The following is a 70,906-nucleotide window of genomic DNA, read 5'->3' as shown; positions in this document are numbered from 1 at the left end:
ATGCAGACCAACTTAACTGCGCCAGAGGAGACGGAGAAACCCAAAGTTGCTATTCTGCCCTTCAGCGTCGAGGCGCTGATGGCAGACAGGAAGCCGAGCAGAGAGTCGTCCTCCCCGGACACCTCGTCTGTCGCCGGGACATCCCAGGCGCTGGGCGCAAGGATGGGCTCCCTCTCCAGCCTGGATACTTCGCTATCTCCTATGGCCATGGGATCTTCCTTCTCAGTGGGCGACATAATGAGCATGCAAGAGGACGTTTTGATCAAGCCAGAAAGCCCAGATAACAAAGACAGGAATTCTTGGATACAGAATCCTCGCTATTCTCCCACGCCTCCACGTAAGTTCAAGAGTTGTTATGGTGAATGCCCGGGAGTTAAACCGAACAACAAGTAGGTCGTAACTCGCCTCGTTTTACGCTGGTAATAGTCGCCTCGTTTTACGTTGATAATAGTCTTGCACAGCTTGTGATTTTTCTCTGTTTTGCCAAGTAAGGCTGTTTACTGGAACACTTTCCAAGTCAGATTTACTCGTGTGTGTATATATATATATATATATATATATATGTATAGCCCCAAATCACCCATTTGTGTAGCCTTAAATGAAAATGTAGCCCTACATCGCAATTTGTATAGCCCTAAATCACAACTGATTCACAATTCAAATATTTTGGGGGTTTTTTATCAGTCAGACTACACTGTGCAGTGTACGATACCCCTTGATTCTGATAAGGCAATAAACAAATAAATAAACAAACAAATAAACGGGGGGGTGGGGTGGGCTACAAAGTTTGATCATCAACATTTCTGTTTGTTTTGGTGTTTGTGTGCAGGACGGTTGAGCCCTCCCGCGTGTCCGCTGAGAAAACACAAGACCAACCGAAAGCCCCGGACGCCCTTCACCACGTCGCAGCTGCTCGCGCTGGAGAGGAAGTTCCGGCAGAAGCAGTACCTCTCGATCGCCGAGCGCGCCGAGTTCTCCAGCTCGCTCAACCTGACGGAGACGCAGGTCAAAATCTGGTTCCAGAACAGGAGAGCGAAGGCCAAGAGGCTGCAAGAGGCCGAACTGGAAAAACTGAAAATGGCAGCCAAGCCCATGCTGCCTCCCGCGTTCGGGATTTCTTTTCCTCTGGGCGCGCACGTCCCCGCGTCCTACGGCGGCTCACACCCGTTTCAGAGGCACTCCCTGCCGGTTTCCCCTGTGGGACTGTACGCTGCCCACGTCGGATACAGCATGTACCATCTGGCCTGACAAGGGGAGAGGGACCCGGTGCCGATGCCAAGAGGAGTGAAGCTCGTCCAACCTCTCATGACTATACGAAAGTAAGTTCACAGCATTGGCAGACAAGACAAAAAGACCACATTCCTGTAAGGCCTCTGACATATCATGACGGACAGTCAAGTATATGGACAATAGGCCGTAGTGTCGCACAGTGTGTCATAACATGGCCGTCGAGTTGGAAGCCACTCGCGCGTGTGGTTTCGACTTGAGGACAGGGGGAAAGGGCTTTACGTAAATGACGTTTTCCACCAGCGAGCGCAAGACCCCAGGTATGTTGGGCCCTTGCCACTTTGTTGGGCTGTTGTCACACTGCAAACACACACCATACTTTTTTTTGTTTTTGTCAATTTGCATTCATACAAATGCGTAACGTAGTGGGTTATAGTGAATCCAGTGTAAATGAATGCTCTTTGTTGATTTAGAGAACCACAGCATTTTTTTTATAACAGCACTGACTGTTGTTGGAATGATTCCCTTTGGAAGGGATTTGTGTACTATAAAATAATGTATATTTGAAAAAAAAATATCCTCATTTATATTATGAATATATTTGTGACATAAATTAACAATAAATTGTTTATTCTTTTTCATTAAGCAGTTGTTCGTTTTGACTGACATTTCAACAGTTTGCTAGTTTTACAATAAAATCGTCGGAAATTATGCTCGAATGGCATCATGTATTTGATTTTTGAGAAACATTGAGATCGGTGACGACCCCCTCCCCGAGCTGTGTACTACTTGCGGTCACGCTCGCTGAATAGAACATTTTAAGTTTCGAGTTCAACTCGACAGATATTATTGTTAAACGACAATGCAATACCACGTCGGGGGGGGGGGGGGGTAAGCATGTGGGTCTAAATTGAACATTTCAGCAGATATACATGTGGCATGTAGGCTCTCCTTCTGCACACTCAGCATACATGACAGGATTTAATACGAAGGATTTTTTTTCGGTCTTGACGTCTCCACGATGCAAATGACCTTAAAAGTTTAATTGCCGGACTGGTTCTTTAAAAATATGTCCATGTATGACCAGGCCTTATAACGTGACCCTGACTAACCAAGTAGGCTGCCAATGCGGGTACACGCGTCTATTTGAGAGTGAAACGCAGCACTAGCTAGAGCTTCTTCCTTTGTGTATTCATCAATCATGTGAATGGCAGTCTTGGTCTTTTACATGTCAGTGCTCATCAAACGGAGCGTGTTGTTTAGAGTGTCGCAGTGTGTGTGTGCGTGTGTGTGTGTGTAAATTAAAAACTTGGTAGCTGTCATCTCAGCTCACTAGGCACAAACGCAACGCTATTTCTACAGCTGCTGCGCATCGCTTTAGATAACTCGCCCAGATTTTGCTGGCGCCAGCGGAGAGCTCTCTCGCGCGCGCGCGCGCAGGGGGGGGCCCCATTATCGAAATCCGGTTGCGGGGACTTGAGTCGGTCCAGTAAATCCGAGGATCGGTTCGGAGATTTACTGAGTTGCGAAAATGCTCGCTCATAAAGTACCATTATCGATTAGGCTATTGGGCGGCGTGATAATTGAGCAAGGATGACGCCATATTATAAAGATGCCACGCAGTGTGTGTCACCCCCCCCCACACACACACACACACACGTAAACATACGGGGCCTCACGCCTCGTCAGCCTGACATTCCCGCGGCACATGAAGGAACGATTTGAAACTTAATGAATGTTCCGAGTCAATTGCTGCCATCATGAAGCCTTAAATACCCCAAAATCAGATAGCTGGGGGGCAAATTACCGGCCGGTCCGTGGCACTTTCAAAGGCTTTCTCTTGACATTCGTACGCACCACTCAGGCAGGGGTTAAATTGTAGTAAAATAATTGCTATAATGAGCAAAGGCAAACTGCCGCAGACGAACGCCGGCTCCAGCGAGGCTGTAGCTCCAGGCAAGGCGGAACCTTTGTCATTCCTAAAATGTCAACGGGGGACTGGGACGTGCAACAGTTTTCTTCGCTTGCTTTCGTTTCCTCTGCAACCCCTTTTGTCGCAGGCCGTCCTAAACCAGCACAGGAATCACGGTGTTTACCCCCGCAGATTCAATATGGAGCGTATGCGTCATCGAGCAATCAGCGGGGACTCCGCTGATAGGGAATGTGCTTTATCTCAAAAGAAGACGGGTGTAATTAGAAATAAAACGGAATTTAAGTCCTTCGCGTCTTAAAAGGTCTACCATTCTTTATTCTCTCTGTCTTTCTCTCTCTGCCCCTGCCCCCCCTCCCCCAGGGGTAAAGAAGATAACAAATTCAATAGCTTATACCGTCCCGCAAATCACAAGGGGTCGTTTACTCCAGGGAGACACATCATCCATCTTGTCTGTTGAGAAAAGCGAAGCTGGTGAAATCAAACTTCTTCTTCTTCTTTGTACGCGTCTTGTAAACGCGAAACAAGGTCAGCGATCGCTAAAACGATGCGTCGACCGTTGTGTCGTGTTATTTGTAGGTGATCTCTTTAAGGTAGAGAACAGCCCTATAGGTCTACCTATGGGTAGGTGTTTAGCCTCTTCCGCCTTTAGACGGTGGACCTTTGGGGGTTTCCAAGTGGGGCTGATATTATAGGCCATCATAACTCGGATTTATAAGCGGTCGGTCTGCTGACTCAAGGATGGCTCTCAGCCGCCTGATATATAAGGAACAGGACTTGTCAACAGATACAAATGTGTCCCTGTTTTCCCTTGATTTCACCCAGCGATATATTTGCATGTCATTTGAATATTATACACATGTACGCCTAAACGTGCATGTAGCCACAGATGCGTTGCGTCTAAACTCCGCTCAGGACAGGGTATTCCTATGAACACCTCTATTTACATCCAACGCATACTCCACATAATAGTAATTTTACAAGCATCAACATTCATATTCATATACTTCAAAAATCGCGTTATTAAATTATACACGTCACGCCACGACACGCTGGTTTCATATATAGGTATATATATGCATGTGTGTGTGTGTGTGTGTGCGTGTGCGTGTGTATTTGTACAGTCAACTGTTTGTGTTTATGCTCTAGTCTACATTAAACTCCACGTCAAAAGAGAAACGTTGGGCTACTTCATTTTCACGTTTAAAGGCCACAGTAGGCCAACGTAGACTTTCAACATAGCCGTCAAGAAAAACGAGTGAAAGATTTGGTTGTCTCACATTTACGTGTCAGTCCAACGTTACACGGATATAACATTTAGGTGTATTTATATTATTTATCGGGTGGGTTCGAGCCTAATATAATTCATACACATAATGGACAGTGTTTTGTAAATACATTTAAAAAAGGCAGTACGGGGGGGGGGGGCTAGGCTGCATGTGTTATTATAACCAGCTGATGACAGTAGCTGTCTGTGTTTGAACGTGATGACGATGGAAGAGCGCTGACCTTAAACTTGGTTACCATCGTCTTAAAGCGAGGTTCACACGACCTGTAGGAGCCTACACGCAGGCCCCGGTGTTCCCCCCGTGTCATTAAAGTCACCACACTACCACCTTCCGTCTAAAGCGGGAACAGCAAACGGCTCTCCGCGGTTTTCGGTTTTCCCTGTGAGCTTTCTCGTGCGGGACCAAGGTGACCCGCGTAGAGCGAAACCGACCAAAAAAAACACAAAACAAACAAAAACGTACATTGACGTATCTGTTAAGATGTGAAACGTGGACGTGCGTTTCCACATCGTGTATCCTTTATCAGTTTCAAGGAAAAACTGAAGTTTAGGACGAAAAAATGGACTAAAAGACCCAACAAGATGTGAGCTGATTAAACCAAAGCGGAGGTATTTATTTTCTATTATTGTATGTTGGGGGAAAGGGGGGGGGTACCGTGGGTACCGTTAAAATGATGCTTAAAGCCTGGGTTTTGCACATCTATGACCTATATTTGGTGAAGTTGTGATTTAACCCAGTAGTCGGTGGCCTGCCATGTGGCCCAGCTTTCTGAAAAAGATAATTTGTTTAAAATGTAGGCTGGGAAATGTCTACTGGAGTCCACGCCTGCACAGGATATCAGCAACAGCCCGAAGCACTAAAGCATGATAGTCCCACACTTTATCAAGTCCTTTCCCAGTCATCAACTTTGTATTTGGACAACAGGGTCGGTCAGTTGCTCCACAGGAGACTGTAACCTAATTTAAATCTCTGATTATTACTTTATCAACATTCACAAACGTAGGTGACAGAAAAAAAAGGTAACCTTGCATGTCATCGAGATAATGGTGATGTGCCTTCTCTCCTATAGCAAGCGTGATTAAAACTTGGTTAAACCCTGCAACAGCATTACCTTCATGTCTCTAGGCCGTTAGACCACTTGTTCCCTGAAGTACACGTGTCACCTAAACTAGCTAGGTTAAACTGGGCACCAGTGCTTTTTTTTTTTGTAACCTATTCACTATTTTATGTGTTATTAGTCGCTAAAGATATTTTACAATATGTTTAAAAAAATACAGAGCCTCGCCTACCATAGGCCTGTAGCGCTAACTTAATGGATGTCATCTGGTAATTTATTATTATTATTATTATTATTAATAATACATTTTATTTGTATAGCATCTTTCATTGGCAGAGACAATCTCAAAGTGATTGACAGTGCGATAAAATAATAAAAACAGGCAATGAAAACACTACATGGTTAATTGAAAAGCTTTCCTGAATAAAAGCATCTTAAGGCCTTAAGGATGAGAAGGGTCCTGCACTGTTCTGTTTTCGAAGCATATTCTTTGCCCTGTAAACTTCAAATAAGGACAATCTGAATCAGTTTTACCAGAATGGTGTTTTCACACATCGGATACCAAGACATAATCATAAAAAAAAAAATTAAAAAAAACAAACCCAATGTCCCATAGCTACAGCCCTCATAGCTTTAAATTCTCGGATGAACAATAATCTGAAATATCGGGTGGAGTCAGCGGAGTTCTGATTAAACACAACACGTCTGTGATTGTTTTAAAGTCTTTATACACCCAATCCATCCTTGGGTTTAGCATCGCCAGTGGGGACTTCCGGCCACAGCACTGCAACTTCACAAGCTGCCATAACCAAACAACGTTTACTTTGGTAATTGTAACTCTGTCAACATTAATGACTTTAACCTCTTTAAGATTACAGCAGTCACATTTAATCTCACCCACATCTCTTGAACCGAGTCAGGCTTCCGATGGGCTACGAATTGTCAGATGTCAGATGGAGAGGGGACAAGGTAGTGGTGGGGTGTCACAGGTCTGTTCCCATTCTTCTTCTTCACTTTGGGCAGCTGGCTGGCTTCTCAATGAGATGTTAATTTGGAAAGTCCCTCCGTTCCTTTGCACTTTTCACTACTGATAATTTGGGGACTGGCCTTGTCTCACGACAAAACACTCGTAGACCACCATTAATAACTAACATGGCTGGTCTGCAACAGATGTATATGCATATATTATTATAGCCTTCGTGTTAATGTTGAATGTGATGATGAAAAATGCATCCTGAGGCACAGAACAAAATATTTGCTTAACTGGTGCTGTGTTAGCTTTCTGAGGCATAAATGTGACATTTATATGCTTCAATAAAGTTTTTTAGGCCCGTGATTAGTGGGAAACTTGCACTCTCAGCATTTCTTGACTGTTTGCCTTGAGCTGAAGCAGGTAACGCTCAGCAAACACAAGGCCGGGACAGAACACACACACAATCCATCAATCCCAAGTGTGAAACACAACTGGGCCTACTCTACTGCAATACAGTGGTAGCATGCAGCCTAACAAATGCAGACCTATTTCATATATTTATGGCCCCGTTCTTGTGGAATAACCTGCCTGCTGCCATCAGATAATCAGTCTGTTGAGTCCTTCAAATCCAAACTTAAAACTCATCATTTTGCCGTAGCCTACAATTAGTTACCTTTAAGTTGAGTGCTTCACAACCTGTACTGCATGGCGGGTCAGTTTCCGTCTCAACTGTTCTCTTCTTTCACATGTCTTATCTCTCTCTCTGAATGATGTCTCTTGTCTGTGTGTGTGAATGGTGTGATGTGAGTCTCCCTTGTGTGCACGTGTCCTCCTCCCAGGTCTCCATGGTGATGGTGGTCGCCGCCTGGACACTGCTTGGCATCCTCCTCATCACGTTTTCCTCTTATTTCTCTTATGAATCCATATGATGTTGTTATCCTGCTTCAATGTTGTATCCTTCTCTCACTCTGATGTGTGACTAATGTTTAGTCTTGTCTCTCCTCCCGTGTATGTGAATGGTGTGATGTGAGTCTCCCCTGTGTGCATGTGTAGTCTGCCCTCCTGTCAGGTCTCCACCGTGATGGTGGTTGCGTGGCTCAGGTGCTGGGCTGTTCCGGTGGCATCTGGACACTGCTTGGCGTCCTCCTCATCGTATTCTTCATATATTTTATAATTCCATTATAATTCTGTTATCCTCGTTCAATGTTGTATTCTGTAAATTGTGTAAGCACAACATCCATTGCACGTTGTCCATCTTGGGAGAGAGATCCCTCCTCTGTTGCTCTCCCTGAGGTTTCTTCCTATTTTTCCTTCCTCTTACATGTTTTTTTAGGGAGTTGTTCCTTCTCCGGTGCGAGGGTCTCAGGACAGGATGTTGTGTTGCTGTAAAGCCCCCTGAGGCAAATTTGTAATTTGTGATAATGAGCTATACAAATAAAACGGGCTTGACATGTGATGGCTCTCATAATTACCAATCCCGTCGGTGTTTTAGAAACGTTCGTTTGCCTTGCCGTTCCAGTAAAAACGGACTCCGTGTTGTTAATCAAGTCGCTCATTGTGATCTTAGTCCTGTGTAACAGCTCAGCTGAAGGTCTTTGCAGTAAAACTGGACACACTGTACAGGAATTCAGGTGACCTCTTCTTCTTATCTCTGCTAACGTCACTAGATGGCAGTGAGCGAATGCGTTGGAGGATTTTAGCCTGGCTAGCTAACGCCACAAAGAGGTCCACCAACTTTTAGGCCACGGTCTTTGTTTCTTATCAGACTTTGTTCAGCTACAACACTAGTCATTTGCAACAATTAGATTCAAAACTTATGTCACAATAAGTATCAGCTTGATTTCTACTCAATTAGCTGAACGGTTCTGGTCTCTTTCCCCCCGCTGCTTTGCTATAATAGCAGTCCTTAATGAGCCCTGGTTGAAAAATTACCTCAGCATGTGGATAAATGAAGCAATTGTGCAAGTTACAAGGTACTAATGTTTACAGGAGGGGGAAACCTTTGTCTAAAACTTATTGTCTCCGAAACCCAAAATGAGTTCAATACAATGAAACGCATATCTATTCACAGCCAGCGTTGTTTTAACAATATAATTACAAATAGTAGACAGTAAGCCAATCACCGATTAGAAATTTAGGGGAAAACATTTTCTTATATAGACTAATGAGGCTGCATTTGTTTTAAGACACAGTAAAAGGCTAAATGTGATGGAAAATTGCCTGAAACTGCTATAAACAAAACTAAATTACACAAACACACCTTCGCTAAGCCTTTTATGTAAATAGATTTCTGATCTGTCCTTTACAAGGCAATTTAATTCAGCAAAGCAGAGAATGATTTCTATCGCCCTTTGGCCAAATGGTGTGCTGTTTTTGTTGTTGTTGTTCTCACAATGCACTTAACATATTTCAGTGCAATGTCACAGAACATTAAATTGTAAAATTACCAGATCCCCTGCTGTTTAAGTGTCGTGTTTTCTTTTTGGTTTAACGATACAAAATAAAATTTGGATCCTGCAATTCCTCAACCTTCTAATGATTAACAATCAGCAAAGCAATTATGCTTTAAAACTGTGTGGGGGCTAACTTCTAAACGAGTCACATGTTGCCAGTTAGAGAGGAATTCATTTTTCTAAGGAGGCTGCATTTTCCCATAAGTGCAAGTCTATTATACTCGCTAATGAAAACCAAGAATGATTTCCTCTATCCACTTAGCTGGCATGTTACAGTACTGACTGGATACATTAAGGTTAGACGACCCAAACCAGTCTCCCAGCTCTGGTTGGTACATGACGGGTCTATCGAGTGTCAGTACATGTAATGGTGGGAGGAACTTTGTTCCGTAATGAGGAAAAATGCATATAATGTCTGCAATATGACAATTCTGACTTTAATTTGAATTGCAAAAAGACTATACAGAGGTGGTGTCAAGTGGCAGTGAGGAGATTGATAGATATACAGATATTGATAGATATACATTGATAGAGATACAGATATTGATAGATATACACTGAAAGAGATACAGATATTGATAGATATACAGTGATCAATATACAGATATTGATAGATATACATTAATAGATGTACATTGATAGATGTACAGATATTGATAGATATACAGTGATAGAGATACAGATATTGATACATATACAGTGATATATATATATATATACAGATATTGATAGATATAATTGATAGATTTCCTACGTTAAATGCACTTATTGTAAGTCGCTTTGGATAAAAGTGTCGACTAAATGACTGTAATGTAATATAGTTGATAGATATACAGATATACAGCGAAACATCGTGTTGGTTGGATTGAGGAACCGAAGTATAGCAATTTTTCTAGCACATTATCGGGAAGAAAGTATTAGAAAACGAGTGCAACCAAATTTAATCATGTAACTTTGCAATGTAAGGGTCAGAACACGATATATTTATATACCTTACTACCATATGAATCATCAGCTCTGAAAAACACAGGCTAATGCACACACACACACACACACACACACACACACACACACACACACACACACACAGATTTGTACCGCCAGGGGAACAGCAAACTAATGACCCAGCAAACAAAAAGTTTGATTTCAGTTTGTGATACACACAATTTGGCAGTCGAAGCCAACACTTACAAACTTGCGAAACTCCCGAAACATCAGCCAAGTAAATCCATGAGAAATCCTTTATAAAATGCATTCTGTACATTTCAGCATTTCAGGGAGCAGCATAAGTCTTACACGGTGTAGTATATACATTGTGTTTTAGAAATGGAAACAATCACATAACACATTCATTGTATGCTCCTGTGGTTCTGGCACCGGATTTTCAGTCCTGAAGCCACGTAGCCCTCGCGGTGTTCATATTTAGGTGAATGAAACAAATACCCCGGAGCAAAGAAGAGGCCAGAAATGAGTTCTTGTTGAAGACCTTTTGCGTAAGTATGTTTGAGAACTGGTCTAGCTGTAAATGCAAGCCTTTTGTTAAATGTGTGTGTGTGTGTGTGTGTGTGTGTGTGTGTGTATATATATATATATATATATATATATACATACATACATACACACACACATAGTATATACCCTCGGCGAATGAGCTGCCATGTCTGCAAAAAAAGAAAAGTGTAATACTTTATTGATGAAAAGAGAATATTTTCCTTTGCCCTGGCCTATGATCAGTTTGTGACCACCTGCAACTCAGAGGTTCAGCTATAGGACAGGGTAGGATTTCAGTTGTCTTGCTCAAGGATGGGAAGACCCTTGCTGGTGGATTCAATCTACCCCCCCCCCCCCCACACACACACACACACAGCTGGGGATTCGATTAGCAGGTCTTCCTGCAAAACTACACCACGGCCTCATCAACCATGTTTACCATAAAGCCAGTTTGTATTTTCCTTCGTTCGTCCTAGACAGGATCTCAAATGAAAAGAGAGAAAAAAAGAGAAGACTTTAAAAAGCATGGGTTTGAGGCGCCCGGGTAGCGTAGCGGTCTATTCCTTTGCCTACCAACGCGGGGATCGTCGGTGTGGGTTCCATTTCTGCTCGGGTACAATATTGTAGCGAGTTCGGGGACAACGCCACCTCAGGAACTGCCGCGGCCGGGAAGCGAACCCGTGTTGCCCGCACCGCAGGAGGCATCGCTAAGCGCTCGACTAAGGGGTCAGACACGCCAGCCAGCGGCCAACGTGTCTACTTATCCATGCACGTTACACTACCCCCCTCCTTCGGGAAGCGCGTCCCCGCGCTTAAGCATATCAGCTCCTTCACGCCTCAGTGCGCCTACGCTTCCAATGGCCTTACGGTCGCTCCATCCCACTTCTGACACCAATGTAGCGAATTCGGGGGGCAGTCAAAGATACCGTCACCACAGCCGGGACGCGAACCCGTATCTCTTGCACCGCAAGCGAGAACGTTAACCAGTCGACTAAAGGGTCCGACCCGCCAACCAGCGGCCAACGTGTGTCTCCTTATCCATGCACGTCACAATATCGACTCGGGGTCCTTCGACTACATATGACGTCACGGGTTATGTTGCTAGCTTGCGTTGTTTAACGCTAGCTTTATGGTTAGACGCAGCTAACTATAAGTAGCTAACGGGAGCTGCGTCTAACGTCAATATACTTGTAACGTGCATAGATAAGTAGACACGTTAGCCCTTAGCTAACGGCTAGGACCCCTTAGTCGACTGGTTAACGTTGTCGCTCGCGGTGCAGGAGATACGGGTTCGCGTCCCGGCTGTGGCGGTCCCGGACTGCCCCCCCCCCCCCGATTTGCTGCATACTGTTTCTCGCTGTCCCTAAACCGAACTAGCCCCTACCCAGGCATAATCTGTGAGGTAGTGATGTCATCTGTAGTCGCAGGACCTCGAGCAGGGCGAGTAGACCAGTTACCTCCAGGATGTGGGTATGTGTCCTGGTCGCTGCACTAGCGCCTCCTCTGGTCGGTGGGGGCGCCTGTTAAGGGGGGAGGGAATAGCGTGATCCTTCCACGCGCTACGTCCCGCTGGCGAAGCTCCTCACTGTCAGGTGAAAAGTAGCGGCTGGTGACTTCACGCGTATCGGAGGAGGCATGTGGTAGTCTGCAGCCCTCCCCGGATCGGCAGAGGGGGTGGAGCATCGACGGGTACGGCTTGGATGAGTGGGGTAATTGGACGGGTACAATTAGGGGGGGGTATGGGTTTGATAATGGACTGTCTAACGGTGGATCAACTGGTAAGGGCACTTGGTAAACCGTCGTGTGCGGGTCTGAGTATCTGTTCAGCGGAGGGCGCTGTATGCCACATACTGTATGATGCTCCCTGATGATGGCTGGTCGCCCCATTAGCACAACGTCATCCAGCTATACATTTACCAGATTTGGTCAGATTCGTATGTTCAGCGAGGCTCGGTATCATGGACTAAATCAAGATGTCATATCTTTTTGTGAGGAACACAAAGAGTGGACCAATGTACTGCTCCCGAGCTATGCTGGATTTTATATAGACTACATCCGGGTAACGTTGTCTTCTTTTGAATAAGAAACGTAATCTCGAGTAGGCTTATATAAAAAGTGACTTTAAACAGGAGCACATACATTTTATCAATAGTTTCCGTATTCATTATTTTACTGTGGCAGGGGATCGTTTGCCATTGTGTGCTCAATACAGTAGTATGAACTATAGTTTGACAAAAGTTACATTATTATGTTCAGACAGCTGTGACATCTTTAAATAATTCATTCTACCAATCTAAGTAGGGGGTGCTGTGTGTGTATGTGTGTAAAATATTTCCATCTACTGATGGGGGGGCGGGCTGACTGAAAATGTTTGGGAACCACTGGTCTACAGTCACTTTGGACAACGTTTTTCCAAACACTCAAGTGGTTTGATAGACAGGAGACGGCTGATTGGCGTCGCAGGGGTTCGACTGCAGGTCATCTGGAGAAGACTCTCGGCATGTTCCCTGAAAACTGCTCCCCCTTCCAGCTGCCAATTAACATTAACAACGTCTTCCTCCAGCCTGGTGGTCCTCCATAAAAACAAAACAAAACTACATGTAATGTACATGTAACATGTGTGGAAAGGGCCTCGATCCACTCTGGAGATTTTTCCCCATTTGTTATTTTTAAAAAATATATTTTTTATGTGCATTTGCACATGTGAGGGCCCATGTGGGCCCTATACTGCTCAACAACGCTGTATTATGTCCTACATGTGGTTTTTCTGAGTATTTATATGCAACCTGCCTTGGCTAATAAACAGTTGGGACCCCTGAAAGAGGAGAGAGTGATGTGTTTTCTGAAGACTTGTGGAGAGAAAGTATGGATGTTATAGGTGAAGGCTAACTTCCCCCAGTGCTGTCAAGCATTACAAATGGGAACGTGCATTGTACAAGCTCACAATACACATGATGTTCATATTCAGCTGTGCTGTTGTGTGACCTTCTGACTACTAGTAAGAGTGAAGAAAAAAGAAAAAAAGAAAAACAAAAGTCTTGTTTCAATAGAGGGCACCATACCAAAAGAAAGGTCGGCCTACTAAGTGAACCACAATTGAAAAAACCTTCCATTTAACTGGAAACAAATGAAAAAAAAATTAAACACATAAAGGCAGAAAATGGGATTTTATTACATTGGATAGTCAAAAATATACAAAGAAGAGAAGTATCTGTACATCTATGAGCTAAAGGCTAACAATACTTGTGTATTTGTGGCAACTAGAGGGTATACAAGTCAAATGGGGGCGAGAAAGCGTTGCCTCGACTGAACCTGTGTCAGAATAAACACTGCACAAAAGGACTTCAAATCAAACACACTGTTACAGGCAGGAAAACCTGTCCACTTAAGCGAAAAGGTAATGCAGCATAAAGAGGTATTTGGTGTTCCTTACAAAAACAAACAACCTATAAACACCATTTATATAAATCATATTGTGTTTAAAAAATGCACGTATAGCAATGCCGTGATCCTTTGAACCTTTGATCGACCCTGGCGAGAACCAGCGAGTCATGCTCAGACACACACACACACACACGCACACCTTATCGGTTTTATTATTGCTGGAGTTTCATCGGCATGACTGGCATTCGGCAAATTTCCTGTGGAAAGTTCAAACCCAGCTGCCCACAAACCAACACACCTAAACACGAGGCCCCCACGTCTGTCAGTAATGAACCTCTGCGGCTCGGCTGGGTCTGAGAGTTGAACCGGCGTGGCGTGTTTTGCTGGCAGCCGTCTAATGTCGTACTGATGATGCACATTGTAGCTGTTGCCTGTGTGTTGTGACAAGGAGTGCACACACTGAACCATTCTGCATAGCCATGTGTTGTGTGAGTCATACTGTCGCCGGTGCGTATCTTCCATGTCCACCTCATCTCTCCTCTTGCAGAAGCTGCAATCTGTCCTCTCCGTAGTGGGGGGCGATGCGTCCTGTGTCGATAGCCTCGCAGTCATTCGAGAAGAACACCAGGTCCTGAGATACACAAGTCAACAAAACACAAGGGGTCCGTTAAGCACACAACATGGTCGCAGCCGTCAGTATTGACAGCATTGCCATGGCTACTACTACTTGTCAAACAAGTATTGCCTGGCAATTTTTCAGACAATATGGCGTTTATCACATTTAGACTTGAGTAACCTGTAATGAAAACCTGATTTTATGTGATGAAGAATCTGATGGCTTCTGCTGCGATACATGAAAACATTCGACTTTATCAATGAGCTAGAGACGACACGTTGCACCCTCTGAGTGCCTGTGCGTGACTAGTGCGGCGGTGTGCTTGCACTGTGTTGTGGTACAGCTGGAACGTTCCTCTCCGCTAGAGCAGAGACAGCTCAGAGGAAGAGACGTGTCGACCCATCGGGTCAAATACCATCTAGCTAGACCACAGGTGAGATGTGTGCACATAGAAACAAGCACATCAGTATGGTACAACAGTTGGTCACCTTACTGACTGAAGCATTGTTGCACGTGTTCGTCAATGTCTAACGTTAAATGGTCCAGACAAGTACTTGACTCAGCTTAGCTGTCAGCTGAGGCTTAATTCATGATGTAAACAGCATTTAGATATTATGATATGTGATGATTCACTTAACTGGGGTTCATGCTTCTTGACCACCCTATAGGGTTTTGGGCTCACCAACCATAGTAAAAGAAAAATCTACAGGAAACCGTTGCATTACAGTGATATGATCCATAATTGTTAAAACATTTCACATTTACACATACAATAACCACACAATGCAAAAATAGCTAGCTTTATGAGTCCTTTATCTGATGCACACACCATATTATGCTTGGCGGGAAAGTTTGGCAATACTAGTTTCACACTGGTGATGGCACCCATGAGCAGATGCGTCTACACTAACATCTGGTAGGGCCGGGAAGGCAGACTTGCTTACCCGATAACAAACCCTGTTGATGATGGCGTACAAGTTCTGGATTTTACGCTTCAGCAAAACCATCCCGGGCCGCTCCCTGCAGTCCTGGCTGGGATGGTTTAGCAACACGTACAGGAAATCACGAAGCTTCGTCGTGATGCAGGAATTCTTGAAAGGATGAAAGCGAAGCATCGTCAGAATATGAGCAGAGCAAACGCGATCAGCTGTGATGAAAAGCAAACCCCCTCGGACGGCCTGACACAAAAGGCGCCATCCTCTGGCGTTACACTTACATGCACGTCGATGAAGATGATGGGCAGAAGTTCCGCGCAGGTTTTCTGCAGGAGTCGGGCAAACACGATCGTTAAGGTCTGTACGAGTACAGCGCCCGAAACAAGCTGCAGTCGATGGAATAATATATATATATATAAAACAACAACTTACCGTGCGTTGGTGATTGTGTATTTTCTCGAGCAAAGCCATTATTTCTTTGCTCAGATCAAGCGCTCGTGAATAGCACGTCGGCGGCGTGCATTCGGACAACCACACAAAGCTAAAAACACACAACGCGATCAACAGCCCGACCTTCATCTCGGCTGCTCTTCTCGTCTTCACCGGAGCGCGCTTCAGTTCCGCCGAGGAGGCTCGTGGGTTTCTGGAGCGAACGCGTGCTGGAGTTTTAAGTCCCCCCCCCCTCCTCCTCCTCCTCCTCCTCCTACTACACACGCACGCGTGCGCGTACACACAATGCCTTTGGCGAGGGGGGGCAGCGGCTGTGGGGGGGGGGGGCGTTTCGGCTCTGGTACCTTTTTGAGAAAGCATCGATGTTTTCGTTACACAACTCAGGAATGTAACGCATTTCCTCCTTCATTATAACGCAGCCAAAAGCAATATCCTGTGACTTTTCCCCCCGAAAGGCTTTTATTATTACGCCGGCTCATGAATTTGGGATGCGGGCATCTGCTCGCTAACCGGTAAACCGCACCCACATAAAGCACAGCGTGGCGACCCCCGTACTGCTGGGAGTCCGACCAGCGAGGTCAGTCCTCCATCCCCCTGCTTTCTGCCAATCACGGCAATGCGTGTTATGCCGGGCAGTGTGCGTTCCTGAGGTTGGGGGGGGGGGCTGTGAAGTAGCCCGCTGGTTAGTTTGGTTGTGTGGTTTTCGTTTTCGGAGGGAGACGTTGTCACACTTTAAGTGTCCTCTCGGCGCAGTTTTGAAAGATTTAATAAACCCCCAAGACTTCAGCTCTTGTCTCCGACTCATAATTGACTTATAACGCTGGTGTCAGGAGGGAACACGGGAGCTGGCCTCGCATTACTGTCTGGGAGTTGGCGGGTTAGTTAGCTGCTTGTAATGGACTGCTACCACGGGATGGGAGTGAAGAAGGAGGAGAGAAGAGATGGGAGAGGAGGAAGGAGCCTGCGGGTGGTCGGAGGACACGGCCAGGGAGCTCTGGAGAGCTTCACGTGAGTCTGCGGCGAGCATGGCTGCAGACGCGGGAGTCACGTTTTGCGCCCGTTTCTTCTTCCACCTGATGTGTGGCGCAGGTAGAGAGCGAGGGGAGGGGGAGGGGGGATATGGCTCCGCTAATCAGAACTCCCAACAATACGGGGTCGCTACAGTACCATCCATACCCGCATTGCGTTGTCTCTGAATGGGAGGCAATGAGGATGAAATACAGCCGTCAGAATGAAGAGAGCACACAACTGAAGCTCAATCATCATATACGTGTATCACTGACAAAAGCAACATTAAGGGGCACAGAGGCATTGTTTGAAAAATTATGCACATTTTTATGTCTGATACAACAAAACAGGTAAACGACCCATGTTTAGCAAAAAAACAAACAAACAAAAAACAAAACTAAAATTTTAAACATAGGTTCAAGGAATGACTGAAAATGGTGACACTCAGCTGCCTTGACTTAAACCAGTCAGTGGCTACACAAAACTAATAGTACAACAAACATCCTAGGCTTATGTTGTTGCTATGTAACAAAAACAATTTATTCATAATGGCCATTAATTTTGGTTTGCCATCATTAAGTGCCATTATAATGCAAGATATAGCATAGTCCTTTAGAAAAAAAGCAACGTTTGTAAATCTCAAGGTAGATTTGTTGGAGCTACAGAGCCCTTCTTCAGATTGAGAAAATTCTTCTTCTTTCTTCTTCTGCTGCTTGGGGCATCTATATTGTCATGAACGTCTGGTGGTACCCGAAACACAAACACCCTACCTTCGATGTCCGGGGGGCTCAGTGCTGCACTAGTGGATGTGGAAGTAGTGATGGGTGCTGACAGGGGTTCTTCCACTACTTCCATCACCCCTTGACTTGTAGCATGTTGATGCTGCAGCGCTGCTGTACTTTCAGCCACGGTTGATTTATGAGTTTCCTGTTTCACGGTTGTAACACTGCTTTCCATTCCTTTTTTTTTAACCAGCACTGGTGCGACGTCTTTTGGAGCTTGGGGTCGCAGACTGGGGAATAGTTTTTCATTTAGACTTTGCCTCTTTGCCTGCAGTCTGGTGGAGTGACAGGACAAAGGGGCCTTTGTTAATGGGTTTGTGTTGAAGTGCTTACCTGTAGTAGCTGCAGCTCAGCCATGTCATTTCTCACATAAAAGGAGATACTCAAGTTAAAAAGATTTTTACCAGTGGTGTTAGTGCCCAATGAAATAGAAAGAGACAGCCTTGTGATGATACAAATATAGAACGCATCTCAACCTACTAATAGGGACTTTAAGATGTTACAACTAGTAACACGCCAGAGCAATTTGTTGGCTTGCACTCACCTGTTCTCCACCACGTGGCTTGGCATATTCCTCTTCACCATTTCTTCCCTTAGTTTGACCAGCAGAGTTCTGCTTGACCCCCTAGAACACCTGGTCAAAAATAGATAATGATAAATATAAATATTGTGAACAAGGCCAGTTTGGCCTTGAAACAGGTGGCGCCACCTGATGATGAGTATCTGACATGCTGTGATACTTTTTCACTTGGAGAGTTCTGTGTCAACATTCTCTGCTCAAGTAAAACCAGTTAAAATGATGCATGTCTGACATTTGAGGTAAATTGTAACACTATTGAATAGGAGAAAGCACAATTCTGAAATCAAAACAACCTATTATATTAGAGAGAAAAAAAATTGAGTTTGGGAAGGGAATTCCAGCTGGCTTTCAAAACAAGGACTTCAGATGTTTTGCTAAATCTCTGGCCTATGAATCCTATTGAAGGGATACAGCGTCCTTCACTATGCTGAAATGGAGCCTCACTGTAAACGTTTTACTTTTGCTCAAGAGCTGAAAAATAAATTACAATTCAACAAATGCTATATTCACTACAATATATAGAAACAATATCACTCTGCTTTTCTGTGAATATGGAGTATCCCACAGGGCCGCCTTATACCGAGAATACATGTTCCAGTAAAGAATAGCAAAATAATATTTATACCTGGTCAAATCCAGAGCTTTAAAACAGATCTTGCATGTTGTTCCAATAGATTTATTTATTTCAGTGTTTTGGCTTTTTAATTCAGGTCTGAGGGGATCTCATGCAAGGAGCATTTGTCATGTAGTGTCATCCAAACAGCACAGCCAGATACTGACAGTGAATGTTCCACTGATGGAGCCAGTGGATCAGGAGCAGATGGAAACAGAATGATGATCAGCAAAATGATTATTCTGTTTTGCATTGGGAAGCGTGAGCCTTGTGGGACTACAAACAGCTGGTACTTGCCATTTTCAACTAAGATTTTCTAGGGAGAATCACAAATCTGTAATTATTTGAACTTCTTGGTCTGCTTACCCACTTCAAACAAAAGGTTTTTTTTTCTTCTAGTTACTATATGAATTTTTTCCCCATCATGGAAAGAAATATAGAAAATCATGAACTAAGGCATGGCTACTGCACCTTCAGTTTCAAACAAAATGTATTACTGTAAACTCTAATCTTCCCTTGCAGAGTTAAAAGAGCAAACTTGATTTTGCACGAGGAAGGGATGTCATTTTAGGGAGTATCAGTGGTCTTGTGCCAGTAGACTACTGTGTCAGGTTTGATAAACTGTCAGTTATAAATGAATTTATCTGTAGCTCAGATGGTTTTTTTTTCTTACATAAAAATACAAATGATGGTAATCATATTTCATAAATATGAAACAAGGCCAGCCTTTTTTGTTGCTGGAGACGGATAAATCCTTGTCTAGCTCACAAGTGCTGAGAATCCAAAAGCTTAAAGTGCTGAGAATCCAAAAGCTTAACATCTGTTGTTCAGTGCAAATCTCTCCAAGTGCTAAGGTTTGGGACTTGGCATAAAATTCAATCTCAACAGAGATTCTTAAAATGAACTCTGTCAGCAACATCTGGCTCAGTTTTCAACATCTATATACCGCTGTCGGAAAATAATACACTTTTACAAGATGAGTCTATTTTAGTATAAAATTCCTCCTGGTGGAAATTGTTTTCAAAGGTAGGTTAGGAAACACATTTTCTTCAAGATTACAGCACATTCATAAAAAAATAATGACACAAGGATATTAAATACAAACTCTCCATATACACATATATATTGATGAGCCCAAACATTATGCCTAATATGCTGTTCGTCCTCCGTGTGCCACCAAAACAGGGCCGACCCGCCGAGGCATGGACTCTAAAAGACACCAAAACATGGCACTAAAACATTAGCAGCAGATCCTTCAAGTCCTGTAAGCTGCCAGGTGGAGCCACCATGGATCGGACTTGTTGGTACAGCACATCCCACAGATTCTCAATTGGATTGAGATCTGGAAAATTTGGGGGCAGTGTGGCAGGGCGCATTATCCTGCTGAAAGAGGCCACTGCCATCAGGGAATACCATTGTCGTGAAGGAGTGTACCTGGTCTACAACGATGTTTAGGTAGGCGGCACGTGTCAAATTGACATCTACATGAATGGACCCAGGGTTTCCCAGCAGAACACTGCACAAAGCATCACACACCCGCCACTGGCTTGTCGTCTTCCCACAGTGCATCCTGGTGCCATCACTTCCCCAGGTAAACGCACATGTATACAGCAATCCACGTGATCTAAATGATAACAGGACTCTTTTAACCAGGCAACCTTCTTCCACTGCTCCAAGGTTCAGTTCTGATGCTCATGTGCCCGTTTAGGTGCTTTCAAAAGTGGACAGGGGTCATCATGCAGCCCCATACGCAGCAGGGTGCAACACACTCTGTGTTGTGACACATTCAACGAAGGCGCTCGCATTTTCTCTCCCTCTCCTCCCCCTTACCTTCCCTGCTTTGCTCCTCTTGTCTCGGCTAGTCTACTGTCTTATACTTTGAGAGACTCTCTCTGCACTGCTCTCCAAACTGAAAAATCATGGATTTGATCAACTGGTCTCTCAACGCAACTTACACCATCTTCTCGACGAGAAGCTTGGGTTCGGGGGAACCTGATTGTCCTGCCGGGACGTTTGCATCTGGCTACACGATGGACGCGTGGGAGCGGTGGCGGGTCGTGTGCCTGGCGGCTCTTTCCATGGAGGACATTGAAGACATCTACCTATTCGGAACCATGATTACAGGTCTTTTGCTGATTGGATTAGGCATTGCCCTGGTTTATCGAGGAATACAGAAAACGGTGACAGCTGTCCAAAGCCCCATAAGGCTGCCCGACATGATTGAAGCGGTGGGCAGAGCTGTTGGCACTCAGACTGTGGCTATAAACCGCAATATGGATAACATCATGGAGAAGCTTACGGCTTTGCAAAGGCAAATGGATCGTTTTGGAGACCAAAATGGACAGGAGCGTAGTCGGGTAAATTGAAATGCGGCTACTTGCCCTTAGCCCAAACAATCCCAATCTTATCTGCAATGGCCTCGGCCAAGGCCATTGCTGGATCAACAACTCCCCTGGAAGAACACTGCAGTGAGACGCTCTTGCATTCCTTTCCCCGCTTCCACCAGACACCTGCTGATTGTCGACTCTGTCTAGGGCCTGATCAAGGCTGTCTCCATGGCAACTTGCTGTGTTATCGCTATGACAATCCTGTGGACTTGAGACACTGGTTGGGACACCAGCCGAAGCGACTCACCAGGCCTACACATACACGAACTTTACATACATACATACACACGTACATATATGCAATCACGCCCCCCTACCCCCCCATCCCACACCTTCGCCGCTTTGCACCCCCAGTGTGACAAGCGGGTCTGTGACTAGCGCCCACGGCTGCAGGACCGGATGGCTGCTTGCCTGCGCTGGGTTCCTCCACCCCCACTCCCCCCTACCCTGTTGCAAGTCGTGAGCTTTCATGTTGTAAAGTGTACTGATTTATGTGCTTATGTTGCTGAGGTTTTCTTTCCTGTTCCCACACTGTACTCCCCACAGGAGCATAGTCTGGGAGTTGCTTTTTTTCTCCTCCCCTCTCCTCATGTTATGCTGTATCTCTTCCATCCCTGTCTACCCCCCTTGTCATATTGTATGTATGTTTGTGTATATGTATGAACGGGTTGATGGTTAATTTCGCTGGCACTTGTGTCCAGTGACAATAAAGGTTACTTACTTATTTACTTACTATTCCTCCTGTAACCACTGTTAACATTTTCTGTGACTTGTGCCACAGTAGATCTTCCGTCGGTTTGGACCAGACGGGATAGCCTTCAATGCCCTCACATATTGATGAGCCTTGGGTGCCCTACACCCTGTCACGGTTTGCACTACTGTCAGTAGGTACTCAACACTGCTGACCAGGAGCACCCCACAAGCCTTGCTGTTTCAGAGATGCTCTATCCCAGTTGTCTGGCCATAACAATTTGGCCCTTGTCAAAGTCACTCAGGTCTTTACTCCTGCCCATTTCTCCTGCATCCAACACATTGACTATGAGAACTGATTGTTCGCTTACCATCTAATCTACCCAGATTATGACATATGCCCTTGTTTGGAGATGATCAATGTTATTCGGTTTGCCTGTGAGTGGTCATAATACTTTGGCTCATCAGTGTATACACACACACACTGACAATTACTGAGAAATATCCTAACCCTGCATGGTCCTGCTCCGAGGAGGATGAAGATTGCTGTTTGGGGCAGAGGGCATCGATGATGGAGAGGAGCTCAGATTCGGGCAAGGTGGGGAGGAGGAGACGGAGGGTCTCCACAAGATCATCAGTGGTCATCTGACTCTTCTTGACCAGCTGAGAGGCAAACTCCAGATCCTTGGATAAACAGAGATTATTAATACCATAAGAGATCAACCTTAACTATAAAGGATAATTCCTTCTTTTTTTTTATAACCTGGGACTTATTTTTGTAGTTTCTGCCATCATGCGTATCGGTTATATCATTTTACCTATTGACTTCATTGTGGATATTTTGGATACGGGACCACCAGCTTTTAAAGACAAAGCTTTAAAACAGCATCTTATGGGTCATTGGAACACAGGTGTCAGACATGTTTCAACAAATCCAATTCAACCCAATCATCAAAACCACATATTGGAATGAAATTGAAAGTACAAGTTATACCCATAAATGTCCAACATTATCAATGGCCAATCGCATTGCTGAGCTACTTTCTGGCTCAAATTGCAAGAATAACTTGTACTTACTGTAGGTAGGACCATTCATCGAGTATCTACCCGGCCAGCGCAACTGAAAAGTCATATGGCACAACATCTACACAGTCTAACTGAGACACTAGTGTTTTTTGTTGCTGTTGAAAGGACAGATTTAACAAGTTTTCAATTGCCCTGTAAGATGCCATTGTACAGCTGTGTCTAGTGGTGGTCCAGTGTCCAAAATCTCCAAAATGTTATGCCCAAAATCTCCAAAAATTACTGCAACAGGATGTAATATCCAATGAGAGAAATCATCACTCATGAATGTATGCATTTACTGCATTTGCAGATGCATACATGTGCACGCTAACACATACACACACATGCAAGTGATCCCCCTTATTTTTCCTGGATTTTAATAAATTGTATTGAAGTGACAATAGAAAGGGTCATTTAGATGCAGTCAGACCTGGTCGCAGTTTGAATACAGTCTCTTGAGCTCCACTTGCTGCCTCAAATCTTCCATGGCTTGACTCATGGTGATTGACTGTTGCAAGCTGAAAGCAACGCAGGATGTAAATACTGTCACCATTTGCATATGTATGATACATAGATTTTGCAATCTCTCCTTTTTCAGATCAGACTAGCATGACTGCCCACCTTTCATTCAGCAGTGCCAACACCTGATCACGCTTGTACAGGGCATTGTTCAGGATCATAGCCATTCTGCAGTCCTGCTGCACCTGAAAGTGTTTCTCCTCCTCCTCTCCATTCACATCCTCCTTCTCTTTGTCCTCCGGGTCTGTGATTGGCTTGTCACCGCACTGAGTGGTCTTAAAGCAGTCCAACCCTGTCCTCTCTCTGTGGAGCTGTAGGTTTGCTTCCTCAAGGCCCTGTAAGCAGGCATCAAAATAGGTAAGGAAAAAAATTAATAATCGACCCATAAAACTCTATGTACCACTAATAGATATGACAATGGAAAGAACTTTTCCATTGAAAAGAAAGGAAAGAGGGGGGCACATACTATATTGCAAAAGTTAAAATGACATCCAGTATTGATCAGTTTCATCAAGTAGAGAGCAAGTAGATTTGCCAACAGGCCCTATACTAGACATCCAGTATCCACATTTAGGGGTTAAGACTAGGTTAAAATCTAGCATATGGCTGAACTGCGAATACATTTATTACACAGCTGTTTTTGCATGATTACATTTAAAAGCGGCCGTTTTGACATCAGTTCCATGAACAACTGATGATGTAATAGAAAACTGTTCACGCTTATTCAATTTGAAAGAGCAACGGCCAACGGGAAAACTCCAACTTGGCTGTCCAACAAATTGTGAAACTACATCCCTCAGTCACTCACGGACAACCGCACGTGTAGGGCTGGCCCCGCTGTTGCGGTCCAGCCAAAAACAGAAAAAAATGGACACAGGTGCAGTTTGAGTCAAGAATATCCTACCAAGCAGTGGCTCTGAATACACTGTGCCATATCCTGTCCCTCTAGGCTCTTTCCATCTCGGAGCTGCTGAGTGAGAAGGTTATGAAGGGTGAGCATGGCTTTTGAGGTCTCCAAGACCTTGGCCCTCCTCTCAGCCTTCTGGTAGTGGATAGCAGCCATTTGCATTGCCAGGCCATCTGCCTGCGAGCATAGCTCATGCCCTCGCTCCCTCTCCATTTCCTCTAGAACCTGGTGGGATATGGACAGGTGAGTTTTTGTTCATGTTGTACAATATAACCAAGAAGAACTTATCTGTGCTTCAGATACAGAACTCTTACAGATACATTAACTGCTGGTTTATTTTAGACAGGGAACTGGCTAGAGTGGTCTGACCTATTCTTAGTGCAGGAAGTTGATGTACAATAAAGAATAATACGCTACCCACCTGTTACTTATCAGTCACCCACATAACGTTAAAAATGACTTCTTAGTAATTATAATTCACAGAAGTGACAGGGGAACTTCTCCTTCCATCACGTCATCACCTTGTCCATGAAAACGCTCTCCATCTCCTTCTCCTTCTCAAACAGCTGGATCCTTTCCTCTAGCCTCCTTTGGAAGAGTAGCAGCTCGGCTGTGTCTGCTTTGTGTCTGGACTTGCTGGATTTCCCCTTGGATTGTGGCTTCTTCTGCAAAAACCATAATGTGGTTGAAGCGGTTGGGAAAATGACTCCACGGCACACTGCCATGATGTGATTAAAAATGAGACCACTTTGTGGAGTCCTTTATAATCTCTGAATAACCATATGAACTCATCCCACTGCTTCACAATTGGTGTTGATCACTATGTGGGTTAACAGTGGCAGCTGCCCCACCACATTCTCATTATTGTACAAAACACTAAACATACCACTTATCTCCTGCTGTGGTTTAACATAAATGGCAGTAAATGCCTCATTATAAGATATGGAAAACAAGAAGGCCACTGTACAGAGAAGAAGTGGACACTGAGATACCTTACCAAAAATTTTGGGGACTCTTATGGCAAACTTTTTCAAAAATGTAAGGAGATAAGAAAAAAGATTGAGTAAAAAAATTTTGCAAATTTTCTCTATTGCTAGCCCCATAGTTTAAACAATTGTTTTGCCTGTATACATCATAATTATCTTCAGATCTAGCACTTGAAGGCATGTCTTCCCAGCACTGCATAGAGAGAGGGTAATGAAACAGTGATGTGCATAATATGACTACCTAACACAGCTTCTAAAGCTCCCATCCTCCATATGTATCAATGTTATAAGTCAAAACCCCATGTACAAGCTAAATAATATCAATGTGCAAAAGATAATTCAGTTAAATTATGAAACTCTTTCACAGGATTTGACTTCAGATGGTAGTTTATCTTCCACCTTAAACATATTTTAAAACAGATGACTCAATGACATTGTCATCATCTTCCTTCCGGGTTGCGGGGATACTGGAGCCTATCCCAGCAGTCATTGGGTGGCAGGCGGGGAGACACCCTGGACAGGCCGCCAGGCCATCACTGGGCCCACCCACACACACACACACCCACACACACACACATGCATGCATACCTAGGAGCAATTTAGTATGGCCAATTCACCTGACCTACATGTCTTTGGACTGTGGGAGGAAACCGGAGCACCCAGAGGAAACCCACGCAGACACGGGGAGAACATGCAAACTCCACACAGAGGACATCCCGGGACAACCCCCAAGACTGGATTACCCTGGGGCTTGAACCCAGAACCTTCTTGCTGTGAGGTGACCGCGCTAACTACTGCGCCACCATGCCGCCCTCCGTCAAAGTATATACAACACAAAATATACAAGACCCATCTTTTCTTTCAGTGGAATAGACTCTATTTCACTCAAGAGGCCGATGAGACATTTTCTAAGTCTTAAGACAATTGTGAAATGTTTTCATTGCAAAAGGAAATGTAAATCAATATCAAACTTTCTGTTCACTAGGAAAACATTTCCTCCAGTTTCTCCAGCACCAACACTGGCAGAGGATTGTTTATTGTAACTATGGGTCTGTGGCTCTGTGTGCTATATCACTGCAATGTAAAAGCCACAGTTAATGAAAGAAAGAAAGCCACTTTATTTGGTCATTGTATTGTTACAACAAATTGTATTCTTACAATAAATTTGTTCTTTGCATTTGACCCATCCTAATGTATAGGAGCAGTGGGCAGCTGCAGCACCCAGGGACCAACTCCAGTTCTTCTTTCCATTACCTTGGTCAGGGGCACAGGCAGGAGTATTAGCCCTAATGTATAGGGATGCCCCCCGAAACCCGGTTCTAAACGGGAACCGGTTCTAAATTAGTAAAAACCGGAGCATTTTTAAGATCCGACGTTTTCGGTTCTGCTATCGGTAGTCGGTAGGTACTCGAGAAATCATGGAGTGAGATTTATATTGTGGCAATTGTGTTTTTCGAGGAATTTAAACGTCGCGAACATAATCTTGTTCGCCGTTTTCTCCATCTCTCTGTCTCTCTCTCTTACTGCGCGAGGGGCGGGGCTGTGCTGTGCTCCACACACTCGCTCACACACGCACAGACAGCTCTGCTCAAGTGCTCATCATGGTGGAGAGAACTAAACGTTCAAAAGTTAGGGTATATTTTTCAAAAGTCGATGACAACTACGCTCGTTGCCACAAGTGCAACAAATCATTTGCCAGTAAGGGTGGCAATACAAGCAATCTGTCGAAACATCTTTTGTCGAAACATGGTATTAATCTGCAGAAATGCGGCGTTTTCCACTGCTTTGCTCGTAGTGTTCCATCCACGTCCACTGCAGGTAAGCCGTAGGAGCCATAGATACGGAGTTAGCTAGGCTAATAACGAATTATTACGAATAGGCCAATAAATAAAATATAACTGCTTGGCTAATTGTTTAGCTACAAATATATAAGCCATAGATACGGAGTTAGCTAGGCTAATAACGAATTATTACGAATAGGCCAATAAATAAAATATAATTGCTTAGCTAATTTTTTAGCTACAAATATATAAGCCATAGATACGGAGTTAGCTAGGCTAATAACGAATTATTACGAATAGGCCAATAAATAAAATATAATTGCTTAGCTAATTGTTTAGCTACAAATATATAAGCCATAGATACGGAGTTAGCTAGGCTAATAGCCGGGGACACTATAAGTCAGGAGAGATCACGACTCCTGCCGGAGAAGGCAGATATGTTGATTTTTCTGCAGAAGAACTGTTAGGATAATGTTCTAGGTTCTTGTTTGTTTGAACTTCCGTTAGCCTTTTGCTGTAAAAATTTATTTTTAATATTTTTTTTTCTTTATCTTTATCTACTTTTATCTTTTATCTTATTTGTTGTTGTTGAATGTTGATTATAAAGTCTATAATTCAGACGCATTTAAAACATTGCTGCTGCTGTTGCTGCTGAATAAATAATATTTGTTTATATTTATATAAAGTTATATAATAGAATAATAAAGCAATGTCGATTCTGTTCTTAATTACGTGTCTTTTTTTCTTGCATAATAATCAAAAAGAACCGATAAGAGTATCGATAAAGTACAGAACCGATAAGCAGTACCGATAAGAGTAGTAGTATCGATAAAATCCTAACGATACCCATCCCTACTAATGTAACATGCAATTAAAAGGAATCTGAATTCATTAACATGTAGCTTGTCTCACACCTCTATATGAGTTTTATCAATCAACTGCTCAGTCTCCTTCTTCCAGGCAGCCAGGGTTGTGTAGAGTTTTGCTCTGGAGATGGCATGAGGTAGCACCAGGCAGCGGTCCATCACAGACAGACACTTCTGAAATTCCAGCTTCATCCTAAGGCTGTCATCCTCTGAAAGGGTCAGCTGAAAAGAGCACAAACACCTAAAGATGAGAGAGAGAGAAAGAGAGAGAGAGATAAACATACACACATTTGAAGTGTTTTTATATGAATCCACTGAATTTAATTACAAAGGTGACCATCATCACTATAGCACTGCTGGCTTAACAAGCTGACCTGAAGAAAGCTCGGCCACGGGCCCTTAACTCCCTCTGCTCGTGCAGCTCTCGCTCCATGGCCTCCCGCAGGGCTTCCCTGGTGCACCTAAGGGTGCGTACAGCTACCTTGCCCTCCTGGTGTAGTCTCTCCTGTGCTCGTTGAAGAGCACTGGCTCCCTGACCCTGACTCTGACTCGGTCCTGGCTCTGGCTCTATATCAAAGAGAGTACTGGGAGCTCCAGGAGGTAAGAGTGTTAGCATTGCCTGTACTGCAGAAGGTTGGATGGCATTGACTTCTGCCATGGCACTCTGGATCGTACACATGGTTGTCTACAAAACAGGAGAAGGGTGAAGAATAGGAATGAAATAAACAGCTCAAGGTAGGGGAAATGATGTAGATGTGTCATACACAGAAATGAGTTCCTAACAGGAGAATAAACTTGAAGTAGCATTTAAAGCACAGTTGTGTGTGAGGTGGATGAGCCTAAGGTGTGCCACCTTGCGAATGTTGGCAGCGGCCTCCTCATCCAAGTTGTTGATGAGCTCAGCTAGTTCCAGGCTCTGAGCAGTCAGCAGGTTCTGCCAGCAGCGTAAGTGCTGGGCCATGTCTACTATCTCCTTCAGACCCCTGGACAGGCCTGACAGGTCCTTCTGTCTCTGCTTTTGTTCCTGCAACTAGAGAGTAGGGGGTTAGATTAGGGATATTAGCATGTATATTGTAAAATGAATAGAAAACAACAATGATATTAACAACAATAAGAAGAAACAGATTGTGGCTGATGCATGGGCAAATGTGACTTTGCTACCCAAAACTATAGTCCTTAGTCATTGCCTATAACCACACCAATCCATTCTAGTCATGTCTGATTCTAATTTGATATACCGCACTAACAACCTGAGGTAGAAATTATTTTTATACTTTCTAGCATGGAGGAGGAGAGGGGATCAGCTTGTTAGGTGCCGCTGGAGCAGGTAGGGGTTAATTATTTTTCTTAAGAATACTACAACATGTGATAGTGATTGTTCCCCTACCAGACAGCTCATGCCCTCTGGCTGGGGGACAACCACACTAAAACCAGAAATATCCTTCAGCCCAGGTATACATAGAGTCAGTGCACAATGGTCCCATACCATGTTAGAGATGAGCTCCCGCCTCTTTTTGACCAGCACACAGTGCATGGCTCTCCTTTCCTGGCTCAGTGCCTCATCCAGCCTCTGTCTCACCATCAGCAGCTCTTTTTGGGCCTTGTCTTGGAGCTGGTCAATGTGCTCTGTGGACAATGTGCTCCCTCTGGTGGAGAAGGGGACAGAATCCCAGGTTGTTAAATATATCAGATGTCCATGCACCCTGGAGAGCTTGTGTAACTTTGTTGAGATCAAAATACCCATTTTCCTGTTTCACCAGTTTCATATACCATTCTAAGATTTTGTTAATTCACAAAAACTGGGTTTTTTTTAATGCATGATGAAAAACAATGTCTTTTAGGCACTCTCACTGACTCGACAGAAAAAAAAACAGGGTAAGAGACCAGTTTCAGTCTGACATTCAGTGTATTGCGATTAGGGCTTATCTATTATTGCAAAGGGTTAATAATAATTACAGGGTTAGAAAAGCATTTTGGCATAAGCGTTTCATAAAATTTAGTTTAATTCCGGGGTTAGAATATATTAAGTTTTTCAGTCTAACAAGTAAAAATGCAATTTTAGTCCCAAATATCCAATTGGTGCATTGTATGATACAAACATGTTGACCATCAAGCTTTTTTTCCCCACTTTTCAAACAAACTTAAGAAATAGCTGACACTAGGGATGTAACGATACACTCAATTTAGGATTCAATACGATTCATGATACTTGGGTTCACGATGATTTTCATATGATTTTGAAGACAAGTTCTGACTGAAAGAGAGTCCTTTATTTCTCAGACAAAAAGCTAAAAAATGTATTTTCTCTTATCGTTTCTTTATCAAATTAAAGAATCCTTTTTTTATTTCTGAGGTAGGGTATAAACTATGCAAAACAATGTATATTTCCTTTTCTTTTTAAAAGTGAAACTGAAAATACATTTTGTCTTAAATAACAAAAAATAACCAAAAACAAACAAACCCAAATTGAATTTCAAAAGAAATCCCAAATCAAATAACAATACAAATAAGGAAAATCTCTTGAATTAAACAAACTAAGCTTGGAATTAACTTCAGCATATCTACATTTTCAGGCAGAAGCTGAGCTCTCTGGACATTCACGATGTCCCTGTCATCCCACCTGTGGCCGCCATATCTTGATACAGCATTAAAAAAAAAATACAGCCATTGACGCAAGTGATGACGTCGAACAAGCAACAGCAAATGCAGATGGTGCCCTCTGCTGTTTAAAAAGAGTATTGTGATTCATTTTCGTCTCATCGATTTGAATCGTCAAATATTTGTATCGGGAATTCACTGTCTAGCGAAGACGGAGCCGCCAGGGAAGAGGGAAAGACCAAAGAGGCGCTTTATGGATGTGGTAAAGGAGGACATGCAGGTGGCTGGCGTAACGCAGGAAGTTGCAGAGGACAGGAAGAGATGGAAACGGATGATCCACTGTGGCAGCCCCTGACGGGAGTGGCCGAAAGTATTGTGGTAGTAGTAGCAGAAGTGGATGGATGGTTTTTGTTTTTTTTGAGATACTTTATTGATTCCCGTGGGGAAATTACGCTCTGCATTTAACCCATCCTAGCTGTGTCGCTAGGGGGCAGACACTGGGGGAACATGCAAACTCCACACAGAGGACAACCTGGGATGACCCCCCAAGGTTGGACAACCCTGGGGTTCGAACCCAGGAACTTTCTTCCTGTGAAGCAACAGCACTAACCACTGTGTCACACAAAACAAAGTGTCTCCCCGTCGGGGAATTGAACCCCGGTCTCCCGCGTGACAGGCGGGGATACTCACCACTATACTAACGAGGACGATGGATTGCATTTATATAGTGCTTTTCTACCTGCAACAGTGTCATTACATTCCTACACAACAATTTGAAAATTAACGGAATGACATCAAGCCAAGTTGGAAAAAGTTACTACCTGAAGTGGTGATTTTATAAATGTGTCTTTATGTCGACACAATAATTTCTTCTGGAAAGAAGCCCATGTTAAGATACAAAGCAGGTATCATTTAATTTTACAACAGATTGTCCCTTTGTAAAAACAAGTCGTATGTTGAAGTTGCTAATGGTTAAAGATCATAATTATTTCCCTTCACTCAGTGAAATTCTGAGTAGGTATTTAAGAACTGAGCTGTAGAATGGGTCACTTGCTGACTCCTTCAAGGACTCATGATGTGCTGACGGACTTTACAATCATTAATGTTGCAAATGCTGCAGCGATGATGCTGTGCTTTTGTTAATTCATTGCTGTTTTAGTTCTTGTTTATGTTTGTTTTTTGTGTTTTTTTTTCTTCCTTTTCTGGTCTTTTGTACTTTATCATTTGCATTTATGTTCCTTAAAGAAACTCAATAAAAACTTAAAATAATAATAAAAAGAAAATGAACAGGTAAAAAGTGAAGAGGGTTGTTAAGTGTGGCTGCTAATTGCAGGTACAATGATCTTATTTGCCATTTCAAAGGTAACCCGAGTCATATTTTCCTCATAATTAAGCATGCACCTTGAAAGAGCTCTAAAGAAATCACATCAAGGATATACTTCTGCTCTGTTTATTGTTGTTGTTTTTTTAGTGGCAAATAAGCTTGTCCTCTAAACATCAAACCTATTCCGCCCCTTATAAACATTCAGTTTTATACACCCCCCCTCTAAGATGGCCACATAATGTAAAATATAGTGGCCATTTGTAGCAGGGAGTAGTGTAGGACAACCATTTGTGGTATACCTAGTACAGCATGACGGGATGGTAGGGCAAAGTAAACAGATACTTGCTTTGTAGTATTAATTTGCTTACCGGTTGGCTCAGTGTAGTCTTTTCTAAATAAAGACACTCACTGTTGGGAATTTTATATGATAGAAAGTGTGTATACTTATTCACTGTGCCCTGCTGCCCATTTACAGCTCTACAGCTGGCCAGTGTAGATAAGGGGTATCTGCCAATTGCTGCTTGTGGTTATATTTATAACAATTCTTATTACTATTATTATTATTATTGTTATTTGTAAGGGGGTAGACTATGCTTATAACACAATTTTGATTTGATATTCCAGCCATCTCTTGTCTTGTTTGTCCCATTTCATTTCCATTCAATTGTCATTCTCAGGACAGGTTTTTGTTTTTTTTTGCTTGCTATAACCCACACACGACACACAATCCTGCTGGTGGATAGAGCAAGAGTAAACAAAAAGAAGGGAACTGGAAACAACAGAGAATGGCAAGAATTTTGTTCAGTCAAGAAAACACTGTGTATTCACATCAAAATATACATTCACTTTAGTATTCTTGTCCACCACCTTGGTCTTTTTCTCTTTTTGTTTTTGTATCATATTACTCACAGAATTGATAGTAACACTGACCCCCATCCCACAGGAATCCCATGGTCCAATGAACAGGTACATTCGCTTGACTAGACGGTACTTCAGTGTGGCCAGGGACACAGCTGCATTCAGACTAAACTACATATGAGGACATATGCCTCTCAGGCCACCTGCGAATGTGTCCTGAGAGTCTAGATCTCAAGATGACTTGAGGACACATAGCGTGTGTTCAGATCTGTTTTCAATGCTGTCCACTTAGGAACAGATCATCCAGAACACATTTAATGCTGGGTCTGAACATGGCCTATGGAATAAAATCACTGTGTTTCTAGGCATGGACACTTAAGAGAAAAAAACAGGAACCAACCTCTTGATATTGTTAAACCAGCGGTCTAAATTGCTAGAGGTGTTGGAGAAAGTGTCAGACATTAGGCTCTTGAGGCTCTGAAGACTGTGGACCAGGAACTTTCTCTGAGCATGACGTTCTGCCAGCTCATTGCGCTGATTTGCAAGAACCACATCCAGAACCTCCTCCAGTTGATCCTGGGCAGAAAGGAGATTACATTTGCCTTTAAATATTTCATTTGAAAACTACCACAGGTATCGTGTGACTTTTTCTTGTGCATCTAATGCTGCCTTTGTATCATACATCAAACCTTTTGTTACTCGTACATAAGGACATTAGAACAGCATTGTAAATAACATCACTGAAATTGGAGGCAAAATCTCTACCTCGTCATTTTATAATGCTTTGTTTTATTTCTCTGTAGATGTCACCACATGTCATCATCAGCCCATTAATTACATGATTCATTCTCCAAAATTTTACTGGGAGCTATTTTCAAATGAACCTTTTCTTTCTTACCTGGCACATGAAGTAATCATGCTGTAGACTCTTGACTGTACTCTTATCCAACTCGCCCATCCTGGTGGCCTCCTCCAGCTCCTCACAGAAGATCTTGTGAAGTTCCACCCGGCGCCACTCTACTATGTGCCTCTGGACCTTGGCTGATGCTTCTTCATGTCGGACCAGCAGGGATCGCTGTAGCCGGCTCTGGCTGAGCTTGTGCAGCTTTTCCAAGAGGACGCCACACTGCAGGAGCTCCTAGGCACAAACAATTCAGGAATCAGGAACATTTATTTGTCGTTTCATTCCATGCAACCGCACACATGAAATGAAATATAGTTTCCCCAAGCCCACAGCAGTGCAACACAAAGACAAAAATACATATCCAAACTACAAGAACACATATATCCAAACTACAAAAAAAAAACAAAAAAACAAAACAAAACAAAACTACAAAAACACATATAGCCAACATATCAACAAAAAAAAAGTTCACTGCCCAAGAGAGTGAACACCAGGATGACTGTCAGAACTGCCAGTCTGCATGGGCCAGCAGTTAGCTTAGCTGCCCCGCTTCTACATCCTGTTAGACTGCCCTCGATGTTTCCTCCTCGGGCACAGCTCCAGAAAGGGCCATGGTCCCTGGGCCCACCGGACATAGCAGACCAAGCTCTCCCAGCCAGACACCTTCGACACACCTCCCCGCATGCCACACGACAACACCAAAAACACAGTCAACGCTAAGCGAGGTCGCCGCCTCAGTCTGCATGGGCTAGCAGTTAGCTTAGCCTGCCCCACTTCCGCGTCCTGTCAGACCGCCCTCGGTGTTTCCTTTTTGGGCACAACTCCAGGCAGGGCTGTGGTCCCTGAGCCCACAGGACGCAGCAGACCAAGCTCTCCCAACCGATCCAGCATCAGCTCTCCCAGCCATCAAACGAAGACACACAATCTTAGACACAGACGTGAACAAAGACACCGCATGGACGGTACTGGGTGAGGCTGCCGCAAATGAAAGTTTGTGCTGCCATCTTCTCACACCGATAGTGGGTGAGGTCACTGCAAACGTCAATATGCACTGCCATCTTCCCACACCAGAAGTCGAATACAATGGTACTGGGCATGGAGTACAATGGTTGATTTGCATTAGACAAAGTACAACAGAGATTTTGATGATAGTTCCCATAAAAGCAGTGAGATAACTAATACAAATACACATACTACTACGGAATATCAGAAATATCACAGTGAGGATGACCGATAAAAGACCATTTTTGGGGGGCATAGGGCACTAGATAGTTAGATTAAGAGTCTTTAAAGAATACTTACTTTAAACCATATAGTTTACTTGGCTGACTAAAATGTTTATGACACCTTAATAATCTTCAAGCTATTTCAATAATTAAGTGAATTGGTATCTTACATAGCATCTGCATTTAAGCTTTGTGTAAGGTATTAAGTTATTATTTGCTGCCTGTCAGAGAAAATCATGTAAATCGACCACCCCCCAATCAATCAATCCAACTTTATTTATGTAGTACATCTTGTACATTAAAATGCAATGTAATGCCATTTACACTTAGTGAAAGTGCCATATTTCAAAGCAGACGTTCTTGGACTTGCACAAATGATATTTATGGCCAACTTTATTGACTCTTCAATAGCTCTTAGGTGATGACATACAAGAGAACTTTTTCAAGAATAAGTTCAAGAAACTACTGAGCACCACTAGCTGCCAAAAATGTGGGTATAGGTGACAATGGGATAAAAATCACAGGGCAACTGTTCATTCTAACTATGTACCTGTTGGTCTGCATGCTGACACAGTAGCTCTGCCCTGGCTTTCTCAGCTGTCTCGCTGCGGTGCTCCACCTCCATTTCCTCCCGGGTCTCCAGGTTACACTGGCCAGCTAAGGCAGCCATGCGAGCCCCCCTCTCCTCCTTCAGCCGTCCCTCCATGCCCAGCAGCTGGCCATGGAGCACACTGAGCAGCCTCTGCTGGACCTGGGCACTTGCTTGGTCTCGGGACTGCAGGTTTCCCAGAAGGGACGTAATTAGGTCCTTATAGATCTGAACCCGAGTGGCCTCCAGGTTGGCGGTGGCACGCAGCAGGCTAGACATCTCCAGGCTGATAGGGATAACATAAGGTAGGCAGAGTGAATGTGGTGGTACAAATATGGTGAAGTTTTTGGCTAAGATATAAGATCACTGACATTTGTCTTCTTGGTGTATTCAATAATAATGTTGACATTTATGAAAAAAAAGAAAAGAAAATAGTAGCTGTATTTTGTAAGAAAAGTAATGTAATGACGAAAACTTTTTTAACATTAGGACTTTACAGAGTTGAGGTTATTCAGTGCGTAATTTATCTGTGTCAGACTGTGGATAAATTACCTACAAGAGAATAAGAGCTACTTATAGACAACATGAAATGAAAATTGACCTTTCTCCTTGTTAGCTCATTACCCCAGTCTTATTATGCACCTATTCACCAACTTGTGCCAAAATCACAAAAAAAAATCAGTTTTTTTAATACTTATTTTACATCAAAATCTAATCATCTTAACTTCTTTTAAAACAGCCAAGTTTGTGTGATTGCATCACCAAATCTGTGCGGGTGGGCGAGCAACATTCAAACCAATATTATTGTAAAATGTTGTGCACGCTCCAATCAATTCCCAAAGGATCAAATTACATCCCTCCCTATGCTTTGTCGCGCCCTAATATTCTGTTTTCCATGGAACTACGTCACATTATGGAGGCAAGATATGCTCTGAATCCTGTGTCATATTGTCTTTAAGCCATGAGTTTAGCTTCTGGGTTAATCTACTCACTTCTCAAGAGCTTGATACATGTTCTGGGGATCTTCTAGCACCATGATGTCCACCATCTTGTCTTCAAACACTGCCTCATCTTTGGCTGTCTCAATCATGTTACAATCTGCATACTCTGGGTCAGAATCCCCCCTGTTTTTCTGAGGCAATCAAATAAAACAAAAGAAAAAAAGGAAAGAAAATAGTGTGTATATATATATATATCGTCAAGTACTCTGACTATACAAAAGTATTGTTACTTTTGGTATGCCACAATGAAGTACCACCACTGATCAATGTAGTTTTCAATAACAGTGGCTAGGGTTAATGGAATACATCAAGGTCTTTCTTTTTACAAATGGATGCATAAGAACCCTAGAACAGAAAATGCAACAAAAATAAGCCTGAATAATCAATGTGGCTTTCAATAACATTTTTGATAAACTAGATAAATGGGAATGCCAAAATTAAAGCATACACCGTACCCTTTGCTGAGGAAGGTTAAATCTGTTTCTGGCACACATCAGATTCCGTGCCAGATATCCAAGGGAAAGCAGCACCAAAGTCAAAAGGAAGCCACCAACAAATCCAGCAAAATGGACACCATGATTAGGATGAATCTAAAAAAGGATGAAAGAAAGAAAGCTCATAGTGTCGCAATAAAACAAAGCTATTATGTTTTAGTAACAGTTTTTAAGGCCCTACATGGGTCATTTAAATAGTCCTGTAGACCAGGCCACTCCAGTTTCTAGTGTTCCCCTATCATCCTCGGGGCCAGATTAGTATACAAAAGTGATATAAAACATGCATAACTAGAAGAATGCACTGTAAGTAGAGTGCAGATCCCCACCAGGTATATCTCCCCTTCTCTCGTGCTTGGTCTTGGCGACAAACCACCCCTTTTTTTGCCTATCACAATATATCACGGCCTGGAGTGAGCTACTGCTTTTATAAAATGGTTGTCAAGTATGGCAATATGAAAGACCGTTTTTATTAACAAGTTCGTAAAGCATTCATAAAGTACTGCTCTTACAAAGAAATAAGCATGCCCTCCTGGCTGCCAGCACATAGTGCAAGGCAGTTGCTATGTAATGTTTTTCCCCCCCTCATACACGGCGTGATACTGAGTTGTGTAAAGGAATTAGGCATTATCACCATTGAATGTGGTGATTATACCACGGCTAACAACCAATCAGATTGCTTGATTTGAGCTATCTGTTTTATAAACAGTCATAACTGTCAACAAAAATGATTAGGCTGACAGGCCCAGTAGTATGTGAGATTAGCAGCAGACAGATACATGCACACACAGAGAAAAAACGGTGTTTTTCCTGCCATTATAAAACTCTGGTGCGGCACCCAAGTGGATTGAAAGGAAAATATGAAAAAAAGTTTTTAATATGCAGCGCTCGAGCTAAAAAATCTACCTAATAAATACGTTTTGCCTGTCAGTCTGTGGACGCATCCCTCCCAGGTGGACCCTTGCACAAATGCGACCCATATGAACTTGCACTTTCCAAAAAGAAAAGGTTTGCTATGGGACCATTTTGGTCTAACCCTAACCCTGTCTTTATTTTCATAATAGAATAAATCTGGGCAAACCATTTACAGTCATGCATGCACAACTCACGTCTATAGTTGGCCGTAACAAGAATATGCAACACTTCCTGTTTCACTGCAACTTAGAGGAAGCTGTTCCTTTATAACTTTTGCATTTTTTTGATTTATCAAAATTATTTTAATAGCTCTGATCATGTTGCTGCCCGATCCGAATCAATCATAGATGTGAGTTGGGCATGCGCACCATTGATTTAGATTGAGCAGCGACAGAGAGCAGCATTGGTCGAGTGAGCTAGAGAGTGAATGAAGAGAGGGAGCGGCGATAGCAAAAACGAAACGTTTTTCGAAGGTTTTTAATCACAACCACGAGAGGTCCTTCATCATACAGTCATAACTGTGCACAAACATTTTTAGGCTGATAGGTCCAGTAGTTTGCCAGATTAGCTGTGGACACACACACACACACGCACACACCAACTCTCCACTGAAAACATTAATAAAACAAAGATGCAATAATGAAAGCAGCATGTGTATTTCCACTAAGGGAGCTGTATCAATGTATACTATGAGTGTGTACTACTTACCCTGTCAGTGGAGTTCACCCTCAGGGTCAGATTAGCCATTAGTGGACCAAACATGCTAACATCATTCTGTACAGGTGTAAAACAACATTTTAGGTTGGAGGCCACAGAGAAACACCAGCACAAAAAACTTTAGAAGTAGTGACTGAACTAGTGAGTGAGAGATTTCTATGGAGAATTTGGAAAATTGGGTATACTTGAATGTTGAACATTAAACCAAATAAACGAATTACTTTTAATTTCAAATATGCTTTAACTGTCAATAATTCATAGTACACAACCAGAAGTGATGCTGTTTTGTTATAGAAATAGATACTGCCTTTCATTTTACAGGACAAATAGAATCGTAAACAGTACCTGCGAGGCATTAGAGAATGTTAGAAAAGCAGGAAGGTGTAACACTTCATTCTTATGACTTTTGATGCGAGCCGTATAATTCACAACATGCCTGGATCCAGCTGAAAAATATAAGTCCAAACAATGACATGTGTTGAGGATGCAGCATGGGGCAAATCCTAATGACCTTATCTCACAATAGTTCCAATTAGGATATATTTATCGCCTTTGAAAAACAATTCTTCCAAAACTTACCCGGCAGTGAATCAATCGCAAATGTCTGGTAGCCTGTCTCCACTACCTTGCCTTCGGTTTTCAGGGGTACTATCCCTGAAATGGAGTCCCTAATAGCCACTTGAGACAGGTTGGTGCCACCTACTGGGCCCATGTTGTAGATTTGAAGGAAGAATGTCAGTTGAGGGGGATCAGTGTCGAGCTCCACCTAAGTCCCAGAAGATTAGATAGCAAATGCATATTAAGCAAACAGATGATTTGTTCTTCAGCATGTACATTACATGCACATGTATATTACAACGAAAACATTTAAAAAGGTATGCTATGTAAGATTGATATCCATGAACATGAAAGGGATCTAAATCAAATCAAAAACAAGCCTGATTGACTGACTGCTGCTATTCGGGAGACATACTGGGGCTTCTAGATATAGATAGATACTTTATTATTGCCACACAACAATGTTGTTTTGGTACCGCATGGTAGCTCAGTTCCAGTGCAAAAAGAGAGAAAAACAAGCAGCACCATAAACCATTACAACAACACACACAAAAAGGAAAGACATGAATGTGAGAATATGTACAGTGAATATACTATGACACAGTTCAGTTCCTCAGGATATCAAGTAGCCCAACAGTTAGAGAGTACAATGATTGATGTACCAGTGCTAACAAGTCCAGTCTGAGTTCAGTCCAGTGCATACAGTGCATTCAGGTCAGTTTAAGGGATCTTGTAGCAAGGGGGCTAGCAATGGATTTTAAGTGCTGTAGGAAATAAGCTGTTTTTGAATTGAGTGGTTTTAGTTAATATGGACCTGTAGCACCTTCCAGAGGGGAGAAGCTGGAAGAGGTGGTGGGCTGGGTGGGAGGGGTCACTGATTATTTTAGCTGCCTGGTTGAAGGTGCGCTTTATATACAGTGAGTTGACTGGGGGAAGGTCACAACCAATTATGTTGGAAGCCTAAGTAACAATGCGCTCCAGTTTCCTCTTGGTTTGACTGTCTGAGCTCCCATACCAGACAGTGAGAGATGGGGTGAAGACGCTCTCTATTATGGCTTTATAGAAGTGGACCAACACGTGCTTTTTGACATGATACTTCTTCAGTTGCCTGAGACAGTACAGTCTTTGCTGAGCCTTCTTGATGATGTGGTTGGTGGTGATTTTCCATTTCAGAGTGTTACTGATATAGGTGCTGAGAAATTTGAAGGAGTCTGTCAGGGTTATGGGTTGGTCAGTGATATGAACAGGGGCTTTGATGTTTGTCCTCTTCCTGAAGTCTACAGCTATTTCCGTTTTTTTGAGGTATTGAGTAAGAGGTTATTGTTGCTGCACCAATGTACAGCCCAATTCACCTCTTGGCAGTATTGAGTCTCTTCATTGTTATTGATAAGTCCATTGATAATAGTGTTGTCTACATATTTGAATATTTGGACTGAGCTGTGGTGAGATGTAAACTTGTTGGTGTAGATGGAGAAAAGCAAAGGCGATAACACACAGGCTTGTGGTGCACCAGTACTGAGGGTCAGAGGGCATAATATAGCGTTGTTAACCTTGAAAAACTGAATTATGTTTCTAAGAAGGTCCAGAATCCAGTAACACAGGGCTGGGTTGATGTTCATGTCTAGAAGCCTGGTGAAGAATGTGAGAGGATTAATGGTGTTGAAAGCCGAGCTCAAGTCTGTATACAGAATGTGTGCGTATGTTTGTTGATTTGATAAGCACATTGAAGAAATCACCAAAACTGCCTTTTTTCACTTACGTAACATAGCTAAAATTTGGCCTTTCCTGTCCATGGCCGACACAGAGACTCCAGACTTGATTACTGTAATGTTCTGTTTTCAGGTCTGCCACATGCTGGTGCTAAAAGTCTTCAGATGGTTCAGAATGCTGCAGCTAGAATCCTCACTAAATCTAGGAAATTTGACCATATTACACCAATTCTTGCCTCCCTTCATTGGCTTCCTAGCCGTGTTAGATCAGACTTCAAGGTGCTTCTGCTGACTTATAAAATCCTAGATGGGCTTGCCCCATCTTACCTGTCTTATCTCATTCCATCTCATGTACATGGATGTACATTCCAACTCGAGCTCTTTGCTCTCAAAATACAGGGCTCCTGTGTGTACCCAAAGTTAAAAAGAAGTCAGCTGGTGGCAGGGCCTTTTCCTATCGGAACCCATTCTTGTGGATTAACTTGCCTGCCCCCCACAGACAATCTGTCTGTTGAGTCCTTTAAATCCACACTTAAAACTATTCTTTTTGCCTTAGCCTACAATTGGTTGCCTTTAAGTTGAGTGCTTCACAACTTGTACTGCACGGCGAGTCGGTTTTCTGTCTCAATGAATTTACCAAGCACTGTTCTGCCACTGAGATTATAGCGTATAGATTATTGACTATTGCCAACTGTTCTCTTCTTTCACGTCTTTTCTCTCTCTCCAAATGATGTCTTCTCCTTTCTCTTTTTCTGTGTGAGAATGATGTGATGCGAGTCTCCCTTATGTTCACATGCAGTCTGTCCTCCTCCCAGGTCTCCATGGTGACAGTGGTCGTCACCTGGACACTGCCAGGCATCCTCCTCATCACATCTTCTTTTTATGTATCTTATAAATCCATATAATTTTGTTATCCTGTTTTAATGTTATATCCTCTCATTAGGGTGTGACTTTTTTTTCTTTACATGGTGATGCTGGTCACAGGGCTCGGGTCCTGGGCTGTTCCAGTGGTGTCTGGACACTGCTTGGCATCCTCCTCATCATATTCTTCATATATTTTATAATTCCATTATAATTCTGTTATCCTCGTTCAATGTTGTATTCTGTAAATCGTGTAAACACAACATCCACTGCATGTTGTCCGTCTTGGGAGAGCGATCCCTCCTCTGTTGCTCTCCCTGAGGTTTCTTCCTATTTTTTCCTCCTACAGCAAGAGTTAAAGGGAACCAGCAAGAGCTAAAGGGAAGGCTTACAAGATGGTTGTGAGACCAGCTATGTTATATGGTTTGGAGACAGTGGCACCGACGAAAAGACAGGAGGCGGAGCTGGAGGTGGCAGAGTTGAAGATGCTAAGATTTTCACTGGGAGTGACAAAGGACAGGATTAGGAATGATTATATTAGAGGGACCGCTCAAGTTGGACGGTTTGGAGACAAAGCAAGAGAGGCAAGATTGAGATGACTTGGACATGTGTGGAGGAGAGATGCTGGGTATATTGGGAGAAGGATGCTGAATATGGAGCTGCCAGGAAAGAGGAAAAGAGGAAGGCCAAAGAGGAGGTTTATGGATATGGTGAGGGAGGACATGCAGGTGGCTGGTGTGACAGAGGAAGATGCAGAGGACAGGAAGAAATGGGAATGGATGATCCGCTGTGGCGACCCCTAACAGAAGCAGCCAAAAGTAGTAGTAGTAGTAGTAGTAGTAGTAGTAGTAGTAGTAGTAGTAGTAGAATAGACTGTGCAAGTTGGGCCGTCTTAGACGAAGGATGACTAAACGTGGCGATATCTTTGGTCATGGCTCCAAAATGGTGGTCCTACATCAATCACCCTGTGAGACAGGTTCAAAGGCGGCCCTTATTATGGTCTTGCGACCGAAGATAACCTGGGACAAAAGTCTGACAGTGTCAGAAATTTAGGGTGACCATCTCACAATGTGACTGCTGCTACGACCTATGTCTAACCAACCAATAGAAACGCAGCACGAAATGACGCACTGATCAATGCGACGCAGAATCTTTGCTGGCGCTAAACATAAACAAACAGACTGTTAGCATCTGTGACCCAAATGCGATGGATTCAACAAAACAAGCTAAAACAAGCTAACAAAACGAGCAACAAAACTAGCTGCGGTGACTATTGAAAGGACTCGATTCCTGCTTGGTGTCATGTTGCTCTGCCAGCGGCGTAGATTGATTACGCGCGCTGATGCGACATGCATGCTGATGCGACATGCATGCTGATGTTTTTATGGGCTTGCGTCATAGCCTGCAATTCAGTAGGTGTTATTGTACAGTCTACATACATCAAACTTGATGTCGTACCCAAGTTTATTAGATTCATATCACACAGTGTGGCTTGCAATAAACTTATAGGATTGTTAAAATCACACAGTCTGTAGGAGGCTTTAAAGTTGTTTTTTTAAGGAGTTGTTCCTGATCCGATGCGAGGGTCTAAGGACAGGATGTTTTGTTGCTGTAGGGCCCCTTGAGGCAAATTTGTAATTTATGATATTGGGCTATACAAATAAAATTGACTTGACTTGATTCCAGGTGCCCCGCGACACTGAGAGCAGAATAAGCGGTTTGGATAATGGATGGATGAATGATTCCAGGTGTTGCAGAGTGAAGTGAAGAGTCAGGTTTACAGCATCCTCAACAGATCTATTAGCCTGATAAGCAAACTGATATGGATCCATCAGTGGGAATATACAGGACTTCAGGTAGGAAAGGAATACACACTCAATCACTTTCATAGCCACTGAAGTGAGGGCAACTGACCTGAAGTCGTTGAGGCATGTTGTTTTGGCTGACTTAGGGACCGGGATGATGGTAGATTTTTTTAAAACACTGTGGGACTGCACACAGTCATAAGGAGGTGTTAAAAATGTCAGTGAACACTGAGGCTAGTTGATCTGCACAATGGCTAAGCATAGCTGGGCAGAGCTGATCTGGCCCTGCTGCGTTCCTTTTATTTTGTTTTTTTGAAAAGCCTCCGCACTTCAGCCTTCTAGATGGAAAAAGGAGGGGTGAGGGAAGGAGGGAGAGGGGGGATGAATGCTGGTGTGTACATCCTCAAACCGTGCATAAAAATCATTGAACCTTTCAGGGAGACTAGGGTCCTCATCTGGTGGTGAAGCAGGCCCCTTTGTGTAGTTTGTCATCTCCTTCAGGCTTTTCCAGACTGATCTGGGATTATTGGTAGTGAGTTGTTGTTCCAGTTTTTTTGTGTAGTCAGCCTTGGCTTTCCTGATTGCAGAGTGCAGTTCATATTTGGCAGATGTATTTCTCCCTGTCTCCACTGTTAAAGGCAGAATTTTTTTCCTGCATAGTGCAGCTGGTTCTTTTAAGAACCAGGGTTTGCTATTATTGTATGACATCATGGATTTGGTCGGGATACATTGGTCCAAACAAAACCGGATGTATGACGTCACTGTGTCTGTGTACTCGTCGAGGCAGTTACACGTGTCCCTGAAGATGTCCCAAACAGTGCATTCAAAGCAACCTCTCAGAGTTTCAATGGCATTAGTGGACCATGTTTTTACGGTGTTGGACTTTGGTTTAACAGCTTTGAGCTTTTGTTTATACACTGGGACAAGGAACAGCATTGCATAGTCGGACCTTCCCAGCAGGGCTCTCAGGAAGGCACGGTAAGCTGACGTGATTGTTGTATAGCAGCGGTCCAGTATTTTATCTTCTCTTGTGGGACATGTCACCTGTTGCATATAGCTAGGGAGTTCGTCGGACAAATTGCAGGGGTTGAAGTCACCCAGTACTATTATTGTGGAGTCTGGGTGTGTTCTTTCAACTGAGGATATACTATGGTATGCTAGTTCACAGGTGGCAGTGTTAGCATTACATTGCAGTGGGATGTAAACACCAGTTAGCATAATGGATGCAAAATCCCTTGGGAGGTAGAAGGATCTGCACGTAATAGTTAGGAACTCAAGGTCTGGGAAGCAAGACTGTTGTACTGTAGTGGAGTTGGTACACCAGTGTTCATTAATCATAAAACATATACCTCCAGCTTTATTTTTCAAAGATGGTTTAATTGACCTGTCAGCTCGGTGGATAGTAAACCTGGGGGTGTTATAGCCGCATCAGGGGTGTGTTGATCCAGCCAGGTCTCGGTAAGGCAAATGGCAGCGCATTCCTTGTAATTCCAGTTAGTTTGGATCAAAAGTAGGAGTTCGTCCATTTTATTCCTGAGCAATCTAACGTTGGAGAGTAGCAAAGCCAGCAAGGTTGGTCAGTAGGGCTGCTTTCTGAACCTGGTGATTGTGCCAGTACGTTGTCGTCCGGTATTCTTACCTGTCGGCAGTATATGCCCAGCTAGGCCTATATGTCCAGGCACAGCTTTAGTCTGTAATTAATCACGGATGGAAAGATGTTGTGGCATTAATAAGCCATACGATTTCTCTCACATGTTTGATAGATTCAGTCTGTTTTATCTGTGTATACATGTTGATTTCCTTACGAATGACACCAGTAAAAATGAGACACAGCAACCGAGCTTGTACCTGGACGAGCCTGACGGCCGCCATCTTACTTTCCATTTTGGGTTTTTTTTCAGTCTGACAAAGGGTTTCTCTTCAGTCAGTCTCACAACTCATGCTTCTCTTCTATTGAACTGGATGAAAATGAATCGTTAAAGGGGGACTGGGGCTCCATGGGAGTGAGCTTCATAGGAGGAGCTCATTCACATTTTGACAGCTGTATAAAGGTTAACTCCACCAACATATCACTATACCCAGAGGGTTAAATATAGGCTAGATTAAGGTAAACTCTTAAATAGTTTACCTTTAAATGAATTCAATGTATGTAGCAGATACATGTATGTAGTAGCAATATACAGAACCTATCATATTTTACTTACCTCTGCACACTTCTGGAATTCAACCCGAAATGCTGTTGGACTTGCAACATTCTGAACCTGCAAAACATTTGAATATAAATATATTTATAACATATTTCTTCTAATCAGCAACGTTGACTACTTAGCCACATATTTCCATGAATGAGTACTTAGCAGACATTGTACCAAGAGGATTAAGAGAACAGGTGTATTGCAGAACCGTGTCAGCGTACTCCAAGAAAAATCAATAACTATTGACTTTCATTATTGTAATTATAATAACAAATGAAAGCCAGGCACTTAGCTACTACTTCAGTAGATCTAAAATTAAAGGGGCAACACTGTCTACAAGTAGTAAAAGACATACCTGAGGAAGACTGCGCCCAGGATTGTACCTGGTGAGGGTGCTTCTACGGCCTCTATGATGTATGATGTTAAACATATAGGCGAACGAGCTGTAAATGGAGCTTTCCCATGGGCCAGCAGGAGCTCCAGAGGAGATGGGACCCTCCTCCAAGGTACAAACCACAGTCCCATATATTTCACCTGCTCCTGTGTGTATGAACAACATGAACGGTCCTAATTAAGTGCTACAATGTGGAAAACAGCGACAATTCAGTTTGCTAACATCGTAGTCGGGCATTTTTCTCATCATTGCAATTCAGGTGATTTGCTCGCACTTTTGACAATAATCCAAACATATGTATCATGAATATAGCTATAACATCATGCTCTTGATGTATTTCGGTTACCTGTAAGTACTTATGACCGCATAGCATTTAACTCTCAGACATTTATGCATATTTTACACTTGCTAGGTTTTACAATTCATTGAAAGGATACATTTATTCGACATAGTGGGTTGATAATGTTTGCAAGATGGAAAGGAAAACAAACCAGTCATCCTCAAGAAACCAAGGTCCGCTGGTTTCCCATCGCGGTTATGCTGGAGTACACTGGACAGACCCTGCTATCGAAAAGGACACATAACCAACATGACTTAATGTTACGCTTTACTCACTGAAAGAGTCTGGTTTGTAATGATATTCCGATATTATTGTAACCGGTTATTTTCTTGCCCGGTGCGGGATTCGATACGGGGTGTACTGCACCCCAAGGCGACATCACTAACCGCTCGACTAAAGGGTCAGACCCGTTATCTAGGGACTAACATGTCTTATTAGTAGTTTACATTATCAACTGATAATTACGTTGCTTACTTCGTTTAAGCGTAACGACATTTCAATGGCACTGATAAATCATGTGTGATCGGCGTTAGATCTACTCACTTGGTGTAGGAAAGTTGGCGGTAGCACGCAGCCCGAACCATCCTGACATCTTGCGGGATGTTGGATCTCGCCTACCGACATAACGGAACATTTCACTTCACACCGGCGACACCAACAACGGTGTGGAAAGGGTCTAGATAAATACGCCAGTTGCAGATCGAATAAAACGTAAGAAAGTGTGACCACCAGCTTTCCCAAGAAGAGTACCTGAAGCATTACTGTACAAAAAGACTCCCCGGAGCTGCCGCATAGCTAACTAACTGGTAACTAACGTTGTTTCTTGAAGTCCGCGATGAAAACCGTCCGAATTTCCCCTGAGAAACACAGGTCCAGACAACGTTTCCGACGACAGCATCTTAGTCGGTCTAAGTTATAAAAAAAGAAAAGAGAGAGAGAGTACCTGTAAACGCAAAAACAGGCAAAGAAAAACTTGGAAACCTGCGCCACAGATGAAGGAATTTCGGCCCCGAATCGGGTTTGTTGTGTCGGTTCTGAAAACGAGTCGCTTAAGGTGAAGCAAACGTACTCGGTCGCCGTCGAGTTAAGATTCGCTCACTCGCTAGTTCCCACCTTCATCTCGAGAACGCGGGACGCTCCTCCTCCTCCTCCTCTCCCAAATCTGCCTGGATCCCGCGATTCTGGCTGTGTTGCGACCAGTTACGAACTTTTTTTTAAAGCAGACTTTTTATAAAAGTCGCTTTCTTTGGCTTATATAATCGATGGTGGCGATTTTGGGGAAGTTTTGTATGGGTCGCCGCTGTCTTATGAACAGTGCATTCAGGCATTTTCTTCATGCCCCGACTTGATGGAGTTCGTCGCTGGTGGAACGACAGGCCAGGGATGCGCCATTGACGTTTTGGTCAGTTTTGCCGAATCTTTGCACGTATTCACGGGGCTGCTGACAGTTGCCACTGTATCTGGCGGGATATCTGGAATCTTAGTTGCTACTTTTTTATACGTGTTTTGCCTTAAGCCTCTACTGTTAACCAGACAAGTAAGTCAAAGCTAAGCAATCTCTCTCTCTCTCTCTCTCTCTCTCTCTCTCTCTCTCTCTCTCTCTCTCTCTTCTCTCTCTCTCTCTCTCTCTCTCTCTCTCTCTCTCTCTCTCTCTCTCTCTCTCTCTCTCTCTCTCTCTCTCTCTCTCTCTCTCTCTCTCTCTCTCTCTCTCTCTCTCTCTCTCTCTCTCTCTCTCTCTCTCTCTCTCTCTCTCTCTCTCTCTCTCACACACACACACACACACACACACAACTTCTAAGGTTTTTTGATTCCAGTGTACTAGCGGTTTGTCCCACCTTGTTGAAACGTTCTTTTAGCGCAAATTTAGTGACCCTAACTCTAACCAGCGCATGCGCAGTAACACGTGGTAGGACCACTCGGATGAAATGCTAGAACATTGTTTCAATTCAATTTATTGTCATTAAAAACAATGTGCAGGCACATGTTAAAAATGAAATGAGGGCTGTGGCTTCACCAAACAGTGCAAGACAGACACAGACAAACACAGCAAACACAATATAAGATATACACACATGAAGACCAAAAGCTAAAAATAAGTTAAAAAAAGAGCTGGCGTACAAAATATTTTAAAATGTCTACAGACATTCAGTGGGTAGCCAGGTTCAGGTGGGCAACAGCTTGTGGAAAGAAGCTGTTTTTGAGGCTGGTAGTGCGGGCTCTGAGGCTCCTGTAGCGCCTCCCAGAGTGCAGGGGGGAGAACAGTCCATGGTTGGGGTGGGTGGGATCTCTGCTGATGCTCAGACCCCTTCGAAGGCAGCGTTTGTGATAAATGTCTTTTATGGCTGGGAGCTGGGTACTGGTGATATGCTGGGCCGCCTTGATGCCCCGCTGCAGAGCTTTCTGGTCTACTGAGGTGCAGTTGCCGTACCACACTGAGATGAAGCTGGCCAGGATGCTCTCTATGGTGCAGTGGTAGAAGTTGGTGAGAATTTTGGGGGGTAGACGGGCGCTCCTCAGGAAATGCAGGCGTAGTTGGGCCTTTTTCACAAGGGCCTGGGTGTTTGGTGTCCAGGAAAGGTCCTCGCTGATGTGGACTCCAAGGAATTTAAAGCTGGAAACACGCGCCACTTCCACCCCATTGATGTGTATGGGGGAGTGGCTGCCTAGTGACTTTTAAGATTTGCATTCTATTTTTTCTTAGATGTGTAACTTTTCCCAAATAGGGCTACAATGCAAGGAGACTACTTGAGCCTGATGATGGGGAATTGGGCAACAACCAAAGTGACTGTGTCAGCAACGGCAAAAAGGAGGTCCCTCCTGGTACCATGAATGTAAAAGTATTTTTCTCTAACTTCTAAGCAAACTTTCTGCAGTTACACACACTAGTTTAAATGCATTTGGAGTCTCTCCATTAAGTATCTCATGTTTATGAACTTGTTTTACAGTTTGAACTGTGGTCAGAATATATGCATCTGATCACTGACATTTGATCTGCCTTTTCATTTACAGTAACAATCATTCATACCCATGTTATTTTACAAATCACTAACTCTTCAATCTGTTTATTCATTAAACAGGATAAGAAGCAGCCACCAATGAACAGTGATGTGGCTGCTTTTGCATCCAAAGCAAAGGTTGTTTACCCCATCAACCAGAAATACAGAGTAAGACCACTGTAATCATATAATTTCTACTCACCTCAAGGTGTTGAAACTGAAAGGTCACTTCAACATGCTCACTGTTCAGGCTTTCATACATTTGTTTTACCCAAATAAAATAATTTTCCTCTGATGGTAGCATTTGGACATTTCACAACCTGTATGCTGTTGTACATCAGTGGCATTGACATTGCCTGCTGTTAGGGTCATGTGTGAATTTAACAGATTTTGAACATAGGTGACCTTTAGACTGAAAATACATTTAATTTATCACAAATATTTCTCCGAACACTTTGCTCTAACAGCCTTTAGCAGATGGAGCATCCAACCCTTCACTACACGAGCCCTCAAAGCTGCAAGCCATGCCCAATGAGGAGTCCTCCTCTTCATCAGCAGGAGAATCTTTGAGCCAGGAGCAAGACAACGACGACAGTAGCCAGTGCATCTCCTCCGCGCTGGTCCCCAAGAGTTTGCAGAACCAGAGCTTCACCAGGGTCTCACACTACCCACAAGCATTGACTCAAACTGGGTATGAGCCTGTGATTTCCTAGCATCAAAGGCACAGTTATATTTACTGTTTGCCAGGGACATTTGCTTAAACCATAGTTAAATACATTGCTTCATACAAATGTGTGTGTGTGTTATTCAATTGGTGACACTCCATGCTGCATGAAGGTTTAATGCAATGCCTAAAACCATTTTGCTGTCTTCATAATCCCTAATTTGCCGGTCGTAAACCTAACATTACTTGACAATCTAATCAAGGCTAGCCTTAAATTGAATCATATTATAAAACTGACCACAGGATGTTGGCACATAGATCTAAAGAGTGGCTATCAAACAGAAAAGGAAGCATTTAGTCCTCCTCACAAGAAAAGATAAACAGCTGTGTAATATTTTAGACAAATTGCAGATAATGATGGCCTCGTGTACTGGGAGTTGGTGTACAAAGAATTCACAACTGTGAAATCATAGTTATTTGGCCAGCAAGCACAATTTTGCTGTGCAAAAGTGTCTGTTTAACTCATACTAATTGGCCAGATTTTGTTCTCACATCATGTAAACTTTTATATTAACACTTTTTGAGGGCAAAAAAGTGGGGTTCAAACCCTTTGCCACCCTCACAGTCAACACATTACATGCATACATGGATCTTGATAGCAATAGTAGTCTTATCTGTTATCCCTCCAGGTTTGAAAGTAGGATCAGCTTGTACTGCTTGGGCTTACATGATGTACAACAACAATGCTCCCAGCTCCAGGAAGAAAAGTATTTGGTAAATGTATATTATGTTTCTTTCACACTAATGATATAGAGATCATGTGTTTCTAAGTGGTTTGAATGCTTTTTTAAAAAAAAAAATTTATTCTTTTTTTACTGCTTGTAGATCTTTCTCCAAATGGTGAAAATAATATTTAGTCATCATTTTCCAAAAGACAAAAATGAAGCGGACTTTTCCAAAGATGTCCCCTTAATGCAAGAAAAGGTAGAGACCATTTCCAATTACTTACGATAATTATTTGGTCTATGACTTGTCATGTGCACCCATGGTGTTTTTACTATGAAAAATGCAGTCTTTTATTGCGCATAGCTTGTGTAATTACATGGTAATGCATGTGTAATAAATACCACCAGCATATTGGTAAATACTAATGCTGAACTTGAAGCTGTGAGATTGTATCTTGTACACATTCAATGTTTGTTAACTCTCATCACTTGTGTCCTCATTTAAGGAACTGGATGAATTAAAAAAACGCTCATCAATAGTCCAGACTGCCAGTGAAGGTAATGAAGACCTAAGTATGACTGGTCCCTGTACTCTGGAGGAAACCGAGAGAGTGCAAAAAGATCACCTAGAGCACGGTCTTCAAATGGTAACAAAGAGAAAAGCCTGGATGGAAAATCTGAGTTTTAATCATGCAAGACCACAGTTTTTCCATCAACATTTTAACAAGGGAATTTGATGTCCATGTCCTTCTGCAGATCAAGGGATTCAGCAAGCAGGTGGAGGGCTTGTGCCAGCATCTGTTGAACAGCAGCAGTATTTTGCCAACAGTTGAAGCCCAGAATATAATTAACTCTCTCATCCACACTATGCTACTGGTGGAGAACAACTTGTTCAAAGCACAAGAAGCTGAGCTCAAGGTACAGTGATAAAAGAGCAAATATGGTTGTTGTAAATTAACAGCATAATTTAGCTCTTTTTTGTGCGACAAATACCATTTCTGCTCACAGGAGTATGGGTTCTCATGTATAGAATTGTTCTTTGAGCACAAGGTTTTGTGTATTCATACATTTTGTAAAGCTAAAAATACAGCTTTTAAATCAGATTAATCAAACTAAAATGGAAGGAATCAACGTCTGTCTGTGGTGACGGGACGAACAGGGCCACTCTTGACATTGCACCCCATTGTGGTTAGAGGGGGATTACAGGATTACACCCGAATGGCACTGCACTATTAAAAACAATGTGTGTGGGGGGGGGGGGGCAATGTGACCAATATTGTCCAGAAAATTCAAAATAATTTTAATCATAAAATTTGAGTATAGGAAGGTTTTACGGAAAGAAAGAAAAACAATGCCTTTTTTTTATCAGTTTGAATATGTCTGTTCTTTCCCTTTTTCTTCCCCAGAGGACTCAGCAGAGATTATTGTGGTGGGAAGAGTTGATGTGGCTTCTTCAGTCCCAACCTGCGTTGCTCGGAGAGGAAGTGTCTCTGAGGCAGGGCCTAGTGGCGAAAACACTGGAGCAGCTGACCAGCGATGACCTCCTTACCTTCACTGTCATGGAAAAGGCGCTGTCAGAACTGCAGGCCAAGTTGACTGAGAGCCTTCAGCAGTGCACAGAGGGTAATGGGCTTTTAGCGCTGATGTGAACAAGGAGCTGAGAGGTCAGAAATATCTAAAGGTTAGGGCAGGGATCGCCTGTTCGAATCCCCTGTTACCTCCGGCTTGGTCGGCCGTCCCTACAGACACAATTGGCCGCGTCTGCGGGTAGGAAGCCGGATGTGGGTATGTGTCCTGGTTGCTGCACTAGCGCCTCTCTGATCGGTCGGGATGCCTGTTCAGGGGGAGGGGAAACCTCCCACGTGCTATGTCCCCCCTGGCGAAACTCCTCACTCTCAGGTGAAAAGAAGCAGCTAGCAACTCCACATATATTGGAGGAGGCACGTGGTAGTCTGCAGCCCTCCCGCAGGTCAGCAGAGGGGGTGGAACAGCGGCTGGGACAGCTCAGAAAATAGGGTAATCGGCCAAGTACAATTCGGGAGAAAAAGTGGGGAGGGGGGACATTTAACGGTTTGATTTATGGCAGTGGTCGAAATCAAACTACACTGCAGCGTTTATCCTGTACTGCTCATTAGACACAGATACAGTGCCAATGATGACTGAACTATCACATTAAGCAATTTTAGGTCAAGGAGAAATATTCCAAAAAAAGGCGCATATAAGAAAATGAATATAGTTGCATAGCAATACCATACCTTACCCGATGTATGAGGAGTTCCCTCACATCGTGTTTTTCTCCTTCATGGTTTGTAAGGTAGTTTTATGAAGTCGTTCAGTTGTACCCTACTTTTCAAACTTGAAGGAGGAGTTCTCTGAAAATAGATCATTTTCTTGGAACCTCTTTTTCAATCTCTAAATAAGGTCAGGTTTTTATTTGACTGCACTAAATATATGTCTCTTACCGCGGCTCAAAATCCAGAGTCACATTGTTCGGCGTACGTCTGTAAAGATGTTAAATCTTGTGTTTTTAACATTCATGGCTATTGTGTGTGGGGTTGCTGTTTACAAATGTGTTTACTACTGTTTTTATTAAGGATTTTCTGTATCTTTTATTCCAGTCAGATTTTATTTATTCTACAGGGACATTGCACTTCAGTTGACATTTCTGTAAAACTTTGTTATTGAGCCAGCTGGCTTCTATTCAACTGCAGTTGATCTTTTTACACATTTTGAACAACTGGTCAGGCTTTCCCTAACTTGGTTGCAGATTGCATGAGAAAGACAAAGGAGCTGGTGATGGAGAAGTGCAAGAAGACAGAGTCCAAGAGGAAGAAGCTTCAGAGTAGCCAGGCCAAAGAAAAGAGGTCCGTCCTGGATCTGGCACAGTCCTACAGCGACCCACAACAGTTCACCAAGGTTAGAGTCTTTTCCTCCCCGATCTCAGTATCTAGAGCAGGCGTTAATGTTACATAAATAGCTCTTTTGAATAAGGTGTATGTAGTCACTGTAGGTTTTCTGCATTAAATTCATTCAGAAGTGTAGTGTAGCATTTACATAAAACATGTGTTTTATCATTTTATGGCCCATGAAGGCTACATTTCTGTTAACCCTTATTTTAAATCATATCACTGTACTTGGCCTATTTGTGATGAATGCAAAGAACAGCAGAAGACTAGTTTGAATTGCCCACTAACTATGAAAACCCAAGACATTTAAACCTCTACAGTTTTTTTAGTGGTGGCATTTTCCACCTTTATTGGATAGTGATGCTAGAGAGAGAGGATGACATACAGCAAAGGGCCTGGGCCGGATTCGAACCCAGGCCGCTGTAGCAAGGACTCAGCCCTATGTGGTATACGCTCCACTGGGTGAGCCACCGCGGTGCCCAGTGGTGGCATTTTAAACGTAATTCTATGTGCATACAATTCCACCTTTCTTCCAGGTCTACCAGGAGCTGCTCGTGAAACATAGGCAGCAAAACTCGGACCTGGAGTTGCAACAGGACAACCGATTGTCCGAGGCCCTCTGTAACTTGTGGAAGGTAGAGGACGGAAACTCTGTGTGTGTGTGTGTGTGTGTGTGTGTGTGTGTGTGTGTGTGTGTGTGTGTGTGTGTGTGTGTGTGTGTGTGTTATTCTTACATGCAAATCTTTAATCTGCAGAAACTTCACTCTTTCTGGTCAAAAAGACTTGGGGCGTTAGTCAAGGAGCTGTTCCTCACCACTCTCCCAGCCCTGTCAGAGCTCTCGAGCGAGCGCTGTGAAGAGCTCTGGCTGGCTCAAGAACCGGAGCTGGCTGCCCAGCTGCAGCGAACAGAGTCCGTTACCAAGCTGCAACTGGAAGGGATGAGGGCTCAGCTAGATCAAGATGAGCAGGTAGATGCAAACAGACAAAATCTGTTGGGCGGGGGTGGACAAATAAAAAAACACATCGTTCTTCTGAGCAACTAACTGTTCACCCAGTAGAAAGACAAAAGAGCAGTGTTAATTAGAAATGTGAAATGTGAAGTTTGTGTTTGCTGTCAGTATGGTGCTGATTATAGTTAGGGTCCTCGGTGTCTTCTACTGAAGATTTGCCCCTGTTAAACAAACTCTCTTGCCCTTTACTTTTAATCTTAAATTGTTATTGCATTATGTGCTGCATTTGCTTAACCTTGCTGGGTTTTCATAGCTCTCCTCTCACACTGTTAAGAATGAGTTTAAAAATTAGTTAAACAATTCAGTTTATACCCCAACCCATACTTAAATATATTTGGCTTGGTTTGATTTGCTATTCAGCAAGTTATAGAAAGTGCAATGTTTGTTCCTTCGTTGCCACAAATGTTAATCTCTGCACACATTTAGTTATGTTTGTCGAATCTTCAACTAATTTATTTTATTATGCTGTTACATGGCTAAAAATACGTTTGTTACATGAAAAGAGGGGACCATCAGGCAAATCCGAGACTGAATTTGCTGACACCTGATTTGTTAGCGTTATAAAAGGTTATCAATGTTAGCAAAGTTGATATTGCCCCCTTTAGTTTAGGCTACAGCAAATAGCATTTCAGTTCATGACCACTATCATCTATTTTCTACAGCACCAGAAAAGATTAATCCCCAACAATTGTAGTTTTTTGCGAGACTTTGCATTACCAATATTAAGTTGCCCAGGACAGAAAATCGGTTATCCTGGTCACACAACTAAAAAAAACAACCAAATTGTTCAGATCTGGTTGGGTCAATTCTACTTTATTTGTCAGCATCTTTGAAAACATAATGGCTTGGTTTTATTCTGCTTTCCTATTTATTCATGAGTAATTAATAAAATGATTAAATAATAATAATTAAAAATTACTGGGTCATTTATCTTACAGCCTACATTTTCTGATGGGCAGAAGAGTTTTCGCAAGAAGATAATTATTTTGCCAGCTCTTATCCCATGGGCACAGTGGCCCGGTGGCGCTGTTGCCTCACAGCAAGAAGGTCCTGGATTCGAACCCCAGGCCGTCGCAGGTCCTTTCTGTGTGGAGTTTGCGTGTTCTCCCCGTGTCTGCATGGGCTTCCTCTGGGTGCTCCGGTTTACCTCCCACCATCGAAAAGACATGCATGTTAGGGTTAATACTCCTGCCTGTGCCCCTGAGCAAGGCAATGGAAAGAAGGACTGGAGTTGGTCCCCGGGCGCTGCAGCTGCCCACTGCTCCTATACAATAGGATGGGTTGAATGCGGAGAACAAATTCGTTGTAAGAATACAGGGACAAGATAAAGTGGCGTTCTTCCTTTCTTTTCTTTTCTTTCTTTCTTTCATGTACTTAACCTGACTTGCCTTTCTCCCACCAGGTCTGGTGTGAAGAGATAGCTCTGGTGCTAGCCTGTCTCAGGCATCTGGCTGAACAGCAGATGAAGATTCTCCGAGTCACGGTGGCCAAACAGAGTTACACGCTCAACAGGTTGGTTTTGAAGACGGGCGCCGCGTCCATTTTAATTTGACATAGCTGATGATTGCGGAAGATCACAAGGTCTTGAAGTCAGGATGCGGCTAGTTTGCTATATAATCAAATGTGTATGTACAGTGGTGTAGTTTTTAATTATCTCCAAATCACACAGTAAACTTGCACCAGCAACAGCTTTACTCTACGACTTGCTCTAATCTGGTCATACTGAATCCCAAAATATTTTTTTCCCACAATGTATTGAATAATAATGCAATGTGGCCTGTTTCCCAGCCAAGTGGGGATGCTGATAGAGAAGAAGCATGAGCACCTGCTGCTGGGCGTGCAAAGGCATTTTATCACAAGGCACTTCTGTCTGCATGTGCTGAAGGAGATGAGGCTTTCCAAACTGAAAGTGCTTTCTCAGACTGATTTAAGTGTCCAGCTACTAGAAGAGCACAACAAAACACAGCCAACTGTCAGTTTAACTTCTAAGGCTCTGAACAAGGTGAGGACAAATGTTCAAGTGCAGGGGTAAATGTGGATTTCTAAACTATGTTTCTATAATGACTCCACGCTGAGGATAATGCGGTATAGTTGACTGAGGAAACTAAAAGTAAGCAAACCCCTTGTTTTGCAGTTAAGATGGTGCAACCAGGACATCCGGGTGACATAGCGATCTATTCCGTTGCCTACCAACACGGGGATTGCCGGTCCGAATCCCCGTGTTACCTCCGGCTTGATCGGGCGTCCCTACAGACACAATTGGCCGTGTCTGCAGGTGGGAAGTCGGATGTGGGTATGTGTCCTGGTCGCTGCAGTAGCGCCTCCTCTGGTTGGTCGGGGCACCTGTTCGGGGGGAAGGGGGAACTGGGGGGAATAGCGTGATCCTCTCATGCGCTACGTCTCCCTGGTGAAACTCCTCACTGTCAGGTGAAAAGAAGCAGCTGGTGACTCCACATGTATCAGAGGAGGCATGTGGTAGTCTGCAGCCCTCCCCGGATCAGCAGAGGGGGTGGAGCAACGACCGGGACGGCTCAGAAGAGCAGGGGGGAATTGACCAAATACAATTGGGGAGAAAAAAAAAAAGATGATGCAACCTCTCTGTCTTCCTATTCACAAATGGAATGTAAGTGGTGGTATTCTTTTCTCATGCCAACCACAGGACAGCAGCACCGGTCTACCAGAGAGACACCTTGGCCCAGAGAGCCAGCTGGTGGGCCACAACTTCCACCAGGAGTTCCTCTCTGAGCTGGAAACAGGGGTAGAGCTACTGCAAAACCATGCCCAGCTGCTAATAGGCAACGCCGTCAGCCACGCCATCTGGCAGCAGATGGAGGTGCAGCCTTACAAGTCACATAACCTCCCACAGCAAGACAGTAGCTGTAAGGTAAGACTTTGATTAGATTGTCATTCTTGTCTCTGTAATGACCTTAATTGTAATTTTTTTCTTCATATTCTGCAAAAAAACAAAAAAAAACGGTTTATTTTCCTTATTCTTTTTTGTATTCAATGAGTCAGTAAATTGCAAACCCTGTCTCTCCTCCCTTCTGTAGTGCCACCTGACAGAAGTTGCCTCAGAAAGTGTGTATGTGACCAAAGACAATGTCAGTGCGCTGGTGCAAAACTACTATTCCCATATCAAGGAGATTACCAGAAAACTACAGCAGGATCTGTCCAACATAAACAGCGGTGAGGTGATAATAGCAAGACCGGACTAAAGCATTGAATGAAATCAGTCTACCTTGGGAGAAAGTGTTAACTTGATGCTTATATGCTGGCACACACGAGCAGTTGGCAGGGGCTGTGAGTTGATAATTAGCCTCATGATTAAATTGCCCTTGAGCATCTGTTGCTCCACGTATTTGCCTTCTTGTTACTGGGGAGGTATGATATTAAATTATTTTGAAATTCAGTCTTTTAGAAGGTGGGACATTCTACCTGACGAGGTATTTATGAGTTATTTCCTCTTTTTCTCCAGAGGAGTTTGAGAAACAAGAGGCCAGCAGTCAGCTGAATGGGGCCTTGATGCGGGAGCTGACCAACTGGGGTAGAAAACCCACCTCCACCGAGTTTCAACAAAGGTAGAACAAAATTGGCAGCGACAATGGTTTTAGATTTATTTGCACTACAAGTGTATTTTGTAAGTCTTACTTTACTGTACACGCTTATGATAAGCACACTCTTTGGTTTTGGCTTGTTCTTAGGGTTGAACTCCATAAAAGGAAGGTTTTGGAGCAGTATGATACTGACCAGCAGTTGATGTGTGAGACTTTGCTGGAGAACAAGGTAGCCTGGGATAGAGCCATGGACAATGTAAAAGGACAGCTACAGGTCAGCACTGTGCTTCAAGTTTGTGTGTTTGTGTGTACGTGTGTGTGGGTTTAACTAGATATGACCGGCTGTATGCAGCTTACATGAGTGGGGCTATCCAGAGAGAAAAAGATAAGCAATGTAACTTCCCTGGTTTATAGGGAAACAATCACGATTTTTAACACTATGTCAATGCACAGTGTTGCAGGACACAGTTTCCTCAGCGTTTCAGAGACACACAGAAGACTGTTCAGTATTACGGCTGCTAATGGAGTGTTATAATGTTTATATCAATCCATTATCCAAGCCACGTATCCCAATTGGGGTCGCTGGAAGCTGGAGCCTATCCCAGCAGTCACTGGGCGGCAGGCGGGGAGACACCCTGTACAGGCCGCCAGTCCATCACAGGACTGACACACACACGCACGCACACACACATACACACACACACACACACATTCATTCACACCAAGGGACAATTTAGTATGGCCGATTCACCTGACCTACATATCTTTGGACTGTGGGAGGAAACCAGAGCAATGTTATATATATATATATATATATATATATATATATATACATATACATACACACACACACACACACACAAACAAACACACACACACACACACACACACACACATACACTCAGAAAGAGAGAAGAAATGCTTTTAGCCCACTATTAACATGTGTATGTGTACACACACACACACACACACACATATATTACATTACAGTCATATATATACATATATATATGAAATCCAGATTATTTTAATTAAGATTATTGTAATTATTTTGCTCCTTATTTGTTGAGCACTTTCCCTACCGTTGAGTGTTTCATTAAACAAAGTTATATATATATAATATTTATTTATTTGTTAGCATCAACAAAAAAAACAAGAACACATTTATGAAGCAAGCAAATCAATTAAGAAATCCACCCAACCATAACACCACAAAAAAAAAAAAAAAGAAGAGAAGAGAAAAAGAAAGAAAAAAGGGGAGAGGGGACATTAATCAGGAGACAGAGATCGGAGAGAGTTAAAAAACATCATAAAGGGTTGCCATCTGCCATAGTTATCAGAGTTACCTCTCACAGCATATTTGATCTTCTCTAGCTTAAGAAAGGACATGGTGTCCCTGAGCCACCGAGTGCTGGAGGGAGCTTTGGTAGACTTCCAGTGGAGAAGAAGGCGGCGTCTCGCCAGTAAGGAAGTGAAAGCTAGAACATCTAACTGCTTAGGGGTGACTTGGTAGTAGCCTTCTGGGAGCCCAAATATGGCAATATGGGCAGAGACTTTTATGGTTTTTGGAAGTATTTTTGACATGGTATTACAGTAGTTCTGCCAAAAACAAGATAATAAAGGACAGGAGTAGAACATATGGGTGAGATTGCAGGATGAAGCATGGCATTTATTGCAACTGTCAGTGATAGTGGGATACATTTGTGACAGTCACTCTTTTAATTATTAACATGTTTATGATAATATAAGATTTACAGTATGACCTATATTCCATTTCATCCAAGTTCTTTTCTGTGGTGTTGTGTCCATCAGGAGGCAGAGGAAACCTTTATAACTGAGCTTGCAGCCTTGGCCCGTGTGCCTCTCCATTGTATAGATCCAGAACCCAGCAGTCAGGAGGACGACGCCGGTAAGGACCTTTCTCTTGATTATGTGCAGTTACACAAAATCCTGATGGTATACCACGTCTATTAAAATTATGGTGCATTCTAACAGGTGAGGAGCCTCCTTCCATACAAAACCTGCTAGCCCTGAATCCAGCGCTGGATCCAGCCAAGAATCCATCACTGACTCCAACATATATAACTCCAGCTATAAAACCCAGACAGAAGAAACAAAGAGAGAGAGAGTCTCAACTCAGCTGATATGTTTGTGCATTATGTATATCTGTGTGTATGATAGTGTAGCATATAAGAAAAAGTTTTATGCTTTCAATTGAGTTAATGCTTGAACAGCGAGCCCACAAATTTTGCCTCTTTCATTGGGATATAGCATGGCTCAGAAGGTATTCATTTGTGTTAGGGGCATCGTAATTGGGTGTAGACCACAAACTTACTGATTGGATCAGCTTTCAACCACTCAAACCCCATGATATAAAATTAGAGTGCCTCTTTTCCACACATGCTGTTCCAAGTAGATCTACTTGCAGAAGCCTCCTGCTGGACAAACCTCCCGCAAGCTAGAAGACCTACCAGGCCCCAGTTTGATCTCAATGGACGTTTTCCAAACTAATATCTCGTCGCGAGCTCAGCTGAGCCGGTGAGATTTAGGCTAAGATAGTGAGACAAAGTTTAAGTAATGAACCCTCTTGCTATATTTTCAAATCGAATTGTGTTTTCTATTTAATCTTTTCAAAATCCTTTGATTTTGAATTAAAAACTTACAGAAACAATTTCATGTGTCTTTGATACTATTTCTACAGTATAACAACACCTGCTATTTATTTGAACTCTTTAATAACTGGAACTTTTGGGTCTCAAAGCTAAGGTGGCATATTTAAAATTTTTCATCTTTGGGTTACTGCATTCTGTACTGTGCTCAAGAACTTCAGAGAGAAACAGCGAGGCACTGTTGTTTTGGTTTGCCCCCACAAATGAGATTATCTCCAGAATGTCCACATTTACACCTAGAAAGTAAAACTGCCATGTTTGGGGTCTGATCATCGGCTCACCCGCCGATGTACATCTGCATTGTTTTTCATGCAACAACTCATTCATTCTATCGATTCCCTGTGAGTCCTGGCTGCACTGGATGATTGATGTGTTCCTCTTGTGAAGTGTCAGGTGAATCGAAGATGTTCGGCCTGACTGTGGAGAGCGAGACTACTCAGGGATGAAAGCCTTCCTCTCCTCTTGCCTAATGGGTTTTTAAATACAGGCGTTTACAGACGATAATGCAGGGTAATGGTGACAGCTCTGCATGGACTGACTGGCAGACACTTCTCTGTGTATCGACACCAATGTAACACGAGTCAGTACTTCCCTTTAGGTTTTATACTTCACTGTCAGTATGGAGTTTTTGCAATTTCAATTAGAGCATCCATTTTTTATCTCTCCTTTGCTCATTTGCACACTTACGCATGTAACTAATTTTTACTATGGCATCCTGAGAAAATATGCTCCTGGACATGACCCACTCATTCACAATGGGATGACTTACTTGCCAAGGGTGTGTATCTCCCTTATCCGTTATTATATATTAGAGTATATGGTGGTTGTTTTTTTGTTCCTAAAGTAAAATGGGTAAAATATAACGAGGGGAAACCATTTGGAAGGAGCTTGAGGTCCCTAAGGGGACTGCAGGGACTTGTGGGAAGATGACCTGATTTCTAATTTTCTCCTCTCTGCCTGGGCTGTAGGCTCGCTGCTGCTTGAAGCGAAGGATCCCATCAGAGCGGCTAATGTGCTAGATTGCCTCTGCTTGGTGGAATATACACTCGTTACGAACATAAGACAGTGGATTTAATTTCTCATTGCAATTTTGATGGACCCAGGCAAGGCTTTTGGAGTCTCTTCCTAGGCACAGGTAAGTTGAGAAGGTCATACTGCATGGGCTATTGTCACTCCAGCAGGAAAATAGGCTTTACACACCAAATTGCATGAGCATTGAAGGAAAGTAAAAGGTTTGATTTTTTTTATTCTTCTTGTCAGGCCGATCCACAACCCTAAGAGGAGTTTTAGGCATCAGATAAATGAATGAATGAATAAATACATCTGAAAAATATAATTGTATATCCACTTCAGTGATGGTCAAAACATCAGAAGCAGCTTGTTGACACAGCAAATTTACTGTTTGCACAGTCTACTGTGTGCCTGACTATCCCCGTTAATTCGCTAAATAAGTGAAACCCAGTTTGGAAAATTGAGCCGAAGTTCCTCTGTGTTAAACCAGTGACGTGCGCAGTATCTCACCGTCATCAGATCAGATGGTCAGTTATTTTAGGACCCCAAAAGAAGGTCGCTTAATCTGGATTCTGATTCAAAAAGCTTTTTCCATCCAAGGTGAAATGAGAGAATGCACTGTATGATTTTGATGTGCATGCTAGGTTTGAAATTAGTTTTGACCTGGGTGACAATTTTTATTGTTACTTAAAGCTTCTCACAAATCCAAAAAATAAACAAAAAACAAACCCAAAGGTTTACATTTGATTTTGATACAAAACTGTGCTTTCTAAGCTAGTTAATCATGTTATTCCCATTCCACTTGTTCCACTGGTTCACAGAAGACAGTAAGCAAAACTTGTCCTTTTTTGTTCATGCGTAAGCCCTTTAAACATACTGCTTATAAGTTTCTTACACTTTTTACTCTGACTAATGTTGAGCAACAAGACAATATTGATAATAATTGGGTTGGCCCCTCACAACTGTTTTTCCTCCCTTGAAGGTGAGTGGCAGCCATGGCATTCCAGCAGGAATACCCCTTGGTCCTCCTGGGGATTCTGGAGGAGCTGGCCAATATGCGCCACTGGCTTTCCTTCCAAGACCTGTGCCGAATGGTTAGCACCCGCTTTGACCTTGAGCACCTTATTGAGCTCAGGAGCCTGCTGTTTGCTGCTGCCAGCCGAGACCCCTGTTTTCCAGCTACCCTCTTCAGAGATCGGGTGACAACAAGAAGCCTGGGGTTATCTCCCATAGGTGTGGCTGCTGATATTGTGACTATCTTCAATCTTATTCAGATGACAGGAGGTCCTCTTGATGATAGCCAACCAATGAGAACCCAGACCGTCCTCCCTGTTGACCAATCCCCAGGGCCCTCTCTGCCTGGAGTCAATCAGCTGAGCCTTGGCGGACGGGAAAGAGCACACACCTACTCTGACTCGGGCAGCAGGCTTATCGACCAGCATTTGCTCCTCCCAAAATCAAATTATTCAAGCCGCAAGCGAGCAAGTCTCCCTCCTGATCCCACCACGCTTGTCTCCTCCCCTCCAGTCAGGGCAAGGGCTGTGTCTTTTGATTTGTCTCACAACTCTTCTCTGGTCAAAAGCGATCAGTTTCCCAAACAGGCCATGCAGAATATCTACCTGCCCTTAGAGACGGACAGTGAGTCTAGTGGAGACTCCGTCCCCGTGGAAGTGTTTGAAGCTGAGCAAGAATCATCCGTCGGTCAGAAAAGAAGCATCTTTAAGAAAGACTTTCATAACCAGCCTCCTCTCATACCTCAGGTGACCGTTAGCAGTGAGTCTCCAAGCCCTGGGAAAGGTCAGAAAGCCTTTGACAGTCGTAGCTTTGAGCTGTTCGCCAACCCTTATCCTTCACCCACAGCCACCCACCAATCACCAGAGAAGCAGACCAAACATGAGAGCCTCGATGACCTGCAGGACTCCACATATTTTGGACCTGGGTCCATCCCAGACTGGTCCCCCCGCCACCTTCAACCTCCTAGGGTCCAGAAGAATATCTGGAACAACAAGAGCCATAGCCTGGAGGATCGAATAGGCCTGGGCAGTGTGGGAATGGGGATGGAGTCACCAGGGGTCCATCTCCCGAGAAGATCAACCCCAGCTATCAGTAACCTGGGGGGGTCTTCAGGAGGGGAAAGTGGAGATAGTGGACTGCCAGGTGGAGGTGATGTAGTTAAGGCTCAGGGAACCCAGACAGACCCTCCAGACCCACGGCGCCTCCGCAGTCTGGTTCATGCTGACCGCCTCTCCTTCATGGCCTCTCTAGATGACCCTGAGTTTGGTGAGGATGACATCAGTGCCATCTTTCGTTTTCTAGATGACATGAGCATATGCGGTTCCACTGGGGTTCTCCACCCCGGCGATGGAACAGGAGCTGTCAATCAGGATAACCCAGAGGCCAGACGTGGGCGTCTTGGCCAGCTCCAGAGACTTTTCCACTCCCTTGAAAGCAGTGATGATGGCCTCAAATCCAGTGTATGCAAGCTGTTGCTCCGTATGACCCAGATAGAACGACAGCTGGAGTCCCTATCTGAGGTGAAGGCTGAGATCTCCCAGGTGCTCTCTGCTCTCCAGCGACTTGATGAAAAGATCCAGCAGCCTATTGTTGGTGGTGATGATGGCCGAGGCACAGGGGGACGATGGCTGGAGCCTCTCAGTGCTGGTGTCTCCTCCTTTAGCAGCCATCCTGTAACTCCTGTTTCAGAGTCATCTGACCCTCAGCCGCTGTCTGTGTCGGGGCATCTGTTCCAAGGGACTAGCACTAGCATGGACTGGAGCCGATGGAACATTTCTGGAGGTCAAAAAGATATTAGCAAGGGTCAGGCTGATCCTAAGGGTGTGAAAGAGGGGAAGAAGGATGTGTTTACTCGCCTTGCCCCCAAATCCCAACCTGAGGAGAAGAGTGGTTTGGATTCTAAACAGCCAAATGTGTCAGTTGCTGCAAGAGACTGGACTGTATCATTCTCAAAAGATAAAGATGGCAAAGTTTTGCATGGAAAAATGGGACAGGTACCTTTTCCACTCGTACATTTAAAAAGATTAGATAACTATTAATACAAAGTTATGATAATGATAATGACATACAGCATATACGTAATGCTCGTGTAGGTATGTATATGTACTTGTTTCTTTCTATTCTAAATCAGGTTCACTTACAATTTCTTAAGAGGGCAAATGCATTTGAAATTGTGTCAAATTTTGTGTGTATCTGTAACCTCAAATCACTGCTCAAGCAACACAGTTGCTTGGTCTCTTGCTCCATCAAGCAGACTCTGGTTATGTGGTCTGTTGAAAAGCTGGTCAGGTTAATCTGAGGTCTGTTGGTTTAAACCTGTATGGTGAACATTGTTTGGTCAGGCTACAAAAAAACAAAAAACAAAAACAGAACTCATTCTGGCAGTAATCCATCCATCCATCCGTTATCTGAACCGCTTATCCTGTTCTCAGGGTCACGGGGTCTGACAGTAACGTCAAAGCAAATATGTGTTTACAAGGTTTTTTTTTTTGTTTTGGTTTGATGTAGCAAAAGTTGTTGATTTCAACTGAGAATGAAAGGGTAGTTCGTTATCTTTTTCATTAACACTTAATTTTGACAATATTTACCACTAATGCATATCTTAATCGGTTGTTTGGACTGCCTACCTTTTAGATGGACCATGCAAACAGCACAGCAAACTTGCTCTCTCAAAAGTCCTCCAGTCTGGTTGAGCAGGTCTTTAACTCAGCCCTGTTCCGACAGAAGGACAGTAGTCTTACTGGTGGGCTAACCTCTGGGAAGATTATGGACCCAAGACTGGCGGAAAGTCGAGGAAAGCCAGTCTGGACAGTAGATGACAGAGAGTCCCGAATCTCCCCTTTGGATCTTCAGGTAAGACCATAACCTTCAGAGGGCAGTTCTAAAAAAACCCCACCTCACATGTTGTGTGCTGATAAAAGTCTACTTCTCTGAACATTGTATGTTCAGAAGATAAAGGTGTGCCCTTGACCTTTTGTAACTTGAAATTTTATACTAAATAGTTTGTTGTGTCTATATTGTTTGGCGTGCTTCTGAGATGCATCACTTCATTGCAAAGACTATGCTGTAAGCTTAGACCTTAACATTTTATTACTATTTCTCTCAGCAGACGTGTATCTCTGTTTACAGACAGGAATTACTATATCTTGCTTGTACAAATACTGATAAATTACAATCTCAGTGGAAAATAACATTGAAAATTAGGGTAGGGCTTATTTCCTATGAGTCTAGTATATGAATCTATATCTCCTTTGACAGCCTTTTAATGATATCAAGTTGTATCCTCCAGGGCCAAGAGTCCCTGAACCCCAATAACATGGAGTTCTGGATGGAGGACATCTATACTCCAGGATATGATGCTCTTCTCAGGCGCAAGGAGGCTGATCTCCGCCGGGCCAAGGCCTGCAAGCTGGGTGCTCTCATCGCCACCGCAGTGACGATTATTCTTATCATTGTCATTCCCATCTGCACCATGAGAACATAAAGATCTTTACTTCATGCCTACAATATGGTACAATTTTCTGTGCTTTATTCTGAACTGTTACTCGCCTTGTAATTGTGTTCACAAGCATTTGAATGTGCCTGGAAAATGTGCACACCACTGCTATGCTCTTAAATAGATGAAAATTGGTATCATAGACGAAGGAAGAACTCAGAAAAACGCAAGACACTGACAATAGAGTACTGAACCTTACACCATGTTCAGTTGTTCCTAAGTTGTGTCATGACTTCCCTCTCTGTGATCTACAATCATGTAAGGACTTGGAAAAATGGTAAGAGTTGGATCATAGCCGAGTTTTAGATCACCATGTCCTTGCCTCCGAGACACATTACCAATAAATAATCTCCCTATCGCCAAAAGTGTAGTTCTTTTTAATGTATTTTCACTTAATTCATATTTATGTCCTTTCATTGTTTAACCAGCCATAACAGCTTGGCTATTAAGGACGTCGATTTTAACAGTATAACAGAGCTGGTTTCAATTCTTCTCTGAAAAACAGCTGTTATTGTTTTTTGTTTTTTAATCCATGAGAATTTTAAACCAACAACTCATAACAGGAGAACTATGCCAAACAGAGCTGCATTTTTCTGATTTTAGTTTGAATGCTTTTGTTCATCAGTTTAGCAACATTATACAGCAGCACTACAATGAGATTATGTCAATAAAAATAATGTTTTGTATAGAACGCCCTCCCTTTTCCAACCTGGAAGCCATCAGCTCTTTCATCTCACTTATAAAAGGGCTTTGGTTGAGGAGCTGACTGATGCCCAAGCATCAGGTTTCAAGAAATGGAAGCTGGAAGTCCCATCTATCTTGTTAGAGGTGTTTATGTTTTGGCTCTAAAGCTTTGTGAAGGAAAAGAGGGGGGCCCCTTTCTGAAAGCTCTGTGTGGGAAATCCCATATACTATAACCTAATCAAATGAGATGTTTGGAGAACATATTATTTACACAATCCTCTGACATGCCTTTAGACTCATTTGCTATTAACAGATTCAACTGACAACTGACAACTTTGACGAGTCGTGGATGTCATTCTGCCATCATTCTGTCAAGATCATCCTATCAACTCGTGTTTTAATTCGTGATTTCATGCCGGACTTCAAGTTTTGATTGCCATTTTGTCATTTCTCATTCATTTATGGCCCATTTATTGAGCAAGAATACAAAACTTCCGAGGAAAAAGTATCCATGACACCCATGTCTGTAATGCATTATAAATGTTACAGTCTGCTTATAGCGCTGTATAATTATCGTTATAAGCCCTCATAAATATTCATTATGTTCTATGCTTTTGATGATGAACAACTGAATGATGGACATTTACATTTCTCTAATGCAATGTTTCCCAAAAATCTCACTGTAAAGACTCAGTTGAATCAAATTATAAATAATAACTGAAACAATTTCTACTTTACCTGTAGCTGTATATAACAGGTCATAAGACAATAAACTCAGTACTGGTAAGGTACTCCAATTTGACACAACTGAATGATGGACATTTACATTTCACTAATATAATATTTCCACAGAAAACTCACTCTAAAGACTCAACTGACTTGTTATAAAGCATTATGAATATTTATGGGTGCTTATAACTATAATTATACAGTGCTATAAGCAGATTATAATGCATTATTTGGGTGGCACGGTGGCCCAGTGATTAGCACTGTCACCTCACAGCAAGAAGGTCCTGGGTTTGAACCCCGGGGTTGTCCAACCTTGGGGGGGGGGGGGTCATCCCAGGTCCTCCTCTGTGTGGAGTTTGTTCTCCCCGTGTCTGAGGTGGGTTTTTTGTGGGTGCTCCGGTTTCCCCCACCATCAAAAGAAACATGCATGTTAGGGCTAACACTCCTGTCTGTGCCCCTGACCAAGGCAATGGGAAAAGGAGTGGAGTTGGTCTCCAGGTGCTGCATGAAAGCGGCAGCCCACTGCTCTTAGCTACACAAATCACAGCTATGATGGGTTGCACTAACTGAATTTCCCCAAGGGGGTTAATAAAGGAAACTTGTAAGTATGTTTATAATGTATTATAGACATGGGCGTCATAGAAATTGTTAAGGAATTTGATTCTACTGACAAAAGACAAGACCTTATCAATACATAAAGTATGCAGGTAAGGAGGAAGGAGGTAATGACCTCAAGTGATAGACAACAACTCCAAAACTCTGATTTGCTCTTGTATATTTTGACCTTAAAAATGCAGTCTTCCTTTGAGTAAATAAACATACACAGGAAACTCAGTGGATGGGAGTTTTGCACTGCATCCTTCTAAGTAGACATACGTCTGCCAAGTGGTCCCCATGAGGCTGCTTTTGAATCCATTACCTTTTCCACGGTGGCATTGGGTAACCCTAATCTTGTAGTCAGCACAATCCTTTGGCACTTCAGAAACTGCTATGCATTAGGGTCTCTTAAAATTGTATCACTCATGAGATGCACTTTGGAACTTGTGGAATACTTTTTTATGATGCACATGCACATAATGAGTGTACATTTAAAAATGTTTCTTTGTACTTCCAGATAAACAGGAGATAGACAGCATTTTTGTTCCAACATGTTGATACTTACTACCTTGATAGTAAATCATGAAAATCATAGAATAGAATACACTTTATTGGTCATTTGTACATACATACAATGAAATTCACTCTTTGCGTTTAACCCATCCTAGCTGTATAGCTAGGAGCAGTGGGCAGCCACCGTGCAACGCCCGGGGAATGGTTTACCCTTTCCGGGTACTGACAGCTGGGTAGACTATGCCCGGGATTTCAGAGTTACCTTCTCCTAGCCTTTGCCTAAAGAGGCATCAACCCACAAGGTAGTGGGTGGATTTGAAATCAGAGTTCCCTTCTCCTATCCCAATGTGTTGGCTGGACTGGGCACCATGGGAAATACCATACAGGCCAGCAGGAGAACCAGATCTATCAGTAGGGACATCGTCCTTAGCCAAAGGGCCATTGCTGAGGTAAGCTGCTACCCCTCTACAGCCTGCGGTTGCAGTTTAGCGTCTTACCCAGGATGTTGTGTAGATATGTATATTTGAGCAATTGTGAAATATGGCTGTCCAATAGTCAAACAGTACATCGCTAATTCAGCAATGTGATGTTTGCTAGGTGCTACCCCTCTACAGCCTGCGGATGCAATTTAGCGTCTTACCCAGGACATATCATGTGAAAGACTTTACGTGCACGATAATAATATACAATAGCGGAGGTGAACAATCCTCTTCGTGTGACTTGGACTGTTAACTGAACATACTGAGCTATCTGGAAGTGATGATGTGGAATTTGTGGTGATGGCCTGATAAGTAATGAATTTGAGACCTAATTGTACAGTGTTATATGCATATACCCTAAAACATCAAGATACATAAGTATCTCCAATATTTTGGAGCATACATAATTCCCTATTTTGCATTCACTAATGCATTTTAGTCATGCCAAATCAAAAAATTATAACTGCTTATAGACATAAGTGTCCAGTCAGGTCAAGAGTAGGCTGGCAACAGTGCCAAAAGCAGTTAAATGAGACGTGACTGGAAGAAATATATGTCTAGAGATAAATAATTGATTTAGTCAGAAAGCCCATATTGACTGACAATTCCTATTATCGCCAATCCACTCTAATGGACCTGCAGCACTGAGAGGAATATGAACACACACACACGCACACACGCACACACGCACACACACATACACACACACCATTCAGGGGAAAATTGTTGCTGTCAAATGCTCTTTGAGCCTGTATACATTTAAAGGTGTGGACTCGGATTCAAGTCCATTATTGAATTCTTTTTAAGTATAAATTATTTCCAAAATTTTCTTTACTATGCATGTATGTGAGTGTCTGTGTTCTACTCATTGGAGCTGCTGTTACACCCAGTTATGCCATTTCTGGCTGATTAATGATGCTGCTTGGTACATCCCAGGTGATAAACCCACTAAAAGGGGACGACTAATGATTGACTGTACATACACCAAGGTTTCAGCATGGCACACATAATTTTACCATATCTGTTGCAACAACAGTAGACTATGCAATGAAAAATCTTGTGGGTTTTTTCAGCTTGTTTATCCTTTTATAGCATTAATACATTCACATTTTGTACTCGTTTATCCTATTTTAGATTTTATGATTTGTATCTCCTTGGATACATTGCCCAATTAAGATACAAAATCTGTCAGAATGTAAGGATTTCGCTACTCATTGTAGTACATGAAATATCTGAAAAATAAAGATTTGAATTTTGAATGTTTTCTTTGATGAAGAATGAGAACAAAATTGTGATTCTCTGATTTCTCATCTTATTTCAAATTATGTCAATTTTATCTAGATTTATTGTGAATAGAAAGGTGCCTTTTAGTTTTTTGCTTTTTT

At 43.0% G+C, this 70,906-nt stretch overlaps 5 protein-coding genes and 1 non-coding gene across 6 annotated transcripts in view; 3 read left to right on the top strand and 3 right to left on the bottom strand.

Annotated features, from left to right (window-relative positions):
* Positions 1–1,929, top strand: part of msx1a (muscle segment homeobox 1a) — a 2,104-nt gene extending 175 nt beyond the window's left edge. Inside the window, exons 1-2 of the mRNA XM_056274633.1 lie at positions 1–337; positions 830–1,929. The exon at positions 1–337 is cut by the window's left edge and continues 175 nt beyond it. Of these exons, the coding sequence (XP_056130608.1) occupies positions 1–337; positions 830–1,248 (756 nt within the window). The 3' untranslated portion in view covers positions 1,249–1,929. The remainder of the gene's footprint in view (positions 338–829) is intronic.
* Positions 1,930–13,580: 11,651 nt separating this feature from the next.
* On the bottom strand, positions 13,581–15,982 carry LOC130108199 (cytokine-like protein 1). The gene is made up of 4 exons (XM_056275059.1): positions 15,788–15,982; positions 15,637–15,681; positions 15,365–15,511; positions 13,581–14,435 (listed from the first exon to the last, which is right to left on the bottom strand). The coding sequence occupies exons 1-4, from the start codon at positions 15,932–15,934 to the stop codon at positions 14,334–14,336; spliced, it is 441 nt and encodes a 146-aa protein (XP_056131034.1). The 5' UTR covers positions 15,935–15,982; the 3' UTR covers positions 13,581–14,333.
* Positions 15,983–17,138: 1,156 nt separating this feature from the next.
* On the bottom strand, positions 17,139–47,523 carry LOC130107668 (limbin-like). The gene is made up of 23 exons (XM_056274379.1): positions 47,018–47,523; positions 46,626–46,695; positions 46,096–46,280; positions 45,750–45,806; positions 39,192–39,378; positions 38,958–39,058; positions 38,604–38,669; positions 36,945–37,079; positions 36,481–36,620; positions 35,450–35,774; positions 33,668–33,907; positions 33,170–33,345; positions 29,476–29,635; positions 28,843–29,019; positions 28,364–28,674; positions 28,038–28,230; positions 24,878–25,021; positions 24,354–24,581; positions 23,552–23,784; positions 23,361–23,448; positions 22,377–22,549; positions 18,140–18,229; positions 17,139–17,870 (listed from the first exon to the last, which is right to left on the bottom strand). The coding sequence occupies exons 1-23, from the start codon at positions 47,231–47,233 to the stop codon at positions 17,453–17,455; spliced, it is 4,113 nt and encodes a 1,370-aa protein (XP_056130354.1). The 5' UTR covers positions 47,234–47,523; the 3' UTR covers positions 17,139–17,452.
* Positions 31,223–31,294, bottom strand: trnad-guc (transfer RNA aspartic acid (anticodon GUC)). Its single transcript has one exon. It is a non-coding gene; the product is annotated as a tRNA-Asp (tRNA).
* Positions 47,524–47,640: 117 nt separating the features above from the next.
* Positions 47,641–60,992, top strand: LOC130107724 (evC complex member EVC). The gene is made up of 20 exons (XM_056274449.1): positions 47,641–48,011; positions 49,198–49,305; positions 49,552–49,638; positions 49,938–50,161; positions 50,824–50,908; positions 51,020–51,118; positions 51,366–51,506; positions 51,616–51,777; positions 52,266–52,482; positions 53,627–53,775; positions 54,302–54,400; positions 54,521–54,733; positions 56,178–56,287; positions 56,564–56,777; positions 57,435–57,659; positions 57,826–57,961; positions 58,251–58,353; positions 58,477–58,603; positions 60,142–60,238; positions 60,325–60,992. The coding sequence occupies exons 1-20, from the start codon at positions 47,823–47,825 to the stop codon at positions 60,471–60,473; spliced, it is 2,934 nt and encodes a 977-aa protein (XP_056130424.1). The 5' UTR covers positions 47,641–47,822; the 3' UTR covers positions 60,474–60,992.
* Positions 60,993–63,004: 2,012 nt separating this feature from the next.
* Positions 63,005–66,507, top strand: LOC130108471 (major intrinsically disordered Notch2-binding receptor 1-like). Its single transcript, XM_056275406.1, has 3 exons — positions 63,005–65,017; positions 65,658–65,876; positions 66,313–66,507. Exons 1-3 carry the CDS (start codon positions 63,005–63,007, stop codon positions 66,505–66,507), a joined length of 2,427 nt encoding a protein of 808 aa, XP_056131381.1.
* The last annotated feature ends 4,399 nt before the right edge of the window (positions 66,508–70,906 follow it).

Source organism: Lampris incognitus, chromosome 2 (assembly GCF_029633865.1).
Source record: "Lampris incognitus isolate fLamInc1 chromosome 2, fLamInc1.hap2, whole genome shotgun sequence".
Classification (NCBI taxonomy): domain Eukaryota; kingdom Metazoa; phylum Chordata; class Actinopteri; order Lampriformes; family Lampridae; genus Lampris; species Lampris incognitus.
Note: the sequence above shows the minus strand (reverse complement) of the source record. Positions and strands in the feature narration are given on the sequence as shown.

Coding starts and splice junctions, on each gene's coding strand:
- LOC130107668 (XM_056274379.1), bottom strand. CDS start 47,233: ATGCTTCAGGTACTCTTCTTGGGAAAGCTGGTGGTCACACTTTCTTAC. Junction 36,621..36,944: donor TTAACCTTCCTCAGCAAAGG/GTACGGTGTATG, acceptor TGATTGCCTCAG/AAAAACAGGGGGGATTCTGA. Junction 25,022..28,037: donor TTGATAAAACTCATATAGAG/GTGTGAGACAAG, acceptor TGGTTTTTGCAG/AAGAAGCCACAATCCAAGGG.
- LOC130108471 (XM_056275406.1), top strand. CDS start 63,005: ATGGCATTCCAGCAGGAATACCCCTTGGTCCTCCTGGGGATTCTGGAG. Junction 65,018..65,657: donor TGCATGGAAAAATGGGACAG/GTACCTTTTCCA, acceptor CCTACCTTTTAG/ATGGACCATGCAAACAGCAC. Junction 65,877..66,312: donor TCTCCCCTTTGGATCTTCAG/GTAAGACCATAA, acceptor TGTATCCTCCAG/GGCCAAGAGTCCCTGAACCC.
- LOC130108199 (XM_056275059.1), bottom strand. CDS start 15,934: ATGAAGGTCGGGCTGTTGATCGCGTTGTGTGTTTTTAGCTTTGTGTGG. Junction 15,512..15,636: donor TCATCTTCATCGACGTGCAT/GTAAGTGTAACG, acceptor CATCCTTTCAAG/AATTCCTGCATCACGACGAA. Junction 14,436..15,364: donor TCAACAGGGTTTGTTATCGG/GTAAGCAAGTCT, acceptor TGTGTATCTCAG/GACCTGGTGTTCTTCTCGAA.
- LOC130107724 (XM_056274449.1), top strand. CDS start 47,823: ATGGAGTTCGTCGCTGGTGGAACGACAGGCCAGGGATGCGCCATTGAC. Junction 53,776..54,301: donor ACCCACAACAGTTCACCAAG/GTTAGAGTCTTT, acceptor CCTTTCTTCCAG/GTCTACCAGGAGCTGCTCGT. Junction 60,239..60,324: donor CAGTCAGGAGGACGACGCCG/GTAAGGACCTTT, acceptor GCATTCTAACAG/GTGAGGAGCCTCCTTCCATA.